This window comes from Narcine bancroftii, chromosome 13 (genome assembly GCF_036971445.1).
Source record: "Narcine bancroftii isolate sNarBan1 chromosome 13, sNarBan1.hap1, whole genome shotgun sequence".
Classification (NCBI taxonomy): Eukaryota; Metazoa; Chordata; class Chondrichthyes; order Torpediniformes; family Narcinidae; genus Narcine; species Narcine bancroftii.
Window position 1 is genome coordinate 73,967,570 of NC_091481.1, and position 60,083 is coordinate 74,027,652.

General features: G+C 47.6%; 1 protein-coding gene and 1 long non-coding RNA gene across 4 annotated transcripts; one reads left to right on the plus strand and one right to left on the minus strand.

The window, feature by feature from the left end:
• Positions 1–18,901: 18,901 nt before the first annotated feature.
• On the minus strand, positions 18,902–43,006 carry LOC138748922 (equilibrative nucleobase transporter 1-like). Of its 3 annotated transcripts, none has more exons than XM_069909848.1 (13): positions 42,468–43,006; positions 41,101–41,282; positions 40,686–40,818; positions 39,714–39,760; positions 30,258–30,334; positions 29,978–30,070; positions 29,417–29,556; positions 25,086–25,240; positions 24,058–24,225; positions 23,193–23,312; positions 22,722–22,914; positions 21,977–22,100; positions 18,902–21,617 (listed from the first exon to the last, which is right to left on the minus strand). In XM_069909848.1, exons 2-13 carry the CDS (start codon positions 41,279–41,281, stop codon positions 21,447–21,449), a joined length of 1,602 nt encoding a protein of 533 aa, XP_069765949.1. In that variant the 5' UTR covers position 41,282; positions 42,468–43,006; the 3' UTR covers positions 18,902–21,446. The 3 variants fall into 3 exon arrangements, with proteins under 3 accessions (XP_069765949.1, XP_069765950.1, XP_069765951.1); XM_069909849.1 differs by having other exon boundaries at positions 24,058–24,222; positions 42,468–43,001; XM_069909850.1 differs by lacking the exon at positions 41,101–41,282 and having other exon boundaries at positions 42,468–43,002.
• Positions 42,566–46,937, plus strand: LOC138748923 (uncharacterized). The gene is made up of 2 exons (XR_011348320.1): positions 42,566–42,661; positions 46,108–46,937. It is a non-coding gene; the product is annotated as an uncharacterized lncRNA (long non-coding RNA).
• The last annotated feature ends 13,146 nt before the right edge of the window (positions 46,938–60,083 follow it).

Below are 60,083 nucleotides of genomic sequence, written 5' to 3' on the forward strand. Positions count from 1 at the left end.
GGGGATGGCCTGGGTGGTGGGGGTCTTTGAGCATAGAGATTGCTTTTTTAAGACATCACCTCTTGTAGATGTCCTTGATGGAATGAAGTCTTGTGCCTGTGATGTTGCAGGCCAAGTTAACAACCCTCTGGAGTTTATTCTTGACCTGAGAGTTGGCACCTCCATACCAGGCAATGATGCAACCAGCCAGAATAGTGGCCTAGAATTTGTTGCCTCTTGATCAGCACTGAGGTAATAAGGGTATTGAAGGCTGAGCTGTATTTGATGAAGAGCAACTGTGTGTGTATGAATGGCTGTTTTCGAGGTGATCCAGAGCTGAGTGGAGATCCAGTAATATTGCCCCTGCTGTGGAGCAATTGTGACGATAGGGAAATTGCAGTGGGCCTGGATCTTTGTTTAGGTACGTTTAAACTCTGGCCATGACAGTAGAAGTTAGTGCTACTACAGAACAGTGGAGCACAGTTGGTACACGGGGCTGTGTTGACCAGTCGTGACCTTCTCCACAGCAGTTCAACTCTTCCCTCCTCAAAAGCCCACATTTCCCTATTTGTCTTAAACAGGTGTGCCTATGCAAGGGTTGTTTCAATGTCCTTGTTTTACCGCCTGCACCGCCCACCCAGCAATGTAATCCAAGTACCCAGCTCCCTCTGAACAAAGACTGGCTTGTGATGTCTCCCATAAACTTTCCTCCACAATAAACTGACATCCTCTGCTCTTGGGTTGCTGATACCTTCTGGAAAACAAGGCATTGGCTCCCCGATCTATCTCTGCCTCTGGTAATCTTCTACAAACTAACTACATTTGTGAAACACAGACATTTCTGTTGCAATAATGGGGAAGTTTCTCATTTCCACAAGACCTATAAATAAAGCAATAATAATAAAGTGTGACTTGAAATGGAAGCTGTTGTTTGCATTGTAAACGAGGTTTTTATGGCATGATGAGCAGAAGTTTATTTTGAATGAGGATATGTTGGAAAGTTGACATAGCAGAGGATGGTTTTGATCCAGCATGCTTCCACTGCACCCCTCTGCTGTCCTGGGTCTTGGCAATCATAATGGTTTTAAAAAGAACAGCACTTCCTCTTTTCTGAATCTCAACGTGGTCCAGCACATAAGCCATTTCTGTTCGGACCTCAATTTGATTAGTGTCTATTTTCGAATACTTGATTTAAAATTTAAAAACTATGATACATAAAGTTAATAAACACTTAATACAAAATATATATTAATAAGTATACATGGCATTTAACAGAAAAACCCCTCTATCCCCCCCTTACTCAATAAACCCTCCCCCTTTATATACCCCTTACATAAAACCACCCCTAAACTCCCTCTTTAAAGAAAAAAGGAAAAAGTAAAGAAAGGAGATGTAAACTATAATGACATAGATAAATACTGTGGATTGAGGAATTTCACCACATCAAGGCAGAAGTAATTAAAAGATCTAATCCGACTAAGGGCTCCACAATTATCTCGTAAATTGTACGTTATTTTTTTCCAATGGTATACAAGATCTCAATTCTGAATCCCATCAAAGTAAATTCAACTCTATACCGTTTTTCCAAATAATTGTAATACATTTTCTCGCTACTGCTAATCTCAAAAATGCTATTTGAAATTTATTTAATCTTAATTCCAAACAAGCCACTTTAATATTACTTAGCAAAAATATTGATGGATCGATTGGGAATTTAACTTTAAAAATATTTTGTAAAAGTTCCTTATACCACATCCAAAAAAGTTTCACCTTTTCATAGAACCATGTTGAATGTAAAAACACTCCTTTTTCTTTCTGACATTTAAAACATAAATTTGTAGAAAGTAAATTATATCTCATTAATTTCTCAGGAGTTAAAATATAATTGATGTATAAAATTATAATGAACTAATCTATATCTTACATTCACTATTTTTGTCAGACTATCTTTACACAAATTTCTCCATCCTCCTGAGTAATTTCTGTTCCTAAATCTTTTCCCATTTTAACCTAGATTTTTGTAAATCTGGCTTAAACATTTTGTTCTGTAATAATGCATATATTTCTGATATAAATCTATTTTTCCTACCCTCCGTGACTAAAATTTCAAAATTAGTCTGTCTGGGCAACCTCATACTATTTCCCAAATTGATCCATTAACTTGATAATAACAAAAAAGAGTATTCAATGGTATTTCATATTTTTCCTTCATTCTTTGAAAAGTAATAAAATAATCTGCTTCATAACAATCCTGTACAAATTTAATTCCTTTCTGATCCTATATTTTCAAAAGTTGATTATTAACCGTAAAAGGAAAAAAAATTATTCTGATACAAAGATTTCATAGAAACTTTACCACATGTACCTATCTCTTCATTTTTCTTATTCCATATTTCCATCAAATGTATCAAAACTGGTGAATTACATCTATGTAACAACTTCAAATTCTATTTATATACATATTGATCCCTCTCTTTTCTCATTAATTCAATTTAATTCAATATCTGTCCATACCAATCGACTTTCCAAATCAAACATTCTATTAACACATTTTAATTGAGCCGCCTTATAATAATTTTGAAAATTTGGAAGTTGTAAACCTCCTAAATCATACTTCCACATTAATTTTTGTAAAGATACTTTTGGCATTTAATCTTGCCAGAAAAGGTTCCTAACTATAAAATTCAAATCCTTAAAATTTTTTTGATGAACTTTACAAGGAATAGACTGAAAAATATATTGTAATCTTGGAAAGATATCCATTTTAATACAATTAACTCTACCTATTAATGTTATTGGTAAATCTTTCCATTAATTTAAATCATTCTTAATTTTATAAAATAAAGGTAAATAATTTAATTCATATAAATGATTAAAATTTTTATCAACTTTAATACCTAAATATTTAATTTGGTCTGACCATTTAAATTTAACAATATTCTTAATCATCTTCAATTAATGGCATAATTTCACTTTTTTTTCAATTTAATTTTATAACCAGATATTACTCCATATTGTTCTCAAAGATTCTTTTGGTTCTATTAAATAAATCGAAAAATCATCCACAAATAAATTGATTTTAAATTCATCAGATTTCATTTTAATACCTTTAATATTACTATCTTGTCTTATTAATTGAGCCAGAAGTTCAATAATCAATGCAAACAATGCCGGTGACAAATGGCAACCCTATTGAATAGACTTCTCCAATATAAATGGCGATGATATCTGCCCATTCGTCACAACTCTAGCCATCAGCTTTTTATAAATTGGTTTAATCCAACTAATAAATATTGGTCCAAATTTAAATGTTTCCAACACTTTAAATAAAAATTCCCATTCCACTCTATCAAATGCATTTTAGGCATCTAATGATAAAACTATTGGTAAATTAAATATCTCCTGCAAAATATTTATCAAACTAATTAACTGTAATATTATCATCAGAATAACAGTCTTTAATAAATCCAGCTTGATCTATATGAATTAAAGAAGGTAAATACCTTGCCAATCTATTGGCTAGAACCTTCATTACAATTTTATAATCAATATTTAACAAGATATAGGTCGATAAGAACTTGCTTTCAAAAGGTCTCTATCTTTCTTAAGATGATCTATAATAATAGCTTGAGAAAAAGAATCCAATAAAGAATTAATTTCCATAGCTTGCTTAAGAACCTCAATCAATAAAGGTATCAATAAATCCTGAAATTTCTTATAAAACTCAGCATTAAACCCATCTTCACCTGAAGATTTCCCATTAGGCATTGATTTAAGTGCTTCTATAATTTCCTTTTGAGTAAAAGGGGTCTCCATTTCCTTAATTTCCTTAGTTAATGAAGACAATTGAAGATCAGATAAAAAAATTTCTATCTTAACAACCTTTCACAGACTCAGAAATATATACTTTTTTATAACATTCCTTATATACATCATTTATATCTTGAGGTTTATACATAATATCAGAAGTTTTTTAAATAGCATTTATCGTTCTTGAAACTTGTTTTGATTTCATTGCCAAGCCAAAACGTTGAGCCCTTTCCCCGAACACATAATACTTCTGTTTAGTTCTTTGTAGCAATTTTTTCAAATGTATAAATCTGTATTGAATTATACTGCAATCTATTATTAACCAATTGTATCTTTTTAACCTCTGTTGGATTCTGTTGTAAATCTTTCTCGAAAGATTTTATTTCCCTTACTAATTTATTTACTTCAGATAAATGTTATTTCTTAATTTTAGAAGTATAACTGGTAATTAGTCCTTTTAAATATGCTTTCAAAGCATCCAATAATATAAACTTACTATTAATAGAATTTACATTATTTTCAAAAATAGCTGTATTTGATCCCTCTTAAAATTACAAAACACACTATTTTTTAATAATAAAGAATTAAATTTCCAACAATATGTAATGTCCACTTTTTCTGATCCAAAATGTTGTGGCGGCCCTTCTCAGCTCCCCCATGGAGCCTCACAAAATGAAGGACGAACACGATGATCCAGGAGGCTGCACGAGGCCCACAGCGCTGACCTCCAATTGGCCACAACCAAAAGAGCAACTGGCCTATCAGGGAAAGCGGATCACAAACACTCCAATCAGTGCTGAGAGGGTTTTGACCATGCCCCTCAGCTTGAGAATAAAAGCAGGGCTGTGAGCCCAATAAAGCTCAGTGCTAACTACACTCAACTGGGTTTGTGTCATTCTTTCTGGGAACAGCGTGTTTTTTCTGAGCTAACCTGCATACAGCTATAACCTCTCCTGTGCTATAGGCTTTGCAGAGCCATAGCTTGTAGCAGCAAGCTACAGTGGTGGCCCCGATGGTCCAGACAGCATTCTGGACCCAGCAATGGAGACAGACCGGGCAATCAACTTCGTATCATTGAAGCTGCCAAACTTCTAGGCAGTGCAGCCCAAAGTATGGTTCCAACAAATTGAGAGGAAAATTCCCTCCAGCAACACCTGTTATTACCAATTGGTGGGTGCCCTCGAACAAGCCACAGCCGCTAAGATCACAGAGGTCTTGAAAAATCCGCCACAGGAGGGCAAGTACAAAGCCATCTGAGAGCTACTGACCCACACTTTTGGGTCAAGTGTGTACCCTGTCTGCTGCATATGGACGGTTTGGTATTGGTATCACCCATCTGACCTAATGGGTGACATGCTCACCCTACTTGATGACCACGCCTCCTGCTCGCTCTTAAAGGAACTATTCTTGGAAAGGCTGCCACAAAACATCTAGATGATGGTCCAGGAAGACGACTTTAGTGATCTACGAAAGGTACCAGAGAGGGCAGACTCCCTGATAACTGGGAGGGAAACCGCTTTTGCACTCCACGCCCATCAAACATGACACTGCCCCAGCACTGGAGCACGTGGACAGGCTACGGCAGCAACTACCCAACCGCTGACCAGCCACGAGGATAACAGACACCCCCAGTTAGCGATACTGTCGTTACCATCAGCAGTGGGGGGAATAGGCCGTCGTTGTCTCTCCCCTTGCACATTCCCAGGAAAACAGCAAAGCCAGCTGTCGTTAATGGCTGCGATGGCCGGCCACTTTAACAGACTCCATGTCCAAGACTCCCGATCTAGCCACTGTTTTTTAGTGGACACAGAGGCGGAGATGAGCGTGCTCCCCCTAACCAAAACTGACATCCACAATGGCAAGACAGCCCAGTAACTAAAGGCCGACAACAATTCGAACATGCAAACTATGGCACTTGCACCATCCCCCTCTGCTTTGGGAACAGCCATTTTAGATGGACCTTCACCCTAGCAGCAGTTCGACAGCCACTGCTGGATGCGGATTTCCTATGAGTCAACTCGCTTCTGGTGGACTTTAAAGGCTGCAGATTAGTGCATGCCACAACATTCCAGACCCTCGAACTAAAGGGGAAGGAACCTGTCATCTACCATCTGCATTCAGTGACGCCAGCTGACAATGAGTCTGTGCAAATCTTGTCTGAATTTCCTGCCATTATGACGGCATTATTTACGTCATCCAAGGCCAAGCATGGGATAAGACACCATATTCTTACTACAGGTCCGCCCCTTCATTCCAGAGCTCGCTGTCTCCCACCAGAAATCTCAGCCTTGCAAAGAAGGAGTTCCATAAAATGGAGGAGCTGGGCATTATACGTCGCTCTGACAGCCCCTAGGCCTCCCCACTCCACATGGTCCCTAAAGCCACAGGAGGGTGGAGGCCATGCAGGGACTGCGGACACCTCAACGAGGCCACAACGCCTGACTGCTACCAGGTATTCCACATTCAGGACTTCACTGCACATCTACAAAGGGCACGGATCTTTTCCAAGATTAATTTAATTTGAGGCTACCACCAAATCCCAGTCCACCCAGAGGACATCGCAAAAACAGCCATTATCACCCCATTTGGCTTATTTGAGTTTTTAAGGATACCTTTTGGAGTGAAAAATGCAGTCCAAACATTCCAATGAGTAATGGGTACTGTGGGCAGGGACCTCGACTTTATTTTCGTCTACTTAGACGATATCCTAACTGCCAGCCACGACTGGGCTGAGCACGCCACTCATTTAAGATGACTGTGCAATAGACTGAGTGAATATGGACTATCAATTCAGCTAAATGCGAGTTTGGAAAAGAGATAATCAACTTCCTGGGCCACCGCATTGACATACACGGTGTTAGGCCACTACCCGAAATGCTAGAGGCCATTAAATCCTTACCATGGCCTTCAGAAATTCAAAGGTTCATACCGACAGCAGTCCACATCATGCGTCCCTTTTCTCTCTAATGTCAGGCACCCAAAAAGATCTCCAATGGAATGCAGAAGCTTCAGAGGCCTTGCAAAAGGCTAAGGATGCTTTAGCAAATGCCAATCTCCTGGCACACCCACAATCAAAAGCACCCACAGCCCTCATGGCTGATGCCTCCAATACAGCAGTCGGAGGAGTATTAGAACAATTAATTGATGGACACTGGAGACCTCCAGCTTTCTTCAGTGAACACCTGCGGCCACCTGAAATACAATACAGTGCATTCGACAGGGAACTGCTGGCACTGTATCTACCCATAAGACACTTTTGTTACTCACTGGAAGGAAGGAGGTTCAAAGTCTTTACTGACCACTTATGTTTTCAAAAAGGTCTCGGATGCTTGGTTGGCCAGACAACAGCGCCATCTTATGTCTCAGAATTTACCACAGACATTGAACATATTGCTATCAAGGTGAATGTCGTGGCAGATGCGCTGTCATGCTCAAACGTGTTGGCTGTCCATACCACTCCAGGCATCGATTACAAGGCCCTAGCTGAGGCACAGTACTCCGATCCCGATGTTACAGCTGACAGAACAGCTATAACTGGCCTCCACATCGAGGACGTTCCCTTTGGTACAGGACATACAACTTTACTCTGGGACACCTCAACCAGTAAGCCCCGTCCAATTATCCCCACCACATGGAGGAGGCAGATATTTGAATCCGTACACAATTTAGTCCATACTGCCATCAAGACCACGGTCAAGATGGTGGCCAACCACTATGTCTGGCTTGGCCTTCGTAAACAGGTCACCAATTGGTCCAGAACGTGTACACAGTGCCAAACTTCGAAAGTCCAGACACACATTAAAGCTCCACTCCAAACCTATGAACCTCCACGGCGCAGGTTTAGCCATGTTCACATAGATATAATGGGCCCCTTATGAGTCTCCCGAGGTGCTCGTTACCTACTCACTATGGTAGACAGATCCACCAGATGACCAGAAGCCGTTCCCCTACCCGAAATATCCACTGAAACATGTGCCAAGGCATTCCTCAACACTTGGGTGGCATGTTTCAGGGTCCCTGAGCACCTCACCTCAGACCGGGGAGCCCAGTTTACCTCCAGTCTCCAGCCTTAGACAGCACTTGGGACACAGCTGCACCACACTACAGCCTACCATCCCCAGGCAAATAGCCTAGTGGAGAGATTCCATTGGCACCTAAAAGCAGCACTGATGCCCCAACTCACTGAACCCAACTGGGCTGATGAATTACCCTGGGTCCTCTTAGGTATCTGAACCGTGCCGCAAGAGGATTTGGAAGTCTCATCTGTTGAAATTATATATGGAGAGGATTTGGAAGTCTCATCTGTTGAAATTATATACGGAGCGCCGCTAGTCATCCCAGGTAAATTCCTGGCCACTAACGGGAACCGAAGAAGACCCCGGGAAGCGCTAGCACACCTTCGTGAGCAGTTGGGGATCCTGGCCCCTTTACCACCCAGAGCCCATGGCCAGCTGCACACGTTTGTCCCCAGAGATTTTCAGAATTTCACACACTTTTTCGTAAAATGCAAAGCGCAAAGACCCCCATTGCAGAGACCCTATGAGGGGCCATATCATGTCGTCAATGGTTCGACCTGTGTAATTGACATCGCAGGCTGAGAAGAGACCTTTACCATTGACAGGTTGAAACCAACCAATTTGGACATCACACAGCTGATTGACCACCCTCCTCCCCCCCCCCCCCCACAAAAGAGGTTGTCCTTCCAAGAATAACAACATTCCGATCGCCGGTTCTGGGGGGGCAGGGGGTGGTCGTGTGGCAGTTCCCCCACGGAGCCTCACAAAATGAAGGACGAACACGATGATCCAGCAGGCCCGCTGCGCTGCACGAGGCCCGCTGCGCTGCTCTCCAATTGGCCACAACCAAAAGAGTTTAACTGGCCTATCAGGGAAAGCGGATCACAAACACACCAATCAGTGCTGAGAGGGTTTTGACCATGCCCCTCAGCTTGAGAATAAAAGCAGGGCTGTGAGCCCAATAAAGCTCAGTGTTAACTCCACTCAACTGGGGTTTGTGTCGTTCTCTCTGGGAACAGCGTGTTAACTTCTCCTGTGCTATAGGCTTTGGAGAGCCATCGCTTGTAGCAGCCAGCTACAATAGGTTATTAATAAAAATCATCTGATAAAAGTCTAGTTTTATACTCAGCAGATGCCGATAACAAAAATAAATCTATTCTTGAATAAGAATCATATTGAAATGAATAAAAAGAAAAGTCTTCCTTTTTAATATTTAATTTTTTCCATATATCAACCATAAGGCCCTGGTTCCCCGATCTATCTCTGCCTCTAGTAACCTTCTACATGCCAACTACATTTGTGAAATGGGGAGGTTTCTCACCAAACACCAGCACTTGTAGCAATAAACAAACTTGATTTCCACAAGACCTATAAATCAAGCAATAATAATAAAGTGTGACTTGAAATGGAAGCTGTTGTTTGCATTGTAAACGAGGTTTTTATGGCATGATGAGCAGGTTTATTTTGAATGAGGATATGTTGGAAAGTTGATATTGTCAATAAGGGAATAGCAGAGGATGGTTTTGATCTGTCCTCCTCCTGGTTTCGGGTCCAGTTCGCTTCCACTGCACCTCTCTGCTGTCTAGGGTCTTAGCAATTGTAATGGTTTTAAAACGAACATCATTTCCTCTTTTCTGAATCTCAACTGTGACAGAGTATTTAGAGGTAGTTTGGGAGGAATTATTAGTGCAGCTTGCACACACACATTTTAAAACACAGAATATTTGCAGGACTTTTGCAGGAGGCAACAGAGTATTGACAGCAGCTTGCCTGGAAGAGCATGTGATCTTTGCAGGCAGAAGAGAACAGTTTTGCTCTCAGAGAGGGAGGGTGTGACAACACAGAAAGACGAGACAGACATCAGTTCCAGAAGGACAAGCTGGCAAACTTTGGAAGGCTGCCTGGTCAAAGGAGAAGCCTGGCGGTGTGAAAGGTGACCTGAAAGAAAGAAGATCATCTGGAGAACCCTGAAGGGGGCAAGTTTCGTCAGCAAGACTGATTGAGAAGGAATCAGTTGCCGATGTCCTGGAAAAGGAATCTCTCTCTGAAAACCAGCAAGAATCCTCCTGAGTGGTAACCATTTGCCTGTTAAGCACCAAAGACTGGTGAACTTTGTTAATGCTAACTTCCGTGCACAGTACAAGAGTTGCCTGCACCAGTAGGATTGGACTGTGATCCAAAGAACTTTTCTAATCTTAAACATACATTACACACACCTGTGCTTAGTATTAAAGGGGAGATTAAGTAGTTAGGTAGGTTAAGTAATAGGTTAAAGTTTAATTCTGTTTTCTTGGTCAATTATAATTAAAAGCCCTGTGTTGAGGTGCTGGTTTTTGGGGTCGTCTGGACTCCGTAACACAACATGGTCCAGCACAGAAGCCATTTCTGATTAGTATCCTTTACTCTGTTGAATACTGAAGCAAAGTATTCATTTTGAACGTCCCCAGGCCCCACTGCCTCCAGGCACGTTGCCTCTTCATCCTTTAGTGGCCCTACGTCACTCTCCTCATCCTTCTGTTCTTCACATAGAACGCCTGGGGTTCCCCTTAATCCCACTTGCCAAGACCTTCTGTGCCCCTTTCTCACTCTCATGCCTCCTGTGGATGCTGCAGGACCTGCTCAGTTTCTCCAATACTGTTGTATAGTCTTTCTGTTCACTCCAAAACAGGTTCTCCCTGCTTGCACGCTCCATGTTCTGAGATGAGTCATACTTCGCCCCACTTCTTCCCCAGCGGCCGCCTCTCCTACCTTGGACTCAATCCGTCTGCCTGCCTTTTTGTTGGCTACATTGAGCAATTCATGCTTCAACCCCCTACACAGGCAAGGCCTCAACATCAATGACTAATTTAGTGCTGTCTCGTGTACCCATGATGAGCTCATCACCTTTATCCACTTTGTGCCAACTTAAATTAACTTGATCCACCTCTAGCAACAATTTCCTTTCTCAATATCTCTGTCTCAGGTGACAAACCTTCCTCAGCTATCTTCTACAAACCCAACTCACACAGTTACCTTGACTACACCTCTTCACACCCTGTCCCCTGTAAGGATTCCAATCCTCTCTCTTTCCTCCATCTCCATTGCATCTGCTCCCAGGACGAGATCTTCCATGTCAGATCATCAGAGATGTCCTTCCTCTTCAAAAACTTGCCTTCCCCTCTGTCACCATCAACTCAGCCCTCCTCTGTATATCCTCCATTAACCACACACCTGCCCTGACCCCCTCCGCACCCACATGCAACAAGGACAGGATTCCTCCCATCCTCACCTACCACCTCAACAGCCTCTGCATCCAACATATCCTCTTCACCATTTCAGCTACATACTACATGGTCCCACCACTAGGCACATATTCCCCTCTCCTCCCCGCTCCACCTTCCACAGGCACCTCTCTCTCCTTGACTCCTTTGTCCAATCCTCCCTCCCTACCAATCGTCCCCTTGGCACCTACCTCAGCGACCACAGAAGATGCTCCACTTGCACCCACACCTCTTCCTCCACCTCCTCCCTCATCACCATTCAGGGCCACAAACAGTCACAGGCCCACTTTAACATCAGCAGAATCCCAAGACAGGAATCACGATCACGTTCGGGCCCAGGCTGCTTGCTTCCCAATGAGAGAGATGGACATTGGGGGCCCCTCATCCCACAGCCATGGCAGCAGCTTGGCTAGGCGCAGAGTGTGGCGGAGTATATAGAGGTGTTTGGGAGATAAATTGGGAAAGGTTTGTTAGAGCAGGTCACACACAAACACTTTAAAACAGAATTTTTGCAAGAGACTCGTGAGGGACTGTTTATTTGCAAAAGGCAATAAATGTAACCACAGGCAGTGGCAGCTCTGGAAAACAGAACTTGGTGTCTGGAAGGTCATGTGATCTTGGCAGGCAAAGAGCAGGAAAAAAACAGGCTCTGCTCTCAGAGTTGGAGAGGAGAGAGGCACAGACTTTGGTTCCAGAGGGACAAGCTGGCAAGCATTGAAAGACGGCCTGGTCAAAGGAGAGGACTGGCTCTCCAGTGTTTCCCTTGGAATAGGAGGAACAGAAAGGAACTCTGTGGTGACCTGGAACAAGAAAAACTCCCTCTGAAAACCAACAAGAACCCTTCTGTTAAGCACCAAAGCCTGGTGAAGTGTATTAATGTTTCTTCTGTGCATAGTACAAGAATTGCCTGCAACCAGTGAGATTGGATTGTGAACCAAAGAACTTTTCTACACTTACACACACATTACACACATGTGCACTTAAAATTAGAAGGGGGTTAAGTAGATTAAGTGGGTCAGTAGAGATAAGTTAAAGTTTGATTCTATTTTCATGTTCAAAGATAATTAAAAGCAACTTTTGTTGTGTGTATCTATTGCTGCTGGGTTTTGGGTTTCTCTGGACTTGTAACAAGAGTAGCCCTGGAACTCCGTAATTTCATAGTGACCCATATACATTTCATAGTGACCCATATACGAGGCCAATCATGCTCCCCCCTTATTTGGCTACCTCCCCATTTTGGAGAGTTGATGGGGTATCCTCATGGCAGACCTGGGACCACATGGTCACTGATCAGGCTTGCAAAGGCTCAGGCACCCAGGGGAGGACGTGTGTCACGGGACTCATGGACTCACCATCATCCATCCACACATACCCATCCCCCAACCATGTGCCGATCCCCCCTCCCCCCACTGGACAATTCCTCGGTCAATCTGCCTGCGACCCTGACCAGCGATCTGCTTGCAGCTGCTGTGTTTCAATCAGCTTGGAAGCAACCTCCTTGACTCTCATTTCTAGGTTGGTCACTCACATGGGCAGCCTGTGCTGCCTCCTGCAGGTACAACGGTGATGCTGCAGGGATTCCACCGCCCTATCTTTAACCATATAACCATATAAGCATTTACGGAGCGAAAACAGGCCATGTCAGCCTTTCGAGTCCACACCAGTTCACTGATTTTGTGCGCCCTCTTCAGGCATTGGTCCCAGTAGAATCAGATAACAGCAAAACTATGAGCAAACAGATTGGTTGTCTGTGTACCAAAAATAGTAAAACTTGACGAGACTGGACCCGGAACCCTGATTACTTAAATCAAACGTGATATCCCACTGACGCCTAAGTAGGGATGTCAGTAACCAGAGGGCAGCTCCACAATTCCCCCAGGCTTCCGGAAACCCCAATTTCTCCAGGAGGGAGACCACCTGGTGTCTTATCTTCTCTCCATGGGGATCCAGCCTGTCGATCCAGAAGACTGGTACAGTGGGGTTTGCAGCCATGCTGACGAAGAGCTGAACCCCTGACGGTCGTCAGTCCACCCAGGGATTTTATATTCTGATCCCAGGATTCCTTTCCTGTCTGTGAGTCACCTCCTGCTGCCCCTGTTGGTGAGCAGGTAAACAACAACGTTTGCACCTTACAGGACATCCACACACACTCGTTAATATGATCTCCTACATGGGTTGGTACTCCACTTGGGTCCAGCCGAAACTAGTTGAACCCTGCTCACAGCGCCAATTGTTGTGTTTGGATCAGGCTCAGTGGGTTCACAGAGAGAAGAATCTGTACACAAGCGTTACAATCACAGATAACTGTATGGAACAGGGGAGAATGTCAAGCGATACTCAATTACTATATTACTAAACAACTATATAGACATTCACATCGGACCCTGGCTGGACTCCGATACCATTGGCCACCTCGACTCGACATGCTCACACACATGTACACTGTTCAGACTCCCAATTCCCTGCACCAATGGGGGTTGCAGATCTCTGCAAGTACTTATCTATCACAGTACTAATGGCTCACCCCTTCCACGACACTTCCAGCGATGTCCACAGCAATGACCTGGCATGGAGTGATGTCCAGGGCTTCGACCATGAGGCAGAGAGTAAGAATGTGTGTTAATGTTATATACAGTTCTGATCTGGGCATTCAGACAATAATGTCCTCAGGTAATTTAAATTAGCTAACAGCAAGATGTTTGCTGATGGGTGGCCGGAGTCCAACCTTGATTGACAGGTGATGTGACTTCTGAATAAGATTCAGACAGGGAGGACACGTGACCACCTGCAATCCACCATATTCCAGACAGGCAGGGAGCTAATGTGTTTCTCCCCAATCCACATATAACAACTGTTGAGGGGCTCTGTGGCTGCAAGACAGACACAGGCTGTTGGTGACTCGAGGCAGATTTCAAGACTATTGTGGAGAACACAAGACACTCGGTGATTTGGTTAACCATATCCACAACCTGAGGAAGGGGGTTACGCAACCAGCTGCATGTAGCGATTAATGTTTTGACTATAGTCAATCACCATTCTGCTTTTACCCCCACACTTGACTATCAATACCTGAACTCTCCAGGGGCTGGTGCTGGCCTCAATAACCCCCTTGTCCAGGAGTCATCGTACCTCCGCCTTTATAGATACTCTGTCTTCCTCAATGTATCGCTTGCTTTTTAGACCATCTGAATGAGGTTGTTGAACAGTGGCCGGGGTTGGGGGGGAAACAGAGCGGCTGGTTAAGGAACTGCGGGTTTCCGATTGTGAGGGGAGAGAGAGAGAGAGCCGTCACATTGCATAGGGATTCTCTAAGTAGCACTGGAAGTCAGGCCCCAACAGAAGTGGTGCGCAGAGTTGCAGCATAATGAGAAGCTTCAAGTCTCTATATGTCGTGCCCTGCATGGTTAGAGTCATTGCAGTGCAGCTGTGGATTTCTGCGGTGTGAGACTTTGAGGCTTGGCTGACTTTGTAGGCAACCTGTTTTGCCTCAAGGGAATAACGTTGGGATAGTGTTAGGACAAATAAAGCTCTCAGTGCTCCCACTATCAAAAAGGCATTTAGCCACCTGGTCGTTGATGGAGATGTCCATCATGGAGCAGATGAGTTGGTGAGGGCTATTCTAGTCCAGCACCACTGACACCAAGAGTCGGTCCGTGGTCTCCATCTGGGGCATGATGGAGGCACCCACACAGCAGCAAGGGTTTCTCTGGAAGTTGGCGGCATCCAAAATGGCGGCCCCCATGTCGTGGCGTGGTCATCCCTGGAAGACGCCTGCATCCAAGATGGCAGCTAACATGCCTTGCACGCAGTGGCGCTGTGGCTGAGATTGGAATATTCTTGCATAGTGGCCTTTCTTCCTGCAATTGGAGCACATCGCGTCTCTTACCGGGCAGTGTTTTTGGGGGTGTTTTGCCTGGCCACAGAAGTAGCATTTCGGGTGCTCCTGGGAGACAGCGGCTGTGGTGGGCTCATTAATTGGGTGCGGTAGTCGACCGGAAGACTGCAGACCCGCATCCCAGGACTGGACCCCCGTGTAGGCCTGTTCGCAGAGTATGCTTCCACGTTGTGGAGGGCGATCTCCAGTGACTTCACAAGATTGATCGCCCTTTTTAAAGTTACTCTGCTCGAGCTACCTCTAGCTCACGCAGTCAGGCCCGATGCCTGCAACATAAGCATCCTGGATCATGTCCTCCTTATTTTGGGCAGTCGTTACTGCCTGGAAGTTGCACGCCCACGCGAGACTCAGAGGAACTCATCGCCCGATTACTGTCGGGCAGATACTTTGTTAACTTCCTCCCTGTATTGTGCCTTGAGTATATCCATTGTTTCCACAAACGTGGTGGCATCTCTGATCATTGGAAACACTTGGGATCCGGTGGGAGAAGATGCAGTCTGTTTGCATCAGAGGCCATAATGTCGACTGAGTTTTGGAGGAAGACCTCGAAATAGCGTAGCCAGAGTTTGAAGCCATCTGAGGCATCAGGCGACTGTGGATTGATCTCCAGCTTGTTGGGTTTCAGGAGTTGGTCCATTATTCACGATGAAAATAAAAAAAATTGTGAATGAAATTGACGCACTGTAAATAACTCGAGATTTAAGGGGAATCACACCTCCCGTGATTACAGTTAGTGATGCTGTCAGTAGCACCCCCCCACCCGTCGGTCACCGCCCCTGTCAGCGCCAGAGGGGTTCCAGCAGTGTGGGGGATTATGGGTAAGGAAGACCATTGTTCTGGTACTGCTGCATTGAGGTGTCGCCGTGAACCTGAGCAGTGTTCACAGCAGAGGTACATCGCAGCCCACCACTTTACCCCTGATCACAGCAGCAACCTCTCTCCCCCGATCGCAAACCCCTCCCTGGGGTGTTCACAGTAGCAGCACGTCAGCCAGGGGTTCCCCTGTGATGCAGACACACAAGCATTAACGTCACCGAATGGGTGGGCCGTATCCCTTTACAAACTGCTGGAGCAGGACGCCTGGGTCAGTTTCACTGGGTTTTCTGACCACCTGTGAGGTAGGTCGGGGACCAGGTTGGACACTCAAATCGCCATGTACCTGAGCCACTAACCATGCAAATTGCCATTTTACATGGCAGGTTGGAAGGACCTATGTGCTCCGTTCTCACTGCTACCATCAGGAAAGAGGTCTTGCACCACCAGGTTCAGGAATAGCTGCTACCCCACCACCATCAGACTCCTCAACGACAAACTAAGTCAGGGACTCATTTCAGGACTTTTGCGGTTTATTTATTATTGAATATTTTTAATATATTGCACAGTCAAGGTGGAGGGGGGGGATGAATGAGGTTGAGGCGGTGTGAGGGGGATGTGGGTGAGCAGGGGATGAATGGGGGTGGGTGTGGAGGGTGGGTGAGAGGTCAGGGGTGACCAAGGTTCCTATATCCCACGTAGCTCTGACAATGATGCTGTACCAAGGGTAATATTCTCAGTTATCTGGGATATACGGGCCCGGGTCACTCCCCCTCCCCCCTCCTCACACTCTGAGCGACCTGCCCTGACCATCAGGTTTCTGCAGCTGGGAGTAGAACAGCGGGACTGCGCATGTGTGAAGTGGGACCAATCAGGAGCAGCAGGACAGCACCTCCCGGCGTGGACCAATCAGGAAAAGCAGTACTTTTAAGCGACTCTGTTATTGGGCACGTCATGGACCGGCGGTGGCGCGAGGCTGAGGACCACATGGGACTGAGAACCAGCGGCCGGCCGGGGCTTTGAGAGGGCGCCTGGAAGCCGAGGCGAGGCCATACGCCCCCACGCTGCCAGACTAGCCCACCTGCGGAACAGCGCCCATCCTCATCTAGAGCCTGGGAAGAGGCCATTCTGCACACCTATGCCTGCTAGCCCATCCTCCAGGCCGAGCAATCGATGGGTGCGTGTAGGAAGAGGCCATTCCTCCCTTCCAGCCCTGCTAACAGTACCCTCAGCACGAGGCCAATCAACACTCCCAGATCTGTTGGCCCAAAGCCAGTGTGCAATGGGGGCATTTCCAGCCCAGGGAGGAGGCAAGCACAGGCTGCAGAGCAAAGCAAGGCCAGTTGATCCTTGCCAGGGCCGTGTTTGCAACCTCAGACTGGAGATAACAGGAGGGGACACACACTCACCTACCCCACCCTACACAGACCGTCCCCCACTCCCAAACACACCCCCCACACCCACCCTACAGACCGTCCACCACACTCCCCATCATACTCACTCCCCACACCCAACCCCACCCAAGACCATCCCCACTCCCCATCATACTCACCCCCCACACCCACCAACCCCACCCTACACAGACCGTCCCTCACTCCCAAACATACTCACCCCCCACACCCACCTACCCTACCCTACCCAGACCATCCCCCACACTCCCCATCATACTCAACCCCCACACCCACCTACCCCACCCCACCCCACACTCCCCATCATACTCAACCCTCACACCCACCTACCCCACCCCACACTCTCCATCATACTCAACCCCCACACCCATCTACCCCACCCTACACAGACGGTCCCCCATACACCCCATCATACTCACCCCCACACCCACCTACCCCACCCTACACAGACCGTCCCTCACTCCCAAACATACTCACCCCCCACACCCACCTACCACACCCAAGACCGTCCCCCACTCCCCATCATACTCAACCCCCACACCCACCTACCCCACCCTACACAGACCGTTCCTCACTCCCATACTCACACCCCACACCCACCTACCCCACCCTACACAGACCATCCCCCACACTCCCCATCATACTTAACCCCCACACCCACCTTCCCCACCCCACACTCCACATCATACTCAACCCCCACACCCACCTACCCCACCCTACAGACCATCCCCCACACTCCCCAACAAACTGTCCCCCACACCCCCAACATATTCACCCCCACATACACCTACCCCACCCTACACAGACCGTCCCCCACACTCCCCAACATTCCCACCCCCACCTACCCTACCCTACACAGACCGTCCCCCACACTCCCCAACAAACCGTCCCCCACACTCCCCAACAAACCATCCCCCACTTCCCAACATACTCACCCCCCACACCCACCTACCCCACCCTACAAAGACTGTCCCCCATTCCCCAACAAACCGTCCCCCACTCCCCAACATACTCACCCACCTACCCCACCCTACAAAGACTGTCCCCCATTCCCCAACAAACCGTCCCCCACTCCCCAACATACTCACCCACCTACTCCACCCTACAGACCTTCCCCCACACTCCCCATACTCACTCCCCCACACCCACCTACCCCACTCTATACAGACCATCCCCCACACTCCGCAATATACTCACCCCCCCCACACCCACCTACCCCACCCTATACAGACCGTCCCCCACACTCCCCATCATACTCTCCCCCCACACCCACCTACCCCACCCTATACACAGTCCCCCACATTCCCTACCCCACCTACCTACTCCACCCTACACAGACCGTCCCCCATACTCCCGAACATAGTTACTCCCAAACACTCCCCATCATACACACCCCCCCCACATCCTCCTAACCCACCCTACACAGACCGTCCCCCACACTCCCCAAGAATCACCCCCACACCCACCCTACACCGACCATCCCACACACTCCCCAACATACTCACCCTCCCCACACACCCCCTGGCATACCCACAACCCCCAACACGCACGCACGCACAGACCTCCGACCCACACACCCTCCATACACATACCCCAAACACAACCCCCCATGTGCACTTCCCCCCCCCACACATCCACACACACCCTGTCGGGATGATGTGGTGACGTGGAAGAAGCCTCCACACCCATCTGCTGTTGACAAAGTTGGTAGACGATTAGTTTGATGGAGACTTTTATATTGTTTCAACTTGATCAGATGTGTCAACACATTTTCGAATTGAGAATTTTTGGACTTCTTTCTCTCAGTGTGCTTCAGACTCTCGACATCTTCCAAAGGAAAATATTCAAACATTTTCTTCCAAAAATAAAAAAATGTGTTTAGTGTTTCAAGTGTTCTCGTGTGTCTAGAAACGTCACATTCCTGAAATACATTCCTCTCAACAGGAGAAATTTAAAATGATTTTAAAAAATTTTAAATGAACACGTCTCTTATTTGGGAACCTGTCAAATGCTTTACTAAAATTAAAATCCATGTAGACCACATCCAATTTCTTTTGTTACCCCCTAAAAACTTCAATAAGTCTCGGGAGGCTTGGTCTTCCTCTCACAAATCCACGCTGACTATCGTTGAGTACTCTGGACTTCTCCAAATGTTCATAGATCTTGTCCTTTAGAATCCTCTCCATTAGTTTACACACCACTGACATAAGACTCACTAACCCATAGTTCTCAGGATTCTCTCTGTTACATTTTTTTAAACAAGGGGACTACATTTGCCATTCTCCAATCCTCTGGCCTCTCCCCTGTGGTCAAAGAGGACTCAAGCATCAGAGCCACTGCCCAGCTATAGAACACCTTGAGGTTCTCCTTAATCCTCTTTGCTGAGGCCTTCTCACGCCCCTTTGAAACTCTCCTGTCCTTTCTTGAGTTCCTTCCTGGCTACCATATAATTCTGCTGAGCCCTTCCTTACAACATCCTCTGTGATTGATGCTACTTCCCCCACACCCCCCCCTACCTTCCCATCCTATCCCTTTTAAAACGTCTAAACCCTCCTTGTACCTGCATCAGCCAATTCTGTCTTTTCATCTCATCAGGTAAGTCTCTGCATCAACCATAACATCATATTTCACTGGACCGATCCTTGATTCACCTCGATTCCTAATACTCATTGCATTGAAATGGACAGATTTCAAACCCTTTTTGCTTCCTCACAAACCCACTGCTCAGAAAATCATGCTTTTGACCTATTCTTTGCATTCATGTTCTGGTTCCCACCCCCCCACCCCCTGCCAAAATCCTTCCCCAACAGCTCTAACAAACCTGCCCACCAAGATATTGGCCACCCCTCCAGTTCAGGTGCAGCCCGTCCTTTTTGTACAGGTCAGGCCTTCCCCAGAAGCAATCTCAATGATCCACAAACCTGAACTCCTGCCCCCTGCACCATCCAGCCACACCTTCCTACTCCTACCCTCAATGGCACAGACAGCAATCCCGAGATTACCACCCTTGAGGTCCTGCTTTTTAACTTCATTCCTGCTTTGAACTTCCATCCTAACGACCTACAGAATATTTCCTCTTCAGGACCTCATCTCTACTCCTATCTCACTCATTAGTCCCCACATGGACGACATCTGGCAGCTCACCCTCCCATTTGAGAATGGACTGGATCAGATACGCCCCTGACCCTGGGAGCAACACATGATCCAAGAGTGTTGATCTAGTTCACAGAACCTCCTATCCATTCGCCTCGCTCTCGAATCCCCAATCACAATAGCTCTCTTCTTCCCTCTTCCCAGCCTCTACACCAAAAGACGTATCCCCTATGACTTGTCCCTGGTAGATCCTCCTCCCAACAGTATCCAAAACAGTATACATTGTTGAGGGGAACAGCCCCAGGGGTGCTCTAACCCCCTTCCCTCTCCTAACAGTCGCCCAGTTACCTACCTGCCTCTTGCCTCTTAGGTGTGTCTGCCTTCCTCTGTCCATCACCCTCTGATTCCTGATACGAGTTCATCCAGCTCCAGGTCCCGAATACCGTCTGGAAGGAGCTGCAGCTGGATGTACCTCCTGTATGTGTAGTCATCAGGAATAATTGTGCTCTCTCAGATTTTCCACGTCCTGCCATAGGAGCACTCCACTGCCCTGGTCGTCATCTCCACCACCTACTTTGTTACTCGGCAAAGAAGTTACCTGTGGTACGTTCTCAGCCTCTGCTCGCTGACGCCTCTCGAGCCAAAGCTTCTAATTCTCTGCTCCTACACTGGGCCACACACTGGACCTTCCTCACTGGCCGACCACTTGAACTTCTTGGGAAGGGTGGGAGACAGAAGGAGGGAGGGAAGGGGCGAGATGGAGGGGAGGCACCAGACTGATGGAGGTAGGGATGGTGGGAGAGGAGAGTGAGGGGAGAGAGAGAGAGAGAGAGAGAGAGGGAGGGAGGGCACAGAGAGAGGGAAGGAGGGGGTGTAAGGGTGACATAATGAGGGCTGGAGACGGAGGGAAGTAGCCAGGAGAGAGAGGGAGACGGAGGGAGTGTGCAGATGGACCGAGGGGGGGAGGGCGATGGGAGAGATGGTGGGAGAGGAAAGGATGGAGAGTGCATGGGAGATGGTGGAAGACGAAGGGAGGGAGGGAGGGAGAGGATGGAAAATGAATAAAGGAAGAAATAATGGAGGGAGGGTGGGAAACAGGAGGGATTTCTTTGTGCCACATTCACAGTGGAAGACCCGCCCCACCGGGTCCCCATCCAGACTGGTGTGGGGATCAGATGTCTGTCTCCCTCTTTGTGAATGCTGTACCGTCCCCGGACCCTGGAACTGTGACTGGGGAAGGATGCTGAGAGAGGTTCGACTCAGGGAGACGACGGACATGGAGGTAAACATTGACGGGGTGGCAGAAGGCTACCGACGAGAGAAGGATAAATCCGATGTTCATCTGCAGGGGAGAGAGGGGAAGAGCGGGCAAGAGGGGAGGGGGAGTGAGAGGGAGGTTGAAGAGTGAGTGGAAAGGAAGGGAAAAGAAGAGGGGGAGGGGAACAGGGGGAGGGGGAAGGGGGTGAGTGAGGGGGTGAGGAAGTGGGTGAGGGGGGAGAGAGAGGAGAGAGATAGAGGTGGGAGAGGGGAGAGAGAGAGGCTTAGTATTTGTTGCTAAGTTTGATCATAGGAAGTGGACCGCGGGGGAAGTGTGCGCGGATACGGTTGATGCGCACAGAGAGGGGAGTGGGGGTCCATCATGGTGTAGGCTGCAGTCCGTGCGCGGGGAAAGCAGGGGTCCGCGTGGCCACAGGTACTTACATACAACGGGTCATCGTTCAACAGGCCTGTGATGAGCGCGAAGCAGGCATACTGCAGCAGGGAGACCAGCGCTGAGATAGCCATCGACAGCCCATACACCTTCCCAAAGTGGGTGGGGGGGAAACTGTGCAGGGTGGGGTGGGGTGCGAGAGGGAGACCGGACATCTTGTGAGTAGATGAGGCAGAGAGGTCTGAACTACTCCCTCCTCCATCCTCACCCATTCTTCCCCTCTTCCTTCTCCCCCTCCCATTCTCTCAGCTCTCTGCCCTCGTTGTTCCTTCAGTTTCCCCCCTTCCCCCACCCATCCTCTCTAGCACCCACCTGAACCCTTCAACATCTCTGTCTCCCCCTCCCCTTCCCCACAACAGATTCCACCCCTCCTTGGTCTTCCCCCCCCCCCCTCAGTCCTCACTCTCAGCCCTCCCCCTCCTGCCCTTGGTACCCCGCTCTCTTGGTACTCCGCTCTCTCTCCCCCACTACGGATTCTTCGGTCCTCCCCTCCCCCCCCCCTCCCCCCTCCCTCAGCCCTCCCACTCCTTGCCTTGGTACCCTGCTCTCTCCCCCACTACTGATTCCATCTCTCCTTGGTCCTTCACCCCACCTTGATTCTGCCCTCCCCCCACTGGTCCTCCCCCCTCTTAGTCCCCACCCTCGGCCCTCCCCTTCTCGGTATCACCCCCTCAGCCCTCTCCGCCTTGGTAACCCCCCTCCACCCTCAGTCCCCTGGGGAGGGGTAGTACTGACGCGGTGGCGATGAATGAAGCGTGCCCTCCATACAGGAAGCTGCGGTTCACTACTTGCAGGATGAACGTGAGGTACTGGAGCTCGAGAACGGGCACAGAGGCGCAGATGGAGAAGCAGATGCACTGACCCACCGTCAGGGCCAGGGAGAGGATGGAGGCATCCATGTCATCTCGGCGCTGGGCGCTGGGGGGAGCTGATGACAGAGAGAGAGGGTCACAGGCCAACATTCTACTTATCTCCCTCTTCCTCTCTCCCCCCCCCCCCACTCTCCCCATCTTTCCTGCCTCCCTCTCCCCGTTCCTTCTCTCTCCCCTCTGTTGCACCATCCCTCTCCCTCTTCACCCTAACTCTTGCCCCAAATCTCCCCTTTCCTCTTCCACCTCCCTTTCACCCCACTCTCCTCCCTCCTCCTCTCTCTCTTCCCACCCTTTTCCGATCCCCTCGCCTCCTCTTCCCTCCTCACTCTCTCACCAGGGTCCCGGTCAAGTCGCTTGGACCTGCGCCTGCGTCTGTCGAGGATCAGCCCGTTCCAGGGAGCAAAGAGGATGCCACAGAACTGGATGAAGGCAAAAGCGTTGGTGAACCTGCTCACTGTGAGAAGAGGGGGACAAGGTGGGGGGGGGGGGGGGGGTCAGTCAGGCACACATCACCTTCTGCTCCCTCTCCTGGCCCCAATCTCTCTCTCCTCCCACTCTCCCTCTGTCACTCTCCTCTCCCTCTCTTTCCTCCATCACCCCTTCACCTCTCTCTCTATATTCTCATGGCCTTTCTCTCTCCCCCCTCCCCACATCGCCTCTCTCCTTCTCTGACCCCCCCTCTCTCACCTTCCCCCTAAGCACTCCCCCCTTTTCCCCATCTCCTCATCACTTTCCCATCCATCCCACTTCTCTTCCTGCCCACTCTCGCGTCCTATCTCCCCTCTTTTCTTTCCATCGCTCTCGCCCCATCCCTCACTCTTCCCATCAACCCCTCTCCCCCACTCTCTCCCCTCCCCACTCTCTCTCCTCCCCCACTCTCTCCCCTCCCCACACTCTCTCCCCTCCCCACACTCTCTCCCCTCCCCACACTCTCTCCCCTCCCCACACTCTCTCCCCTCCCCACACTCTCTCCCCTCCCCACTCTCTCCCCTCCCCACTCTCTCCCCTCCCCACTCTCTCTCTCCTCCCCCACTCTCTCCCCTCCCCACACTCTCTCCCCTCCCCACACTCTCCCCTCCCCACACTCTCTCCCCTCCCCACACTCTCTCCCCTCCCCACACTCTCCTCCTCTCACTGTCCCCCAAAACCCCCTTGCACTCTCACCCCCTCCCTCTCCCCTGCCCTCCGTCTCCCCTCACCTAGCTGGGGATCATTGTCTGCCAGTTGGATCAGCATGGGGTTCAGGGTCCCAATGAATAGATAATGACGAAGTTGCATCAACGAGAGCCACACACAGTGGGTCAGGAATAGGGAAGAGAGCACACAGCTCCGGAAAGTCGGGACACTCTCTGTCGCATCCTGTCCTACTGGGGAGAGAGTGTGGAGTCAACAGGTTATGCGTTACAGGAAATCAACAAATGCTCCACAAAACTTTCCTAACACCTGTGCAACATGTTCAGCAACACTCCCCATCGTTCACCATGTCGGTTCCTGAACTCTGAGGTTCAACACTACCCACCGTTCAGTGTCAGAACCTGTGCCCCAAGGTCTCTCTGTTCTACAACACTGCCCACCGTTCATAGTGTCAGACGCCGTGTCCCAAGGTCTCTCTGGTCTACAACACTGCCCACCATTCGTCGTGATAAACCCCGTATCCCGAGTTCTCTCAGTTCTACAACACCCCCCACCGTTCACCGCGTTGGTCACATACCCCTAGATCTCTGTTCTGCATCACTCCCCACCATTCATTGTATCGGTCCTTGTATCCCAGTCTCTCTATACCCTAACACTCCCCATCGTTCCGTGTCAGCTCTTACACTCTCTCCCCCAAATCTGTTCTACAACCCTCTCCGCAGTAATTCCTCATTACCCTGAGATTTTTCATCAAAGACACTCCCTGCCATTTACCGTGTTGTTCCTTATACACTGAGGTCTCTCTCTGTTCTGCAACATTCCTCATCGTTCATCGTGTCAGTCCTCACATCCCGAAGTCTCTCTGTTCAACAACACTCCCCACTGTTCACCATGTCGGTTCTCACACCCTCTTCTCTGTGGGCCAGGTAGATAATATCTACATTGGTGCCCTAGACAATCCTTGGATACAAACCCTGGGTCTTCCAGCCATACACAACTGAACACCACCCCCCCACTCGAAGGAGCGGGAAGTCTCCTATCTGAGGTGGTCTCCCTCATGGTGAGGAGGGGAAGGTTAAGAAACTGCTCTGACCTGGGCTCCCCACGGTCAGGGGGATCAGGACATCGGAGACTCCGTCTGCTTGTTCCTGGGGGCCCTTGGGGGATTTCACTGTCTGGGTATCTGGAGGGTCTCCTTGACACCTGTCCTGGTCCGAGGTGTCAGGGGTTAGTGGACCACAATGAGCCCTGTGGGGAAACGAGAGGAAGGTGAGGGGGAGCGGAGGGGCAAGGGGATGGGGAAGGAAGAGGCAGGGGAATGTGGGTGATGGGGAGGGGGAGAAGAGGGAACAAGATTACTTATTCTACCTCTAGACCCCAACCCCCTCCAGATCAGATCCCAGAATTGAAACCACTTCCAGGGAAGTGTTTTTCTCCATTTTAACCTCTATGAACCCTGGGACTGATCCTGGCCTGTAACCCAGTTGCAGGGGTCTAACATTCAATATATAAAACTTCCAAACTGAAGAATTAGTTCCTATACAGTAACCCATTCACAAGGATCTGTTAGTCTATGTATAAAGGTCTGAAACTCTGGATGAGATCCCAGCCTGTATCCCACTCCCAGGGATGTTATCTTGTGACAGATTATGTTGTATTTTGTATTGTATGTTGATATTTTTAAAGGAGATAAATTATGGCAAGTTGTTTTAGTGTAGGTCACACACAAACACCAAAACAGATCTCATTTAAAATACTGGAGCTTTGATCAAGCCAGAAAGACTGGCTTCGAGAGCCTTTGCAAAAACTTTGGAGAGTACCCAAGAGACTTCACTACTGGATTGTTGTTTTGAAAAGCAACAGATGAAAGAACTCTGAGGAGGCTATCTAAGTGCAGTTTACTGTTCTAAGAGGGTCCTGTGGTTTTTGCAAGCAGAGAGAGTCAAACAGGCTGTTTCTCTGTGAGAGAGAGAGGGAAAGAAATCAGTTCTGCAGTTTTACAGTCACCAGCAGCAGCTGGGACTGGAACAGGACAAGCTGACAAGTTTGTGGAAAACCTCATTTGGAAGACAGGTTGTGAGTGCTTCAGCCTGGTCAAAGCCCTTGTTGTCCATACAAGAGAAGACTGGCTGCCTAATATTTCACTTGAAATAAGAGAAACAAAAAGGAACTCTGTGGTGACCTGAAAGAGGTTATCATCTGGAAAATCCTGATGGGGAAAGTTGCTTCGGCAACACACTGACGTGGCCGATTAGATGGGATCAGTTTGCGTCAAGCGAACAACAAATCTCTCTCTGAAAACCAAGAAGAACCTTCCTGAGTAGTAACCATTTAACGTTCAAGCACCAAAGCCTGGAGAACTTCATAAATATTAAATTCTGTGCACAGTATAAGAATTGCCTGAAACCAGTAAACTTAGAGGAGTGAGAAGTGAGATTGGACTATGAATTAAAGGACTTTTCTAAACTTACACACACATTACATACACGTGCGTTTAGAATTAAAAGGGGGTTAAGTTAGGTTAGTTAATAGTGATAAGATAAAGTTTGATTCTGTTTTCATGTTTAAAGATAATTAAAAGCAACCTTTGTTTAAGTAACCATTGTCTGGGTGAATATCTATTGCTGCTGGGTTTTGGGGATCTCTGGGCTCGTAACATTTTGGGGCTCTCGTCCTTTCGGATTGAAAATTAGAGTTTTGGGATCTTAAACCTTTAGAGTTTTTGTGATTTAGTGGTGAATTGGTTTTTCCAAGCTAATTTAAAGCTTGTGTGTGGACAACAGCAGCATTGGATGTTGATACATTATTGTCACAACCATCACCTGCAAAGCAAGAGAAAAGAGGAACTGATGGTTATTTCTAAGGCATTAAAGATGACTGAAGTCAAGCATTGGATAAGTAAAGTACAAATACAAAGGATTATAGTGAAATATTATATAGGTGAGGGTAAATATTGTTGAGAAAAACAGAAAATTTTCTGGAGGATGGATCTGTTGAATTGCAATTAGATTTGGAGAAATTGAGGGTGTTGGAGGCTGAGAAACAGATAGTATATGGAGGCAGAGGAAGCTGAAACCAGAGGGAGGAAATTGAAAGGACAGAAGGTTTCAATTGGAGAAGTTAAAAATTGAGATGGAGGGAGGCAAGAAAATTGAGGCTGTAACTCCAGGGGAGAGATTTTTGTCTAATAGAGAGGTAAATCTAGTTCCTCCTTTTGATGAGGGAGATATAGATACACATTTTCAGCTTTTTTTAAAAGGTTGCTGAGAGCTCAAGATGGCCAAAAGAAAAATGTCCTCTTATGCTCCAAAGTGAATTGAAAGGAAAAAATACAAATTGCATCCTCTAGTTTGACTACAGAGCAAGTGGCTAATTATGACACTGTTAAACAAGCGGCATTGAAAGCTTATGAGTTGGTTCCAGAAGCATATAGACAAAAATGTAGGAGTTTGGTGAAAACATGGAATTAATGTTATATGGATTTTGCTCTGAGAAAATCTGCATGTTTTGACTGTTGGTGCGCCTCAAAAGGAATAAATAATGATTTTGACACATTGAGAGAATGGAGGAAATTAAAAGGTGCTTCCCAAAGGAGATTAAATTATACCTGGATAAGAGAAACGTGGGGATATGTTGGCAAACGGCTAGATTAGAGGATGAATTTGCCATAATTCACAAAAATACATTTCAGAATAGTGAGCCTGTTCAGAAGATTAATGTGGAGCAGATGATTAAGTGTGAAGTCTGGGGAGAATGTTAAGAGAAGACATGAAGATAAGGTGGGAAAGGCCAGAACTTCTGGATTTGTATGAAACCTGGTCATGTTATTGTGAATTGTTGTTGAAAAAGAAACAAAGAGATTTTATTCAGACAGTTGAATTTAAGGAGAGCAGATGTTCCAAATCTGGTAAGGGTGTCATGGATGTTTTCAAACCTTTTGTCAGAGAGCTTGGTTTCAGTAAAGGAGGGAGAACCACAGGTTCCAGTTAAAATTCTTAGAGATACCGGGGCTGCTCAGTCACTGTTGTTGGAAAATGTTTTAACTTTTGATCAAAAGACTGACACTGGGGTGACAACTTTGATTAAAGGTTTTAGGGGTGAGGTAGAGTCATATCTCTTCATAACACAGTGCTGAATTCAGATTTCATCCCACTTCAGCTCCAATTCCTTAACTCAGCTTGTCAGGAGCTGCAGTTGGATGCACTTCATGCAGATGAAGTTGTGCGGGATCCTGCTGGCGTCCCTGACGACCGACGTTCTGCAAGGGGAGCATTCCCCTGCCCTGGCTGCCATACCCACTGTTTATGACTAGAGGAACCGGCTAAATCCTTTTTATTCCTCTTACTTCTGCAATCCAACCTCAGCCTCTTCTTGCTGAAGGCCCTTGAGCCAAAGCCTTTCCACTCTGACTCAGCCCATTCTGACGGACTCCTCCCTTGTGTCTAATAAAGGAGTACTGGGAAAATTAAAGTCCTCAATTCCTTACAGTATATTTGCTGAAGAATAGAACGTCACCCTGGTTGGCGGGGGGGGGGGGGGAGGAGGGAGGGTGGTCGAAATTGACCATCCAAACAGCTAGCAGCCTGTGACCCACTCCTGGGGAAGTTATTCTACACATAACCCCCCCTCCAGAGTTTGATCCACTCCCAGGTATGTCATTCTCTATAAATAAAATCCATGAAGCCCCTAGATCAGATCCCACCCACAATCTATTATTCTATATGTAAACCCTCCAAACCCCTGAATTAGATCCCACTCCTGGGGATCAGGTTAATCTATAGATAAATCTATAATAGTGTTTAAATTAGATCCTAGCATTTAAACCATTCCCGGGGATCTGCTCGTCCATATGGAAAACTCCAGAAACCCTGGATCAGACCTCAGGAGTACCCCTCTCCCAGGGATCTGTTTATCCACATATAAAACCTTCCCGTTCCCCAAGATCAGATCCCAGCCCGTTATGCAATCCTGTGAACTGTATTCCATGGATACATCCTTCCCCCTCCACTTTGGCCCCTCTCTCTCTCCCCCCCCCACCAAAAGCCCTGGATCGGATCCCAGTCTGGGGATCTGTTGATCTATACACAAAATCATCCCAACACCCTGAGGCAGATCTCAGAAAGTAACCCACACCTGATGGATTTGTTATTCAAAACGTAAAACACCTGAATCACTGGATCATATCTAATCCTGCAGCCCACTCTTGGAGATCTGCTATTCTATATGCCCTGAACTCCTGATTCAGATCCCGGCCTGTGACCCACTCCGAGGGGGTCTGTTATTTATATACAAACCCCCCCCAAACCCCTGGATCAGATCCTGGCATGTTACCCACTCTAGGGGATCTGTTATTCTAAATATAACCCGCCCCCCCGAACCCCTGGATCAGATCCCAGCTTGCAACTCACTCGCAATCGCACTTACCCAAATGTATATCCCTCAGGAACAGGGTAGGGAATACTCTTTCTTGGAAGCAGGAAAATAGTTCGGAGAACAAGGATCACACTGAGAGAACTGATGAAAAGGAATATCGATTGGAGGGAGAGACCTGCTTCATATAGAACCTGTGGGGAGAGAGTTGGGGTGAGAAAGAGATGGGAAAGAGGCGTCATAGATGGGGAGAGAGGAGTGGGAGTGGTGATAGAGGGGGGAAAGGGAGGTTAGAGGGGCCCATACGGTGAAGAGAGGGGGGGTGGAGAGAGGATGGGGGGGGAGAGAGGGGCCAAAGATGGCGGGGGGGGGAGATGGGAGGGAGGAAGAAAGAAGAAAGGAATGAGAGAGAAAATGAACGGAAGGGGGAGGATTGAGACGGAGAGATTTTCTTTTGCGGGCAGTCTCAGCTGACATCCCTTCAACAGTCCGACCCAGCGGAGCAGTAAAGTCATGGCAGAGGAATGACAATTGCCCGGCCCCCATACTCTATCTCTCTTCGACTCACCCCGGGACACCCAGGATTGGCACTTGGGGTGCGGACGAGCCACTCACCTTCACAATCAGGAAGGTGATCGAAGAAGAATCAAATGCTCCATTGTAGAGGGTGATCACAGTAGACCGATGCTCCCCAAAGAGGTTTCCAATCTGGGATTAGAGAGAGAGAAGACAGATGGAGATCGAGGAGGTTGAGAGAGGAGCGGAGGTTGAGTTGGGAGAGCCGGGAGAGAGGAGACAAAAGAGGGGGAAATTATCACACACAAATCAAATCATGCACCCCTGTTCACCCTCCCTCGTGCCCCTCTCTACATCCTCTCCCACCACGTCATGTTACCTGCAAGTTGGTGATGAGGAAGATTATCCCTCCAATTGCAGTGCAGCAGAGGGCCGGGAACAAGATGTAGGCAGTGGCTGAGGAGGGGGGAAACAAATCATTACCCACCGTTCGCATCTCTATAACCTCCTCCCCTACACCCCTCCCTGTCTCTGTAACCCCCTCCCCTACACCCACCCAGTCTCTGTAACCCCCCCCTCCCCTACACCCCTTCCTATCTCTGTAATTCCCTCCATTCCTCTACACCCCTCCCTATCTCTGTAACTCCTTCCTGTCCCCTACACCTCTCCCTGTCCCTCCGGTCTCTACACCCCTCCGTGTTTCTGTAACCCCCTCCATTCCTTGATAGCCCTCCCTGTCTTTGTAACCCCTCTGATCCGCTACTCCCCTCCCTGTCTCTGAAACCCCACTTGAGTCCCCTACACCCTTCCCACTCACTATAAACCCTTAGTCTCCCACACCACCCCCCTCTCCAGTCCTTGACACCCCTCCCTGTCTCTGTAACCCTCCCCCAAAGCCCCAACACCCCTTTCCGTCTCGTAACTCCCCCTCCACTCATTGACACCCCTTTCAGTCTTTGACACACCCTCCGCTACCCTACACCTGTCCCTGTCTCCGTAACCCCCTCCAGTCCTCTACACCCCTCCCTGTCTCTGTAACCACCCCCCCCATCCAGTCCCTGACACCCCTTTCTGTCTCTATTACCCTCCTCTCCAGTCCTCCACATTTCTCCCCGTCTCTGGTCCCCTCACACCTCTGTTTCTGTAACCCCCCCTCCAATTTCTTACATCCCCTCCTGTTCTCTACAGCCCTCCCTGTCTCTACAACCATCTTTGGTCCCCAACAGCCAACCCTGACTCTGTAACCAACTCCAATCACCTACATCCCTCCCGGTCTCTGTAACCCATTCCGGTCCCCTCCAACTCTCCATGTTTCTGTAAACCTACACCCCTCCCTGTCTCTAACACCTCTCCCTGGCTCTGCAAGCCCTCTTGTCACCAACAAATCTCCCTGTCTCTGGAACACCGCCCCCCACCCCCACTCTTGGAGATAATACACCAATTCCCCAACACCAATTCTCTGTCTCTGCAACCACCTCCAGTCCCCTACACCCCTCCCTGTCTCTGTAACCCTCTCCAGTCCTCAACACCCTTCCCTGTCTCTTAACCACCCCCCCACCCCCGGACCCCTATTCACCTACCCGACTCCGTCGGGTCCCCTACACCCCTTCCTGTCTTTGTAACCCCATCTGGTCCCCTACATCCCTCCCTGTCTCTGGAACTCCTTCCGGTCCCCTACACCCCTCCCTGCCTCTGTTAGGAATCGTCTAAAGGAGCACACATACACCAAAAGAGCCAGGGATGTAGTTTACCGTGGTAACAATTCTCCAGCCAAATCTCGGATGGACTGAAGTGAGGAATTGTGTTAGAGAGCAGGGAGGTCTGGGATGTGCTTAAACTTGTTCACAGCCTTGAACTACCTATTGTCTGCTTCAGGAACATTACTATGTACATCACGGTTGCAACTTGTGTGGACAATACCTGTAGAGGGACCAACCTGAAGTGTCTGTTAAATAGCTGAAGGAACTTTATCATGTGTTAAACGGTTATGAATTTGGAGGATAATGGTTGCAGAGGAATTGGCGACACTGTCCTGATTCATGCCTGTATGCTTCTCAATGCTGAGGTGCTCAACTGATAAACGACATGCCTGCAGCACGAAGTAGCTGTGTTCGCCTAATCAATAGTGTCTGGCTGCAATATACATGCGTACGTGACAACTGATGTGTAAAGAACATTCTTGGACCTTGTTCGGGGCTCAGTTATAGAGATCAAAGCTTTACCAGCACGACTTTATATTAAAAAAATTGAGTTGCGCAAGCTTGCAAGTAAAGGGTGAATGGCCTGTTCATTAGGTCTGGACTTATTCCCTGGGTCTGAACCGAGAAGAGAATGGTTCTATGAGCGGGGTCCCAATAAGTGGGAGACCCCCCTCGCACAAAGGAAATTAATGCGTGTACATTAATGGAACTACAAATTGAACAAAGTCAAAGTATAGAATAAAATCTTAACTAAATCTGCTACTTTTCTGACAGAGTATATAGAGGTGTTTGGGAGATAAATTGGGAAAGATTTGTTAGAGAAGGACACACACAAACACTTTAAAACACAGACTTTTTGCAGGAGTTTTGCAGAGTCCTCACAGACTCGGGATGGATGCTGTTTGCAAAAAGCAACAATGCAGCAACAAGCAGCTGCAGCTTTGTATGGAAAACAGGTTGCTGTCTGGAAGAGCATGTGATCTTTGCAGGCAGAGTGGAACGGAGAGAGAGAGAGAGGAGAGAGACACAGACTTCGGTTCCAGAAGGACAAGCTGGCGTTTTGGAAGACGGCCTGGTCAAAGGGGAGGGCCGGCTCTCCGGTGTTTCCCCTGGAATAGGAGAAACTGAAAGGAACTCTCTGGTGACCTGAAAGAAAGAGGTTATCATCTGGAGAACCCTGAAGGGGGCAAGTTTTGTCAACAAGACACTGGAGTGGATGTCTTGGAACGAGAAAATTCTCTCTCTGAAAACTAACAAGAATCCTCCTGAGTGATAACCATTTATTTACCTGTTAAGCACCAAAGCCTGGTGAACTTTATTAATGTTAACTAACCTCTGTGCACAATATAAGAATTGCCTGCAACCAGTGAGATTGGACTGTGAACCAAAGAACTTTTCTAAAATTATATATGCATTACACACACGTGTGCTTAGAGTTAGAGGGAGGGGGGTAAGTAAATAGAGATAAGTTAAAAGTTTGATTCTGTTTTCATGTTCAAAGATAATTAAAAGCAACTTTTGTTTAAGTAACCCTTTGTCATGGTGCATATCTATTGCTGCTGGGTTTTGGGGTCCCCTGGACTCATAACATTTTGTAGAAGGCAATCGTACTTGTATGATATTCAGCCTATGATCCGTTCTTTTTTAACACAGGGGATCAGAGTACCATGCAGATCGCCCTGCCAATTTTCTGTTCCGAAGCCCGGATGTTCGGAATATCACCGTCTAAGAGCTTAGAGCCCTGGTTTTCAGACTGTCCCCTAAATTCACAGTCCACCTTAAGCAATCCCAATGTCACAGTTTTTTGCGCTCTTTGATTACTAAGGGATTGCTTAAGGTAGTATTTGTGTTAAGAAAAAGGTTTGAAAATCACTGTTTTAATCGTACCTCATTGACTCATTATGTGCATGGTTTCAGAACTCCAAAGGAAATGGGCCAATGACAATTTTTCTCAAGCAAAATATTTCAGTAACAATTGGGTCTTGAGCAGTGATTCTCAACCTTCCCTTCCCACATATATACCACCTTAAGCAATCCTATACTAATCACAGAGCACTGATGGGAAAGGATTTGCTAAAGCCGGAATGTGAGTTTAGGGGGGCAGTTTGAAAAGTACTGATTGAGAGCCATAACGATGTGGTTGCACGCATGCTCGCTGCAGTTCCTAATCCAGTGGCCATATCTAGCTGCTTCCATTGGATGCCTTGGTCTTTCCCTCTTGCCGATAACAGAGGCATGCCTATACCTTTTTGCCTTTCCAAGTGTCAGCAATACACATGGGCTCGCTTACCCCAAAACTTTATCCCTTTCCAGCTAGTAGTGTCTGACATGCCAACTGGCCACTTTCGCGTCCCCTGCAGGCTCGAAGTTGTGAGAAGGCATGCTGATAGGAGCTATCAGCCACCCCTTCCAAGTCCACGATGTGCCAAGCTCGGTGAAATCTATGGGCATTTACCTTTCTGCCTCCAATAGATCATTTACATCAGAACGGATAGACCCTGTTGTTAATACACTGCCCCCTTCTACACTGACTCAGATGTGCACATTTCTTGGCCTAGCTAACCTGCCTCACTTGGGTGGCTGATATTGCCTTGCTCTACAAGTTCACCTTTCATTCACCACCTGTTCAACCCTCAGAACAAGCCCCACAGGATTTTCTGTCCCTCAAGCAAGCCTTGATATCACATCCCCCTCTGGGCCAACCCCTGTATAATCACCCCTTTGTTCTGTAACAAGGAAGAATGCACAACCACTGTCCTTTTCCAGTGCCAGGGGCATGACAATGACCCATCACCAATCTCTCCAAAAAACCTGACCTCGGCAGCTTCTGGTTTTATTTCCTCATACTCTTTCTCACGTGTCCAGATTGCATGAATTGTTGTTCCCATTTCCTTTTTACAGCAAAAACATCTGTCAGATACTGTTGGGTCCCATTTATTTAACTTTTGAGGTGCGATGTATAGCCTGTGTATCCAGTTATATTGTATCATACGTAACCTCGTGTTTATTGTGTTTCTCACAGTTCCAGAACATAACTTCTCCCATGTTTCCTTCTTTATCTTTATGTTTAAATCTTGTTCTCATTTTTGTTTAGTTTTACCATTTGTTTCCTCATTCTCCTTTTCTTGCAGTTTAATATACATATTTGTTATAAATCTTTTGATTATCATTGTGTCTGTAATCACATATTCAAAATTACTTCCCTCTGGTAACCTCAGACTGCCTCCCAATTTGTCCTTCAAGTAGGATTTCAGCTGGTAGTATGGCAACACTGTATCGTGAGTTATATATTTATCCTTCATTTGTTCAAAGGATAATAATTTATTTCCTGAAAAGCAATTTTCTATTCTTTTGATCCTTTTTTCTCCCATTCTCTAAAGGAAAGGTTATCTATTGTAAAAGGGATTAGCTGATTTTGCGTCAGTATTAGTTTTGGTAATTGGTAATTTGTTTTATTCCTTTCTACATAAATCTTCTTCCAAATATTGAGCAGGTGATGTAATACTGGAGAATTCCTACGTTGTACCAATTTTTCATCCCATTTATATAATAGATTTTCAGGTATCTTCCGCCCTATTTTATCTAGTTCTAATCTGGTCCAATCTGGCTAAAGTTTGGCAGTTGTAAGCCATTCTGTTAATTTTATACCATTCTGTTAATTTATCTAGTGCTATCCTCGGTTTCCCCCCTTTCCATAAAAATTTCCTTATTATTTTCTTTAACTCCTTGAAGAATTTCTCCGTCAAGTGTATTGGCAATGCCTGAAATAGGTATTATATCCTTGGGAAAATGTTCATTTTAATACAGTTTATCCTTCCTATTAGTGTTAGTGGTAAGTCTTTCCAATTCTCTAAGTCGTCCTGTAATTTTTTCATTAGTGGATAATAATTGAATTTTTATAGATGGCCGAGGTTTTTATTTATTTGTATACCTCAGTATCGTATTGCTTGCATTTCCCATCTGAATGGTGATTCTTTCTTAAATTTTGAGAAATCCGCATTATTCATTGGCATTGCTTCACTTTTATTTGCGTTAATCTTGTATCCCGACACCCCCATATTCCTTCAATTTCTTATGTAATTCTTTTATTGATATTTCTGGTTCTGTTAAGTATACTATAACGTCATCTGCAAATAAACTGATTTTATATTCCTTGTCTTTTATTTTATTTTCTGTTCTTATCAGTTCTTCTAGTGGTTCTATGGCTAACGCGAACAATAAGGGCGATAGTGGGCATCCCTGCCTTGTTGATCTGCTTAAGTTAAATTGTTTTAATATATATCCATTTACTGTCACTTTCGCCAATGGCCCCTTATATAATGCTTTAATCCAATTAATATATTTCTCTGGTAAACTGAATTTTTGAAGTACTTTGAATAAATAATTCCATTCTACTCTGTCAAAGGCCTTCTCTGCGTCTAAAGCAACCGCTACTGTTGGAGCTTTATTTCCTTCTACTGCATGAATTAAGTTAATAAATTTACAAATATTGTCTGTTGTTCGTCTTCTTTTAATAAATCCAGTTTGGTCTAGATTTACTACTTTTGGTACATAGTCGGCTAATCTGTTTGCTAATAGTTTAGCTATTATCTTATAATCTGTGTTAAGTAAAGATATTGGTCTATATGACGCTGGTACGAATGGATCTTTCCCTGTCTTTGGTATTACTGTAATTATTGCTGTTTTGCATGAATCTGGTAAGCTTTGTGTTTTATCAATCTGGTTGATTACTACCAGGAGGGGAGGAATTAATAATTCTTTAAATGTTTTATAGAATTCTATTGGGAATCCATCCTCTCCTGGTGTTTTATTATTTGGTAGTTTTTTTATTATCTCTTGTATTTCTACTATTTCAAATGGTTCTGCTAATTTATTTTGTTCCTCTATTTGTAATTTTGGTAGTTCAATTTTAGTTAAAAATTCATCTATTTTGTCTTCTTTCCCTTCGTTTTCAGCTTGGTATAATTGTTCGTGGAATTCTCTGAAGTTTTTATTAATCTCCGTTGGATTATATGTGATTTGTTTGTCTTTTTTCCTTGATGCCAATACCATTCTCTAAGTTTGTTCTGTCTTAAGCTGCCATGCTAGAATTTTGTGCATTTTTTCTCCTAGTTCATAATATTTCTGTTTTGTCTTCATTATGTTCTTCTCCACCTTATATGTTTGTAGTGTATCATATTTTATTTTTTTATCTGCCAATTCTCTTCTTTTAGTTGTATCTTCCTTCATTGCTAATTCTTTTTCTATATTTGCTATTTCCCTTTCCAACTGCTCTGTTTCCTGATTATAGTCCTTCTTCATCTTGGTTACATAACTTATTATTTGCCCTCTGATGAACGCTTTCATTGCGTCCCATAGTATAAACTTATCTTTCACTGATTCCGTATTTATTTCAAAATACATTTTAATTTGTCTTTCAATGAATTCTCTAAAATCCTGCCTTTTAAGTAGCATGGAGTTTAATCTCCATCTATACATTCTTGGAGGGATGTCCTCTAACTCTATTGTCAATATCAGGGGTGAGTGGCCGATAATATTCTAGCTTTATATTCTGTTTTTCTAACTCTGTCTTGCATGCGAGCTGATAACAGGAATAGGTCTATTCTTGAGTATGTCTTATGTCTACCCGAATAATATGAATATTCCTTTTCCTTTGGGTGTTGTTTCCTCCATATATCCAAAAGTTGCATTTCTTCCATCGATTTAATTATAAATTTGGTTACTTTGTTCTTTCTGTTAATTTTTTTCCCAGTATTATCCATGTTTGAATCCAAATTAAGGTTGAAATCCCCTCCTATTGGTATGTTCCCTTGCGTGTCTGCTATCTTCAAAAAAATATCTTGCATAAATTTTTGATCTTCTTCGTTAGGTGAATATACATTGAGTAAATTCCAAAACTCCGAATATATCTGACATTTTATCATTACATATCTCCCTGCTGGATCTATTTTGTCCTCTTCTATTTTAATTGGTACATTTTTACTGACTAATATAGCTCCTCTAGCTTTTGAATTGTATGACGCTGCTGTTACATGTCCTACCCAATCTCTCTTTAATTTCTTGTGCTCCATTTCAGTTAAGTGTGTTTCTTGCACAAATGCTATATCAATTTTTTCTTTTTTCAGTAAATTTAGCAGTTTCTTCCTTTTGATTTGGTAATGTATTCCGTTAATATTTAAAGTCATATAGTTCAACATAGCCATTTCATACTTTGTTTATCTTTCCTTTCCGTTTCCTCATTATCACCTTTCCTTCTTATCCATTTCTGCTTTCTTGTTTTGAACACTTTATAAGACAACATTTCTAAAACATCAGACATTTCCCTTATTCTCCTATCTAAAATTTCTTTAATCCCATTATCCCCTCCCCTTCCTGAGTTCCTTTTATCCCTTGTCGGGCAACCACATCTCCCCTCTCCATTTGGATTTGCGAATTCACTCGCAAGTGTCAACTGATTTCGCAGTGACTGTAACTCCTCCCCACCCAGCCCCCCCCAGAAAAGATTTTAATTTTCATATACAACAAAGGTCACTCTCTTAATTCCCTCCTTACTTCCTCTCTTCCCTTTCTTTCCCTTATTAATTCTTATCCATACTCTATATATTTTCTTTTAAATACGGATACACTCATGTACACACATATATACATACACACACACACATATATATATACCCATATACACACATACATATAGTTCGTGGCCAATTTTGCTCTCGTTACATGTCTTCATCTATCTGCCTGTTTTGTAGTTGTTCTGCAAATTTTCGTGCTTCCTCCGGATCCGAGAATAGTCTGTTTTGCTGCCCTGGAATAACTATTTTAAGTACCGCTGGGTACTTTAGCATAAATTTATATCCTTTTTTCCATAGGATCGCTTTTGCTGTATTAAACTCCTTTCTCTTCTTCAGGAGTTCAAAACTTATGTCTGGATAGAAAAAAATTTTTTGACCTTTGTATTCCAGTGGCTTTTTGTCTTCTCTTATTTTCTTCATTGCTTTCTCCAATATATTTTCTCTTATTGTATATCTTAGGAATTTTACTAAAATGGATCTTGGTTTTTGTTGTGGCTGTGGTTTAGGAGCTAATGTTCTATGTGCCCTTTCTATTTCCATTTCTTCCTGTAATTCTGGTCTTCCTAGGACCCTGGGGATCCATTCTTTTATAAATTCTCTCATATTCTTGCCTTCTTCATGTTCCTTAAGGCCCACTATCTTTATATTATTTCTTCTATTATAATTTTCCATTATATCTATCTTCTGAGCTAACAGCTCTTGTATCTCTTTAACTTTTTTATTAGATTCTTCTAATTTATTTTTTAAGTCATCTACTTCCATTTCTACGGCTGTTTCTCGTTCTTCCACCTTGTCCACTCTTTTTCCTATATCTGACATGACCATCTCTAATCTATTCATTTTTTCTTCTGTACTTTTAATTCTTCTTTTTATTTCACTAAATTCTTGTGATTGCCATTCTTTTACTGATTCCATATATACTTCGCTGCCATTTTCTTCCCACCTTTCACTTTATTTTAATTTTTGTGTTTGTGCCTTTGTGTTTTCTGTGTTTTTTTTAAACTTTTCCAGAGAGGGCTGGAGTTCCCCGACCGGCCACTACTCCATCACGTGACTCCCCCATTTCCTCATACTCAAAAGCACATGGCAAAGCTTGTTAATCCATTTTAAACAGGTAGTACACTTCAACTCGGTTCCTCTGTCAAGAGCTATAATCCACACAAGCTGCGGAGGCACACAGAAAAGTTCCTGAGGCGGAAAAAGTTTCTGAAGCTGTGAACAAGTTTAAGCACATTCCAGTTCTTCCTGCTCTCTAACACAATTCCTCACTTCAGTCCATCCAAGATTTGGCTGGTGAATTGTTATTACTGTAATGTAGATCCCTGGCTCTTTTGCTATGTGTTTGCTCCTTTTCACAATTCATCATCTGTAACCAACCCACCCACCCTGTCCTTATCATCCCATCCTTTCCCTACACCCCTCCTTACCCATCCCTGTCTCTGTAACCCCCTATGGTCCCCTACATGCCTCCCCATCTCTGTAAACCCACCGTCTGGACCCCTCCCTCTCTCTGTAATCCTGCCCCAGACCTTATACGCCAGGAAGTTTGAACGTCAGACCTACCAGCGTCTGAGAAGGCGATCATCAAGGTGGATGACGTATGCAGTGATCTGGGAGGAATATGTGGACAAAGCAACTCAGACAGGCTCATTCCCATTGTGCTGGGCCCGGCGATTATCACTCTCCCCATGCTCTCCCTTGCCATCCTCTCTTCCCTCCCCCACTTTCACCCCCCTCTCTCCCCCTGGCCCTGCAACTAGTCTCTCCTTTCTCTCTCCCCTTCTCTGCTGTCTATTTCACCTCTATTCCCCCTTTCACTCCTCTCTTCCTCTCCCCTTTTTCTCCCTCTCTTTCAACTCTTTCTTCTAACACCCACTCCATTGCCCTTTCTCCCTATCTCTCTCACCACCTCTCCCTCCCCTCTTTTCCATTACTCTTGCACTCTCACCCACACATCCTTTCTCCCTCTTCCCCCTCATCCTCATTTCCATTCTCTCATCCTCTCTCGCCCCCATCTCTCGCTCTCCCTAATCTCCATCACTCTCCTTTCCCCCTCACCATGTCTCACACCCATTTTTCTTTCCCCACCAACTCCCCCTCTCCCTTCCATCTCACTCAACCTCATTCCTTCTAACTCTTTCTTGCCCCCTCCCTCCCCATTCTCACTCCACTTCTCTCGACCCCTCCACCATCTCCCAATCCCCTCTTTACCAATCCCACTCTCTCCTCCTCACTCTCTGACCTATCTCCCCACCATCAACCCCTTGTCTCCCTTCTATTCCTCTTTTCACTCCCCCTCTTCCATTTCTCTCCCTTTTCCTCTTCCTTATCATCTCTCCCCTCATCACCATCACTCCCTCTCTCTCCCTCTGTCTGCACTCTCCCTTCCCCTCCATCCCATCATCCATCTTCTCTGACCCACTCACTCCCCCTCTCCCACTCGATTTCCCCCCCTCCCCTATCCCTCCCTCCTCCACCCTCTCTCAGCACTTTCTCTCAATCACCAACATCCCCCATTCCCGGACACACACTCACATGCCCACCGCTCGAGTGACAGAGGTCCCACAGTGGTCGAAGAGCAATCCATTGGGCAAACTCATGAAGTTATTTGCAAAGGAGGCCAGCGTGAATATTAGGGAGAACCGTTCATCCTGGCGATCACAGCCCACTGTTGATAGAGGGTCAGAAATAGGGGAAGAGTGAGGGAGAGAGATAGAATAGTGTAAGAGTGGGGTTGAGTAAGAGGGTGGGGCAGAGGGAAAGTAGGAGGAGGGGGTGAGGGGGGGAGGGTGCCGGAGGAGTGTGGAGGGTCTATGTGAAGAATTTTCCATCACCCTGGCTCACAGTCAGCAGGGAGTTTATGATGTCTCCCCTGTCCCATTAACCCGCTCTCATGTGAGACGCACTCACCATGTTCTGTACCCTCGTTCTATCCCTGAGGGGGACTCACCTGTTGTCCCATTGCTTTCTGTGGGGCAGATATCAGCAAAATATTGCTCTTTCTTTAAGATGTATACAAGCGAGGGCCATCCGAAAATCACTCCCGCGATGCCCCCACACTCCAGGATCCCAGTCAGCAGCGCCACGTATCTCTTGATCCCACCACCACGGTTCACACTTACCAACGGCATCCTTAGGGGAAAGATAAAAGAGAGAGAGGAGGAGAGTGGGGAAAAGAAAACGTGAGAAGAGGTGAGAAAGGATGGGAGAGAAGGTGGATCGAGGCGGATATGGGAAAGACATGAGATGAGAGAGGGGATCAAAAATGAATAGAAGATGTGAGAAATGGTCAGATGGGGAGAGAGAGGTGAAATAGGGAAGCTTGGGGGAAGGTGGGAAATGGAGGGAGATTGAGGTGGTAGAGGGGAGGGGGGAGAGAGGGGGGGAGAGAGGGGGAAGAGGGGGGAGGGGGAGAGGGGGGGAGAGGGAGGGGGAGAGGGGGGGAAGGGGAGGAGAGGGGGAAGGGGAGGAGAGGGGGGAAGGGGAGGAGAGGGGGGAAGGGGAGGAGAGGGGGGAAGGGGAGGAGAGGGGGGAAGGGGAGGAGAGGGGGGAAGGGGAGGAGAGGGGGAAGGGGAGGAGAGGAGGAAGGGGAGGAGAGGGGGGAAGGGGAGGAGAGGGGGGGAGGAGAGGGGGGAAGGGGAGGAGAGGAGAGGGGGGAACGGGAGGAGAGGAGAGGGGGGAACGGGAGGAGAGGAGAGGGGGGAACGGGAGGAGAGGAAGGGGGGAAGGGGAGGAGAGGAGAGGGGGAAGGGGAGGAGAGGAGAGGGGGAAGGGGAGGAGAGGAGAGGGGGGAAGGGGAGGAGAGGAGAGGGGAAAGGGGAGGAGAGGAGAGGGGGGAAGGGGGAGGAGAGGAGAGGGGGAAGGGGAGGAGAGGAGGGCAGGGGAGGAGAGGAGGGAAGGAGAGGAGAGGGGGAAGGGGAGGAGGGGGGGAAGGGAGGGGTGAGGAGATTAGACACACACAGACACTAACACAAGGTGGAGCTTCTCCAATGTAAATAAATCTCCGTTCACCAGCAAAGATCTCAGGATGGGTCTTAGGGGCCACCCACGACCACCCCAGTCACAGTCAAGGAGACGGACAGAAACTCAGAGCCCAAACGCACATGGAACAAAGTACAGGAGAGGAACTGTCACAGGCTCCAAAACCAGTGAGGAGCGGCCCAGGGACCGGTATCTCCCCCCCCCCCCCCCCCCCCAATCCCATTCCCCCCCCAATCCCATTCCCCCCCAATCCCAATCCCATCCCCCCCCCCCCCATCCCATTCCCCCCCCAATACACACACAGGCAGAGAGACAGACGGACACGGAGAGACTCACCCGCCGGGACCCTCCTGCAGCGCGGACTTCGGGCAGGCGGAGACTCGGGCCGCTCCAGAGCCCGGGGAGGGGGAGGGGGAAGGAAGCGGTTGGGGGGGAGGGAGAGGAAGCGAGAGGCACAGAACGAATGTGATTAACACCCGCGGCTCATTGGAAAAACAACAATGGAGACCGAGCCAAAGGCTGTGGACAGAGTAGGTTACAGAACGGGAGGGAGGGAGCGGGGTGGAGGGAGAGAGATGAGATGGAGTGTCAGAGAGGGGGTGGGAAGTCGAGGGGTAGAGAAGAGGGTGAGAACTAGGGGGTAGAGAGGGGGACGGGAGGTCAAGGGAGAGATGTGTGGGGGAAGAGGAGGGTGGCGGAGATGGATGTGGGGAGAGAGGGTGTGCGGAGGTTAGTGGCAGCGCTGAGAGGGGGGGAGAGTGGAAGGAAATGGGGAGTGGAGGAAGGGAGAGCGGGTGGAGAGAGAGACAGTTGGGGGAGAGAGGGTGTGGGGAGAGTGAGGATGTGGAGGGAGAGGGGATGGAGGGAGAGAGAGGGGTGGGGAGGGAGAGAGAGGGGTGGGGAGGTAGAGGGAGAATGATAAGGGGAGAGGGGGTGGGGAGAGTGAGGATGTGGAGGGAGAGGGGATGGAGGGAGAGAGAGGGGTGGGGAGGGAGAGAGAGAATGATAAGGGGAGAGGGGGTGGGGAGAGGGAGAGGGGGTGGGGAGAGAGATCAATAGGGATGGGGAGAGCGATGTGGAAGAAAGTGGTGGGTGGGGAGAGTGGAATGGGGTGATGGTTAGAAAGGGGAGAGAGGGAGATAGGTGGGGGAAGGAGAGGTAAGGCCCCTTCAGGTGGCCTGGACACCCCCTTGTAAAGCCACATAATCTCTCCCGATGCGGCTAAGGACATACTCATCGGGGACGAGAACTCCTCTGAGACGCCGATGCCATTTCTCCCCGGGGAGGGATAATCGGCTTCGCTTAGGGGCAGCCTGATGGCTCCATCATCCTGCGACCCATCTATCTCCCTGTTAACCAGCTGCCATTTACCGCGCTGCTGTCAGATCTAAGTTGGCTATCGGAGCATGAGAATGGTTTAATCTAGTGACAATTACTGGACCTTTGTGATTGTTTTGTTGTCTTAAGTGCAACAGAGAAGGGATTATTTTAATTTTCAGGACTTTGACATCAATTCTAAAAAGCCATATCAGTCGACAAACTTAATATATTGTATATTTTCAAACATATCATCCTGTCATGAAATGTCAGGTAGCAACTTGCTGCTACCTGACAGCTCCCCGCCCCACGGCCTGGCAGCCCCCTGCCTCACGACTGGGCAGCCCTGCCCCATGACCTGACAGCTCCCCACCCCACGGCCTGGCAGACCCCCGCCCTGCTACCTGGCCGTCCCACCGCCCCACAACCGGGCATGACCTGACAGCTCCCCACCTCACTGGAGAGGGGAGGTCTGCGGGGGAAGTAATGGCAGGGGAATTCTGCAGGGGCTGTTGGGGCAGGGGAGGTCTGCTGGTGGGGGACCAGGGGGGCAGCATAGCAATGGTGGTCTTCCCTACCCATAATACCCCCACACAGCTGCAACTGTTGTAGTAAACACAGAGCGGTTCTACCTGCGTGGGGAATTATGGGTAGGGAAGACGGCCATTGCTCTGTCGCATATTTATGATGCTTGGCACTATGGCACCAGTCCAGATGGTACTACGAGGCACCTCTGGTTGAACAGGCCATTTCAAGGATGCCACCTGAAAGGTGAGTTAGCAGTTTAAAATCCTGCCACCGGCCTCAAGGTGGAGGGTCCACCTGAAAGGGCCTGCAGAGAGAGGAGTGGGAGGAAGAGTGAGAGGATGGGGGGAGAGAGGGAAGATTGGAGGGTGGGGTGAGAAGGAAGAGTGGAGGGTGGGGTGAGAAGGGACAGTGGGAAGAGATAGGAGGGTGGGAAGGGGAGAGATAGGAGGGAGGAGAGTAAGGGTGAGGTGGATAGGGAGAGAAATGGAGATGGGAGAGAGAGGAGGGTTGCAATAGAGTGGAGGGAGAGACGGGAGAGGGGGGTTGGGGAGGTGGAGATAGAAGGGGATGGGGAGATATGTGGGGAAGAGAGAGGGAGGGGTGATTAGGAGAGTGGGAGAGAAGTGGGGTGGGGAGAGAAAAGGCATGGGAGGGGGAAAGAGATAATGTGTTTTGGGAGAGGTAGAGAGGGGTGGTGGGTGGAAAAAGGGGATGGATGGGGGAGAGGGTGGGAGGTGCAGAGGGATAGAGGCAAGGAGGGTGGAGAGAGATGGGGTAGAGGGTTGGTAGAGAAGGGGATACAGGGAGAAATTGAGGGTGAGGAGGGGGTGGAGTTATCGAGGGAGGAGAGAATGGGAAGAGGGGAGCAGGGAGAGGGTGCACAGGGTTTGAGAGAGAAGGGCAGAGTGAGAGGGATCAGAGAGGAGGAAGAGTGAGACAGGAGGCATTGTAATTGGGACTGAGGCTGTTCATTATCCCCTCAGCCCTGTAACTCCTGTGACCCCCTCCAACATAGCTGATGACCATTCCTCAACTGTCCTTCCACGTCCCTTTCCCTTACCTAGGGATCCAGCTGAGGTAGAGATGTGAAGGACACATCGGCAGCACTGCGGTCACCGGACATTTAACCCTGGCTGCTGAACAAGGTGGAGCCTCTCCAATGTAAATAAATCTCCGTTCACCAGCAAAGATCTCTCAAAAAACAGGATGGGAAACCTGGCTGATCTCCCTCTCGCCTTCCCTCACCTAAATTCCCTCCTTCATCCACCTCAGTCTTCCCCTTCCCCTGTTGTCCCGGTCCCGTCGGCCCGTCCCTGACATCCCCAAATTCCCCTGTCTCCTATTCCCTGTTCCCCATCCCCATCTCCCATTCTCCATCCCTATTGACTACAGCCAGACAATCAACCATTACACTAACCTGGATGCCTAACCCCTGCCACACATCAATAAAATGATTAATCAGATAACGCAATACAAAGTGTACCTCAAAGCAGCTTACCACCAAATCCCCATTAAAAAAAAGGAACAACCCTATACAGCCTTTGAGGCTGATGGTGGGGGTTATACCAGTTTAAGGGTACCTTTTGGAGTCACTCATGGAGTGTCCATGTTTCAGAGGGAAATGGATAAGGTTGTTGGGACGTATGAGTTACAGGGTACATTTCCCTATCTGGATAATGTCACTATCTGTGGGAAAACATAGGCTGAGCACGACAGCAACTTAAATAAATTTTTAGCAACAGCTAAAGAACTCAACCTTACATTTAACGAGGGCAAATGTGTGTTCAACGCCACAGAGCTACCCATTCTGGGCTACATTGTCCGCAAGGGCGAAATCTGCCCCGACCCGGAAAGAATGGTACCCCTTAAGAAGTTACCACCCCCAAACTCAGCAAAAGCCCTTAAAAGGTGTATGGGATTCTTTTCCTACTACTGCAAATGGGCTCAGGGCAATGGGCAGGTTGAAAGGGCTAATGCTACAGTCTGGAAGACTGTTAATCTTGCTTTAAAAACATGGTTACCCTGTTACCCGGTGGCAGGAGGTGCTGCCTGAGGCACTACATTCTATTTGGTCTTTATTGTGTACTGCAACAAATTAAACACCTCATGAATGTATGTTTGCCTTTCCTAGGAAACCAGGAACTGTGATGGACTGGCCAGCCTGTTTATCTGAGACTGGAACCGTGCTACTGAAGAGCCATGCTCGGGCGCGTAAAACAGACCCCCTAGTCCAACCAGTTCAGCTAATGCATACCAACCCCAACTACGCTCATGTTAAATTCCCAGATGGGAGTACAGACATTGTACCCCCAAGAGATCTGGCCTCGCCTGGTTCACCCCTTCCTCGCACCCCTACTCAGAGGGAGCCTGAGAGGTTGGACTCACCCCCCCCCCCTCCAGCCTGTGACCCCTAGTAAGCTTTCAGATGGCCACGCTGAGGCTCCACTTCCTCACACTGGCGATTCTGCCAGTCCTTCCCACACTACAGACCCAGGACCTGCACCAGTTCCCAAGGTTGCAAAGGAGCCACCTGTTTTGAGACGAAGTACCAGAATTCATAAACAACCTGATAGGCTGACATATTCATAAAATTTTATATTTATTATATTTCGATTGTTTGCTAGATACTGGCATATTTTGGCTGTTCTTGAGTATCTCAAGGCCAAACATGGTATCCATGTATCGCTTGTTTCAGTCTTTCCTAGCAGCTGTCCTTTCGATTTTAACCCTTCTGCCGGGGGGAGACTGTGGTGAATGTTTGCCAAGCTGCCTGTCTCCCCCCCTCTGGCGAGCCTTGCTGTACTAACATTGGCTGTGCATTATCTCTACTGTTAAGGACACTCCCCTTGGATATAACTGTGTCTGCACCTATTGTCTTTCATTATTGTACCATGAGTTTCTGCTAATAAAATTGAAGTGCCAGTTGATGAAGTAGATAAAGACGATGTGGTCAAACAATAATCATGGCTTTTATTAGCATACAATTACAGGATACATCCCACATACAGGACTTCTCCGCCAACCTCCACGGCGCACGGGTCTTCTCCAAAGTTGGCCTCGTGCGGGGATACCATCAGATCCCAGTGCATCCAGATGACGTGGGCCCTTTTGGCCTCTTCGAGTTCCTGGATATGCCCTTCGGTCTAAAGAACATGGCCCAAACATTCCAGTGCCTCATGGACACGGTTGGAAAAGACCTGGACTTTGTGTTCATTTACCTGAACGATATTCTCATTGCCAGTCGCAACCACGACAAACACAAAGTCCACCTCTGCACACTCTTTGCCTGGCTGGCGGACTTTAGCCTCACGGTCAATGCGGCCAAAGTTTGCCAAGGAGTTCCTGGGGCACACCATTTCAGCGGCTGGTGACCGCTGCTGACCTCCTTGCACTTTTCCAGGAAAATACTATGGCCAGTCGTCACTAATGGCTATGATGGCTGGCCGCTGTCAGCCTGCTCTATGTCTGGGACTAACTCTCCCAGCGCAAATTTCTAATCGACACGGGGTGGAGATTACTGTCCTTCCTCCTTCGGGCTTTGACACCTGTTCCAGGAACGCAGGTCTGGTGCTACCTGAATTGAATAACAGTTCGATTCATACGTACAGCACACAGACTATACCCCTGAAATTCGGCGACAATAAATTCACATGGAAGTTCATTCTTGCTGCTGTGTCCCGGCCACTGCTGGGTGCCAACTTCCTCAGAGCCCACTCACTGTTGATGGAATTAAAAGAGTGCGGGTTGGTGAACACCACAACATTCCACACTTTCCGCCTTGGAAAACCCAAACTACCCTCCCTGTACCTAGATACCATGGAGTACTCGAACAACCAATTTGCCAAATTTCATGTAGAGTTTCCAGACATTGTCACTCCCCAGTTCTCCACTACCAAACTCAAATATGGCGTCACACACCACATCTTCACTCAAGGACCTCTTCTACATGCCAGAGCCCGACACCTGCTGCCCGACAAGTTGCAGCTTTCAAAAAAAGTTCCACAAAATGGAGGAACTTGGAATCATATGCAGGTCTGATAGCCCATGGGCTTCTCCACTACATATGGTGCCCAAAGCCACAGGAGGCTGGAGTCCTAGCGGGGATTACAGGCGTCTCAACAATGCTACCACTGCAGACCGCTACCCTGTGCCCCACATATCGGACTTTACAGCTAATCTTCATGAGGCCAGGATATTTTCTAAAAATTACTTGGTGCATGGGTACCACCAAATACCTGTAAGCCCAGAGGATGTGCCCAAGACTGCCATCAAAACACCGTTCAGCCTCTTCAAATTTTTGACAATGCCCTTTGGTCTCAAAAATATGGTACAAATATTTCAGTGACTGACAGACACAGTGGGGCGTGGCATGGACTTCCTTTCCATATACTTGGACAATGTCCTCGTCGCCAGCCACTCCTCAAAGAGCACCTGCAGCATCTGTGTTCACTCTGCCGCCACTCACAGGAGTTCGGGCTAACTGTGAACCCTGCCAAGTACAAATTTGGGCAGCCCTCTCTCTCTCTCTCTCTCTCGAGTTCTTGGGACATCAGATCAGCAGCCGGGAGGTCGTTCCATTGCCTAGCAAGGTGGAAGCCATCCTCAAATTTGTGAGGCCTGATACCATCAAAGGAATTTGTGTGGATGGTCAATTTCTATCGCTGCTCTCTACCCTCTGCAGCTCATTTAATGAAACTCCTTTGACCTCAAAGAATTCAAGTGGACAAAGGAGATGACAGTAGCATTCCAGCAAACCGAAGACATCCTCCTGAAGGCAACATTGCTGGTCCATCCACAAATAAATGCACCAACCGCCTTGACAATAGACACGTCCGAGGCAGCAGTGAAAGGGGTCTTGGAACAGTTCACCAATGGAAAATGGAAGCCTCCAGCGTATGGATTCCTAAAGTGGGCGCTGGCGCCCCCCCCCCCCATGGGCAGTGGAAAGGTCCAAAAGGGTGGTGAGGGAAGGCAGGGGAGGGGGGTCCGAAGCTTCAGTCTTGTTATAATAGTTTGCTACAAAGTTTAATGAAGAAGCCAGTGCATTAATTTTGTGACCAGATGCGGGATGGCCACAGTGAGCAAAATAAACGTGAAAGATGTCCTCAACTCAGTACCACCACTAACACCGACCTTCTCAGAGCCACACCCCCCTCTCAGCGCCTCCACTAACCCCCCTCTCAGCGCCTCCACTAACCCCCCTCTCAGCGCCACCACTAACCCCCCACTCAGCCACACGACTAATACCCCTTCTTAGCACCACCACTAACCCCCCTCTAAGCACCACCACTAACCCCCCTCTCAGTGCCGTCATAACTGCCCTTCTCAGTGCTGTTGTATGGGGGTGGTGGTGCTTGGAATGTAAGCTGGAGGGGCCAAGGGGGTGTCAGCCTGAAAAATTTGGGAACATCTGGAGTTATTAAGTGGGCTCATCGGGCTCTGGAAATGGCATCCAGTACATTCGATAGGGAACTACTGGCGCTGTACCTCATGGTCAGATACTTCTGCTATTTTTGGAAGGTAGGGACTTCACGGTTTTTACTGACCACAAACCGCGAACATTCACCTTCGTTAATCCCTGGTCAGCCCGCCAGCAACACCACCTATCTTATGTATCCAAGTTTTCAACCAAGATTAAACATATCTCCAGTAAGAGTAATATGGTGGCTGATGCCTTGTCTCCCTCCTTCATTCAGGTAGTACGACTACCTGGGGCTCACCAAAGCTCAGTACCAGGACGACAAACTCCCGGCAAAGAATTGCTGTCATGAGCCTCCAACTCAAGGTTGCAGCCTTTGGGCCACAAGGTACCACTCTCCTGTGCAAAGTTTCCACAGGTCAGCCTTGCCCTATTGTTCCTGCTGCATGGAGAAGTTGCATTTTTGATACCATCCATGGACTGTCCTTCCCCTCCATTCGAGCAATCGTCTGTCTGATAGCTGACAAGGTTGTATGATGTGGACTCAAAAAGCAGGTCATGTACTGGGCAAAGACTTACATGGATGGTCAATCTGCAAAAGTGTGAAGGCACCGCTTCAGCCTTTCCAGCCACCGCAGCTTTGCATGTCAACATTGTCAGCCCGCTTCTGGGGTCACAAGGGTCTAGGTACTTGTTAACGGTCATCGACAGATTCACTAGGTGGCTGGAGGCAGTTCCTATGACAGACTCATCAACTGATTCATTCGCCAGAGCTTTTATTTATGCCTGGGTATCTCAGTTTGGCATACCCACACACGTCACCTTCCACAGAGGCCCACAGTTTACGTCGACACATGTCACCTCCGACAGGCCTGCAGTTTACCTCCGCACTCTGGGATGTTTTGTCACGACTGCTGGGAATGCAGCTCCATCGCACGACAGCCTACCACCCACAGTTGAGTGGCCTGGTGGAGCGGTTCCATAGGCACATGAAGGCTGCACTGATGGCCCGCCTCCAGGGATCTGATTGGGTGGACAAGCTGCCCTGGATCCTCTAGGGAATGACTGACACCCAAGGAGGATCTCAACTCCTCATCCACAGAGTTGGTTTATGGAGCCCCGCTCAACTGGGGAGTTGGTGCCCGCTATACATGGACAAAAGGAGCCACCAACTGAAGTCTTAGGCAGACAGCGGGAGCAGCTTGGAAAATTGGCCCCATTTCCTAAGACAAGGCATGGAACTACACCCTTCATCCTAAAGGAACTCCCAGACTGTGAGTTTGTGTTTGTGTATAGAGGTGGACGTGGGCCACCCTTATAGAGGCCATATGAGGCCCCTTCAAAGTGCTACAAAACAATCATACAACTTGTTTACTGGACATTGGGGGGTGTCCAGAGACATTTACAATTGACTGATTAAAGCCCACTCACCTCAACCTTGATCGGCTCTTGCCACGACCCCTGATGCAAAGGAGCGGATGACTGCCCAAGAGTGGTGAACAGTAATGGCACCAGAGGTTTAGCCTCCTATCACTGGTTCTGGGGGGCTCCATGTAGCGGCTTAATCGAACCAGCTCGGGAAGTTCTAAGTGACGTCACAATGCAATGACGCCATTTGGAACGCGTGGGGTTTTAAAAAGCTGCATGTGACTGAATAAACGGCTTTCACTGAACTTCGACTCAACTATGTCTAATCTTTCTCTCGTTCTTCATTTCACACTATGACACAGTTGCTACAGTCATCATTTCTGTACGAGGTTCACCATCGAGTCCGAGCCCTTTTACTACCCGTCCCTTATAACACACAACAGATCACATAACATACAACATTCAAGATGCACACAACAAAGGTTAAACATAAATCAGGGGGTATGCAGCCTGTGACCCGGCCAATATCCTATCCATGGCTTCGATTTTTTTCAGACTGGGATGGGATGGAGCTTGGCTACCCTATGAAATTTAGATACAGTTTCCAAATTTTACGGAAGGTACTGTGCTTTCTCCGGAGATTGTAGGTGATCTTCTCCAGGGGACACAGCTCTGCATTTCTGCATTCCAGCGCTCACTGCTCAAGCAGGAGTCGGACTTCCAGGTAGCTGCTAGACACTTCCTGGCCACTGTCAATGTGAGCATTACAAATTGGATTTGACATTTGGACAGCTTCATTGTAAGTCTTATGTCTGTCACATTTCCCAACAGGAACAACTCTGGATCCTGTGGGAATTCTTTGCCTACGATTTTCCCCAAGGCTTTGCCCAGGTCCACCCAAAAGGGCCTTGGTACCTGTCCAGGTTGCATACACAGAAGTGCCTGTTGCAATGCCACATGTGAAGCATTGCTCTGAGATTTCTGATTTTGAAGTATCAGGGATAGTTGGTGAAGAAAGTTGTACTCCACCAGCCTATACTGTGCGTTAATGATTGTCGCCATGCTGATCCGACACAGTTCCGACCAGCACTGCTCATCACCCATTATTACTAAGTCCGACTCCCACCTCTCCCTTGACTTGTGAAGGCCTAGTTTTGTGCCCCCTCCCCCCACGCCTATGTAAGAAATACATTGCCAAAATAAGCTTCTGTGTGTTCCCCTTGAAAATCAAGGTCTCTATGTCACTGTATGTTGGTTGGGCCATAGTTGGACCTAATGTGTCCCTTAGAAAATATCTTATTTGAGATAGCAGTGGAACGTCCTATTTGAAAAAATGTGGCGGTGTGAGCAATGGAAGAAACACAGCCACCACGTTAAGGGTCGTTAATGACTGTTTTTTTCAAATTCAGTGCGTCCCAATAAGGGCAGCAGGAGCTCAGTGACCTGGTACATTGTGATATCATAATCGCTGCCCAGGGTGGGCGCTGGAAGGGACACTGGAGTCGGAGAGAAACCTCTGACGACGCCATTTCCCCATGGCTGCCCCGCCACATGGCGATACAAGCCGGGCCGGTTCACGATGAGGATGTGCCACACAACCCCATCCCCCCACCCCCAGAACCGGCTACGCGTCCTGTCGCTTTGGTGGACGGCCCCAGCGTTTGGGTGCGGCCATCTGCACCGGCTGTGATAAGTCCAGATGGGCTGCCTTCGGGCAGTGCACCGTAAAAAGTTCCTCTCTCCCCCTAATGTCCAGGGTGAAGGTTCCGCCGGACTGGTGCACCTGGTACAAGACGTTGTATAGCCCCTCGTATGGTCGCTGTAATGGTGCACCTTGTGGTCCCCTCTGCGCGAAAACGAACTGAGCTGAGTTGAGCTCTTTTGGGAGATGAAACGCGTGCCATGATGTGCTGGGGGCGGGGGAGCTCGGGAGGCCAGTCGCCTGTGTAGGTCCACCAGCAGGTTTTTGTCGATGGCCGTGGTGTCAGGGTCTGGGCCAAAAGATTCACCCCAGCAGGGAAAGTAGTGTGCCATAGTCCATCTCCACTGCTGAAGCCTGCAGGTCCTCCTTGGGTGCCGTCCTAATCCCAAGGAGGAACCAGGGTAGTTCATCTGCCCAGTCTGGTTCAGAGATCCCGACCATAAGCGATGCCTTCAGGTGCCTGTGGAACTTCTTCACCAACCCTTTGGACTATGGGTGGTATGCTGTGGTGTGGTGGACCTTGATCCCCAGGAGCTTCACCATCTGAGTCCACAGGGCAGACATGAACTGTGCCCCTCTGTCGCTAGTGATGTGCGCCGGGACTCCAAAATGGGTGATCCATTGGCTGACCAGAGTCCTGGCGCACGTCTCCACAGAGGCCTCCTTAATCGGGACGGCTTCCGAACACCTTGCAGCCCTATCCACCATGATGAGGAGGTAACAAGCCTCTGGGGGCTCGTGTGTGTCGCTGGACCTTGGAGGTCTGGCACCTGGTACAGTTCCTGACCAGTTCTGCCTCCTCCTTCAGCTCATGCCACACAAACCACTCTGCAACCATCTGCATGGTTGTCTTTACCACTGGGTGAGCCAGGTCATGGATCAAACTGAAGACCTTCGCCCTCCAGTGTGGTGGGACCACCAGGCATGGCATGCCTGTTGAGACGTCACAGAGTGTCTAGGCTGCTGGGCACCTGGACATCCTTGAGTTTGAGGCCCGAGATGGCGGTCCGCAAGGCCTCCATCTCCACATCGTTCCTCTGTGCCTGAACCAGTTGCTTGTAATCCAGGCTGGGCACGAGAGTGTTGATGGCTGGACAGGAGAGCGCATCTGCCACTACATTGACCTTGCTGGCCCTGTGTCAGATGTCGGTCGTGAACTCATAAACACGTACAAGAGATGGCACTGTTGTCTGGTGGACCACGGATCCTTGGTCATTGCCAGTGCTTGAGTGTGGGGCTTGTGATCCGTGAAGGCTGTGAATGGCCTGCCCTCCAGGAAGTAGCAGAAATGGTGGATGGCCAAATGTAGCACCAGGAGCTCCCGGTCGAAGGCACTGTATTTGAGCTCTGGTGGGGGCAGCTGCTTGCTGAAAAAGGCCAGCGGGCACCATTGTCCATCGAGCCACTATTCCAGAACCCCCCCCGACTGCCGTAGCTGAGGCGTCCACAGAGAGCGCCATGTGCACCTCCAGCCACGGGTGCACCAGCAGCATGGTGCTGGCTAGAGCTGCCTTTGTCACGATGAAAGCCCTGTCCAGCTCCTCTGACTACGATAAAGTCTTTTCTTTGGTGGCCATGAGTGCCAAGAATGGGCGCATGGTGCGCGCAGCTCCGGGGATGAAATGATGGTAAAAGTTCACCATCCCTATCTACTTCCCGATCTGGATCTGTGCCCTGCAGGTGCCGTAGGTCCTGATGGTCGAGCCATTAGCCGCCCACAGGGTTGGACCTTGAGATCAGGTGCAAGTCTCTAATGCTGTGGAGGGAAGGACGCTGAGCTCAGACCCTGCGTCCACCAGGAATTGGCGGCCGGTGGATCTGTCCGTCACATGATGGAGGCTGTTTGTGTGGCCAGCAATTGCAATCGTCAACAGCGGCTGGCCTGGTTGTTTCCCTGAAACCCGCAGGGCTGGTGCCACTTACGGGCTTGTGCTCTCCAGCGCTGTGGTAGAAACAGCAGGTTGACTGGCCCTCCTCTGGCTTGGTCTTGGGAGTGGGTTGCAGTCGGCTGGCTCCTGGGCATCCCACCTGGTTGAGGGTTGCCTCATTCTCCCTCTTCGTGCACCAGAGAGCATCTGCACGGGCTGCTGCTCTCCTCGGGTTCGAAATCTTCATCTGTGAGGAGCAGCTGGATGTCCTTTGGCATCTGTTCCAGGAATATCTGGCGGAAGAGGAAACAAGGTCTTCCACCAGGACCAGCATTTCGTCCATCAGCACCAATGGACTACGGTCCCCATGCCCATCTAGGTGAAGGAGCCTGGAAGGCCGTTGCTGGGGAGTTAGCCCGCAAGTTCCAAGCAGCAGGTCTTTGAGGGCGGTGTACTTGCCTGTAGCTGGGGGGTGGTGGATGATGTCGTTCAACCTTGCTGCCGTATCTTGGTCCAGAGCGCTCACGACATGATAGGACATCGTGGCGTCGGAGGAGACGTTGCGGAGTTGAACCACGTTCTCGGTCGGTGGGTCCAAAAGGGGGGGAAGCTTGATGGAGACAGTGTTAACCTCTGCTGAATCCATGGTGTTTTGAGTCCAGAAAAACGTCTGGGCTTGTCGGGGTCACTACTGTGGGGGTGTGACCAGCGGAAGAAACACAGCCACCATGTTGAGGGTCGTTAACAACTGTTTTTATTGAAATTCAGCGCGACCCTATAAGGGCAGCAGGAGCTCAGTGACCTGGTACATTGTGATATCATAATCGCTGCCCAGGGTGGGCGTTGGAAGGGATGCTAGAGGCAGAGAGAAACCTCTGACAACGCCATTTCCCCATGGCTGCCCCGCCACGTGGCGATACAAGCGGGGATGATTCTCCATGAGATTGTGTGCCGCCACAGTTTCAACATATTTATATGACAAACTTGAGTTTTATTCCTTCGATCTGGAGTTCTAACAACATAGTTAACATCATTCAGTTTTGATTTAACTACCTGTGGTCCATAAAATCTAGCTTTCAAAGGATTATCATGTGTTGGAAACAAAGCAAAACTTTTCTTCCTGTCTTAAAATTCCTCACTTGAGCTTTCCTGCCAAATAAAAGCTTCATTTTACCCTGAGCCATTTCTAAATTCTCTTGAGCCAAAGTCCACATCTTTTTGTAACCTATCTTTAAATTTAGAAACATAATCCAGCAAGTTCAACTGCATGTCCCCATTAACCCACTGTTCCTTTATCAACATTTAAGGTCCTCTAACCTGATGTCCAAACACAATTTCAAAAGGGCTGAAACCTAATGACTCCTGCACAGCCTTCCTTGCTGCAAACAACAATAAATGACTACCTTTGTCCCAATCTTTTCCATTCTCCAGACAATGAATCTTTTTAACAGTAGAATGAAATCTTTCCAAAACTCCCTGAGTTTCAGGACGCTACGCAGATGAAGTGATCTGTTTTATTCCCAACTCATAAATCAACTGCTGTAAAAACTCAGACATAAAATTAGATCCTTGATCACTCTGGATTTCCTTAAGTAATCCAAAAACTGTGGAAAATATTTCCAGAGCCTTTACTACCATTTTGGGTTCAATATTTCTTAATGGTATAGCCTCTGGAAATCTCAACACAGTACACATAATTGTTAATAAGGACTGATTCACAGACTTAGTTTTAGGAAGGGGACCTACACAATCCACAATAACCCTAGTGAAAGGTTTCCCAACAACAGGAATAGGTTGCAATGGAGCTACTGGAGGACCCTGGTTAGGTTTCCCAACAACCTGACAAAAATTTAAACATCCTTCCTCAAACTAGGCCAGAAAAATTATCTCTAAATCTTATTCATGGTTTTCTTTACACCAAGATGACCGCCCAAAGGTGTGCCATGGGCTAGATTTAAAATTTCATTCCAGTAATTTCTAGGAAAAACCACTTGATGAATTCCCCATTCCCCCCACTCTTCATTAGCAGGAATATCAAGAGGTCTCCATTTTCCTCATCAACAATTCACCCTTCAAGTAATATCCACAAGCCATTTCTTTAATCACTTACTGCTTTGTCCCTTAAGTCAATAAGATCTGTATCTATCCTCTGTTGTTAAATTAACTCTTTCCTTGACAAAGAGAAGTCCTTACTCTCACAATTAACCTGCTTTTTCAAGACTATTTCAGAAGTACTGGGTAAGTCTCTATCAATTGGATCTTCTTCAGCTCTCATCATTTTCTTAGACAAAGACCTTGTTACAGAACATGCAGGATATATCTCACAACCCTCTTCAACCTCATCCTTATTTGGCCTATTTGTTAATCTTAAAACTGATCCCACTTTATCCTCTGCCAAATCATTCCCGAATAAAAACTAGACACCCTGCATGGGTAACTTTGAAATTACTCCTACAACAAAAGATCCTTTAACTAATTCTGAATTTAGCACTATGTTATGGAGACAATGACTCTACCTCACCTCCAACACCTTTAATCAAAGTTATCTCCCCTGTGTCAGTCTTCTGATCAAGAGTTAAAACATTTTTCAACAATAATGACTGAGCAGCCCCAGTATCTCTAAGAATTTTAACCTGTGGTTCTCCCTCCTTTACTAAGCCCTCTGACACAAAAGGCTTGAAAACATCCATGACACCCTTACCAGGTTTGGAACATCTGCTCTCCTTAAATTCAGCTGTCTGAATACACGCTTCTGGTAAAACCTCCTTTTCTCGTCTCTTATTCAATAATAGACAATTCACAAAAACATGACCAGGTTTCTTACAAAAAGCACATACAAATACAGAAGTTCTGGCCTTTCCCACCTTACCTTCATCTTTTCTCTTAACATTCTCTCCAGACTTAATTTCAGGCTTACTAACCTGTTCCACATTAACTCTCTGAAAATGCTAAATATTCTGAAATGTATTTTTGTGAATTATGGCAAATTCATCCACTAATCTAGCCATTTGCCACCACATTACCTCATCTCTCATTGTTGGGGTCATTGCAACCTATTCCTGTTGTTGGGAAACCTTTCACTAGGGTTATTGTGGATTGTGTAGGTCCCCTTCCTAAAACTAAGTCTGTGAATCAGTCCTTATTAACAATTATGTGTACTGTGTTGAGATTTCCAGAGACTATACCATTAAGAAATATTGAACCCAAAATGGTAGTAAAGACCCCAACAATGAAGACGCTGTTTACATCCGGTACCGCACGGATGGCAGTCTCTTCAATCTGAGGCGCCTGCAAGCTCACACCAAGACACAAGAGAAACTTGTCCGTGAACTACTCTTTGCAGATGATGCCGCTTTAGTTGCCCATTCAGAGCCAGCTCTTCAGCGCTTGACGTCCTGCTTTGCGGAAACTGCCAAAATGTTTGACCTGGAAGTCAGCCTGAAGAAAACTGAGGTCCTCCATCAGCCAGCTCCCCACCATGACTACCAGCCCCCCCACATCTCCATCGGGCACACAAAACTCAAAACGGTCAACCAGTTTACCTATCTCGGCTGCACCATTTCATCAGATGCAAGGATCGACAATGAGATAGACAACAGACTCGCCAAGGCAAATAGCGCCTTTGGAAGACTACACAAAAGAGTCTGGAAAAACAACCAACTGAAAAACCTCACAAAGATAAGCGTATACAGAGCCGTTGTCATACCCACACTCCTGTTCGGCTCCGAATCATGGGTCCTCTACCGGCACCACCTACGGCTCCTAGAACGCTTCCACCAGCGTTGTCTCCGCTCCATCCTCAACATCCATTGGAGCGCTTACACCCCTAACGTCGAGGTACTCGAGATGGCAGAGGTAGACAGCATCGAGTCCACGCTGCTGAAGATCCAGCTGCGCTGGATGGGTCACGTCTCCAGAATGGAGGACCATCGCCTTCCCAAGATCGTATTATATGGCGAGCTCTCCACTGGCCACCGTGACAGAGGTGCACCAAAGAAAAGGTACAAGGACTGCCTAAAGAAATCTCTTGGTGCCTGCCACATTGACCACCGCCAGTGGGCTGATAACGCCTCAAACCGTGCATCTTGGCGCCTCACAGTTTGGCGGGCAGCAACCTCCTTTGAAGAAGACCGCAGAGCCCACCTCACTGACAAAAGGCAAAGGAGGAAAAACCCAACACCCAACCCCAACCAACCAATTTTCCCTTGCAACCGCTGCAATCGTGTCTGCCTGTCCCGCATCGGATTTGTCAGCCACAAACGAGCCTGCAGCTGACGTGGACTTTTTACCCCCTCCATAAATCTTCGTCCGCGAAGCCAAGCCAAAGAAAAACCTCATCTCTCTCATCCAGGTATAATTTAATCTCATTTGGAACACACCTTTTAATTTCCTCAATTAATATCAATTCTCTCAATCTGTCAATATCATTATTTATTCCTTCTGAGATGCACCAATGGTCAAAACATACAGATTTTCTCAGAGCAAAATCCATATAAGATTGATTCTGCATTTTCACCAAACTCCTAATTTTTTTGTCTATATGCTTCTGGAACCAACTCATAAGCTTTCAATACTGCTTGTTGAACAGGATCATAATTTGCCACTTGCTCTGTAGTCGAACTAGTGTATCAGATGGAAAACTACATGACCCTGAACATTCCCACCAGGATTTCGACAGAGAGGCCAGGTGATCCAACACATTCCTACCAGGTACCAGACGGAGAGGCAATATGACCAACAGGTTTCAGATGGAGAGTCCATGCCATCCTCTTCATTCCCACCAGATATCAGATGGAGAGGACCATGAGCCTCCAAATTCCCAAATGTTACCAGGTGGAGATGCCACGTGACCTTCCACATTCCCACCCGGTTTTAGATGGAGAGGCCACGTGATCCACCACATCCCCAGCAGGTACCAGACGGAGACACCACGTTAGCCTCCACATTCCCACCAGGTATCAGATGGAGAGGTCACATGATCCTTCTCATTCCCACCAGGTACCAGACAGAGAGGACCATGACCCTCCTGTTATGAGCCCAGAGGACCCCAAAACCCAGCAGCAATAGATATTCACCAAGACAAATGGTTACTTAAACAAAAGTTGCTTTTAATTATCTTTAAACATGAAAAAAAGAATAAAATTTTTAAAATCACTATTGACTTACTTAACCTAACTTAACCTCCTTCTAATTCTAAGCGCACATGTATGCAATGTGTGTGTAAGTTCAGAAACGTTCTTAGGTTCACAGTCCAATCTAACCTCATTCCTCCAAGTTCACTGTTTGCAGGCAATTCTTATACTGTGCACAGATTTTAACATTTATAAAGTTCACCAGGCTTTGGTGCTTGAAAGGTAAATGGTTACCGCTCAGGAAGGTTCTTGTCAGTTTTCAGAGAGAGATTTATTGTTCCAGGACATCCACAACTGATTTACTTCCATCAGCCACTTCAGTGTCTTGCTGATGAAACTTGCCCCTTCAGGGTTCTCCAGATGATCACCTCTTTCTTTCAGGTCACAGAGAGTTCTTTTTTATTTCTCTTATTCCAAGTGAAACATTAGACAACCAGTTCTCTCCTCTTGCATGAATCACAAGGGCTTTGACCAGGCTGAACCAAAAACTCTCAACCCGTCTTCCAAATGGGGCTTTCCACAAGCTTTCCAGCTTGTCCTGTTCCAGTCCCAGCTGCTATTGCTGAGCTGTAACACTGTAGAAGTGATCCTGTAGAAGTGATCTGTCTGTGTGTGTCA

Excerpts from the sequence above, each read along its gene's own strand:
- LOC138748922 (XM_069909848.1), bottom strand. The coding sequence starts at position 41,281 with ATGCCGTTGGTAAGTGTGAACCGTGGTGGTGGGATCAAGAGATACGTG. Across the intron at positions 29,557-29,977 it reads TCACCTTCCTGATTGTGAAG|GTTCTATATGAAGCAGGTCT; the intron begins GTGAGTGGCTCG and ends CTCTCCCCACAG. Across the intron at positions 23,313-24,057 it reads AGACAATGATCCCCAGCTAG|TGAGCAGGTTCACCAACGCT; the intron begins GTGAGGGGAGAC and ends CTCTTCTCACAG.